At 40.6% G+C, this 72,089-nt stretch overlaps 2 protein-coding genes across 2 annotated transcripts in view; both read left to right on the top strand.

The window, feature by feature from the left end:
• The first annotated feature begins 5,358 nt into the window (after nucleotides 1-5,358).
• EXD2 (exonuclease 3'-5' domain containing 2) lies at nucleotides 5,359-27,760 on the top strand. The gene is made up of 9 exons (XM_026671125.2): nucleotides 5,359-5,419; nucleotides 10,657-11,039; nucleotides 12,647-12,906; nucleotides 14,038-14,164; nucleotides 15,432-15,742; nucleotides 17,116-17,222; nucleotides 19,304-19,439; nucleotides 21,400-21,756; nucleotides 23,501-27,760. Exons 2-9 carry the CDS (start codon nucleotides 10,710-10,712, stop codon nucleotides 23,715-23,717), a joined length of 1,845 nt encoding a protein of 614 aa, XP_026526910.2. The 5' UTR covers nucleotides 5,359-5,419; nucleotides 10,657-10,709; the 3' UTR covers nucleotides 23,718-27,760.
• A 32,760-nt stretch (nucleotides 27,761-60,520) lies between these two features.
• GALNT16 (polypeptide N-acetylgalactosaminyltransferase 16) overlaps nucleotides 60,521-72,089 on the top strand; it is a 191,031-nt gene continuing 179,462 nt past the window's right edge. Inside the window, exon 1 of the mRNA XM_087951516.1 lies at nucleotides 60,521-60,982. Within this exon, the coding sequence (XP_087807642.1) occupies nucleotides 60,761-60,982 (222 nt within the window). The 5' untranslated portion in view covers nucleotides 60,521-60,760. The remainder of the gene's footprint in view (nucleotides 60,983-72,089) is intronic.

Consider the following 72,089-nt stretch of genomic DNA (forward strand, 5'->3'; position numbering starts at 1 on the left):
TTCATCGAAATTCTTCCTAGGGCAATAAAACTTCTTGACCGAAAGATGAGATTTCCGGATTGGTTTTTTAATCTTTCTCTTGGTGACTATTGCTGGCATTTTAAATATTCCTCATGGTATCATGGAAACTTAAATCATTTTGGTCATTTTTCTGTGTGTGTGTGTGAACATTCTGAAATATTAACATTTCTTCAAAAAAAAAAATTTAGAAAATAATTCCATACCAATCAAATATTTTAAAAAGGGATTCTGGGGAAGAGATACAGTGTACACGACAAATGAAGAAAACAATACTTGCTGAAGACAATTAGTGGAACTTACATAGAAAGTACATAACTGCCTCATCAAAGTGTACATTACTTCATAAAATATGTCTTTAGTTTGTTTTTAAAGGAAATTTATACCAAATAGCTGTAGAATCTGCTTTGACATGAATCTGCTTTGCTATGATTTTTAAATATACTACATATGGTACATGGTACACACATGTTTGACATTGATATAAAGCTCCCCAATAGGTGAGTTTATAATAGTGAAATGTATGGGTTTTCATGTTGGTTCACTGTGGGATGTATTAATAGCAGAGATGATAAGGTGATCTTAGGAGGATGCTGAAATAGGAGTGGGTAAACCTACAGATGGCACCTGTTGCCTTACCACAACCAGACTTGGAAATACCTTATGTGGATGAACCCGTCTGTCCTACTACTAGCCACTGGCAAACAGCAGTTCATATAGGACTACTGCAATATTCCTAGAACCCACCAATGAATGGCATCAGATATATTCACAGCAGCCCTTTGAAATATATTCCTCAGCAGAAATGTATAAGCTTAACACACCTGACACCTAAACCTCAATTTTATCCAAGATAAAAAAACCAGAATGTGATCTAGTACGGAGATATACTGTAATAGACCATTTGCAGTATTTAATCTTTCATACATGTCATATGGGTTACTTTTACTTCAACAGATTTTTTGGCATGGATTTGTGCATAATATCAGTCTAATATTATGACTCACTGTATTATGTGAATTCAGAATATGATTTAATTCAGCAACCAAGTGAAGTGTATTATATGAATCCAGCCTTTGTATGGCAATAATGAACACCATATGAACATTAATTAAAATATTTCTAATATTTTCACTATATTGACCCATGATGCTTTGTTGGGCTGCACAAGTGAAGTCTCCTCACAAAGGCAGCAATAAAAAGAGTCTTTATCCTCTTCCTCAAATATCAGTGGGATATGCCATTTATTAACTCAGAAAACAAGGAATGTGATGGATGTTGAAAAGGCACAATCAACACTTTGAACTGAATCAAGAAGACATTGAAGTAAGCTGTTTCAATATGGAAGTTATAAGCCTGGTTTCCAGCTCCAATCAAACAATCTGAAATGTCAAAATATGTTTCTTTTAAAATGTTTTTAGCCTGTTATTTAAATACAAAAAACATAACAAATATATAGAAATATAAGTTATGAAATAATAAAGAAAAAATAAACAAAAACCAAAGGAAAAATGTAAAAAATATAGTTAGGGACTACTTACTTGGAAGTTATACTGTTACCTTCACATTGGACCTTGGCTGATGATAGTAATCAATCTGTTTGCCAACATTACTGTATGACTCTTAAAAAACATTCTTTAGTAATCTAGTTTGCCTGTTGTGTAACATATGATAAATGAGAAGGCCATTCTTGCTTGAATGTTTTTTTTATTCGCAAGACTAGTCTACAGCCCTGCTTAGTTGTTCTTATATTGTATTTTGAGATTAGCTAGATTCTTGCATACAAAATAAAACTTTGTAGAAGACAATACATTAATGCCTGAGGAATCAAACAAACACCCCTCAGCATGTCTTTCTGGAACTCCTTTTCCAGGAAGTATATTTTGAGTGCTTTTGAATAGAAAAAGTAAAATACTAATATGTTAATGGAATTAATATACTAATATTGATAAACTCCACTCTGCCCAGAATATCCAGATTAACAGTTATAGTTTCAATATCCCAAAGGTGCTTTTTTGAAGAGGCAACTGATTGTTTTTCCTTGAAAATGTTTTGCTTCTCATCCAAAAAAGCTTCTGAAGATCTGAAGAAGCTTCTTGGATGAGAAGTGAAACATCTTCAATGAAAAACAAAGAAAGTCATTTGTCAGAAATATGGTGTACTGTAGGGTCTCCCGCTTGGGTGGGGGGTTGGACTAGATGACCTACAAAGTCCCTTCCAACTCTGATTATCTGTTATCTGTTGTAAGTCCAATTGCCTCTTTTAAAAAGCACCTTTGCGACAACCATGACTTGGATCACTGAAAATCTCCATAGACATAGTGTCTGTTGTCACAAAATCTTTTTAAATGAATCTTACGATTAACCCAGGTTGCACTGTCAAAAATTCAATGACAAACCACCAACATTTAGTCACTTATTTGAGGGTTTTTTAAAAAAAGAAAATAAGAAAACAAACGTGTTAACTCTCCAATAGAGCATGTTACTTAAAAAGTGTTTCCTGGAGCCAAAAACCCAGTACCAACCTCTCTGCTGATATTACAATATCATTCCACATTCTTAGTGATCCTCAAAGACTATTTTTATAAAATGTGTCTGCCAACTAAAGAAATATTGCCTAATTTTTGGAAAACCAGAAAGAGGATTGAAAGAGTTACAGAGCCATGCTACTTTTGGCTGTACCAGACACCTGATTCCATAATTTGCCTAAACTACAGTTTATTGAATTAATCCAATTATGTATCTTCAGACAACTCACAATTATGTTCAGTTGGCCAAAAACAAACCATACCAAAATATTGAAATATGTTCATATTAATACATCATATAATTAATTTGCCCACTGTATTATAGCCTAGTTTATTATACAAACGTAACTTATGATAGTTCATCCAATATCTTAGGTTAGGAAACCAGGTTCTGAACTACATAAAAAGCACTTTTGAGTTTTAGATCGAAGGTATTACCAATGTACAAGTTGTAGAATTGAAATCAAAACTATTATAGTTTGGGATTTTATTAATTTATATAGGTTTATAAATATTAATCAAATATTGAAAGATATTCAACAAACTTATTTACCTAAGTGAAGGGATTATTATGTAAAGTAAAAAATGTCCCCATCTAATATTTGGTTATTTTTTTCCTATGTGGTAATGAGATTTGGTTAAAATGAACTTTATTAAAACGAACTCATGCCAACTGTTACCCAGGTGGCATGGTAAGTTGCTAAAAGAAATGACCATTTGCTGAATTTGCTTGCAATAGTTATATCATGAAGAAAAAAAGTTTTTTCTATTTAACAGTGTTTGCCTTCTGCTGTGATCACAGCAACTTTCATGTTTGTTTATCACCCCTGGCAAAATCAGGTTTGCTCTTCATATTGTAAGGAGACTCTCTCTCTCTCTCTCTCTCTCTCTCTTGCCATAGTCAATTTGGTTATTGTTAATTTTCTCCTTCCTCTACTTCCAAGTGGCAACTGAATCTGGGCAAATGCTTTGTGAATTTCATAATGGATTCTATAATTGCCTTTGATATCAATATGTTATTCCTTAATTGTACAAATTTAGCTCTAATGAATTCTTTGCCCAATTGTCCCATACAGGTAGTTGATTTACAATCACAATTGAGCCCAAAATTTATGTTACTCAGTAAGACATTTGTTAAGCAAGTTTTGTCCCATTTTACGATCTTTCTTGCCCCAGTGAATCGCTGTAGTTGATGTTAGTAACCTGGTTGTTAAGTGAATCTGGCTTCCCCATTGACTTAGCTTGTCAGAAGGTCGCAAAAGGGGATCACATGATCCTGGGACTCTGCAACTGTCATAAATATGAAGTTGCCAAGATCTGAATTTTGATCACATGATCATGGGGATATTGCAATGGTCATAAGTGTGAAAAACATTCATAAGTCACTTTTTTCAGTGCTGTTGTAACTTTGAACGGTCACTAAATAAACTGTTGAGGATTCCCTATACTGCACTTAACCAGAAGGCACTCTCCCCTTTTCAGAGCACCAAGTGAAGGGACATGGGAATAATCTTTATAATGATTTTCTGGGAGAACAGCAGATAAAGCTAATTGTAGTACCAGAAGAGTACTACATTCCTCCGTTTGCAACAGAATACCCTACACCACCAGACTTGAGATTCTAGGCTTAGACAACCTTGAACTACGCCAGCTAAGATTGGACTTAAGCATAGTACATAAAATCATATGTTACAACATCTTACCAGTCAGTGAATACTTCAGCTTCAACCACAACAATACAAGAGCACACAACAGATACAAGCAATGTAAACCACTCCAAACTTGATTGCAGGAAGTATGATTTCAGCAGCAGAGTGGTCAATGTCTGGAACTTACTAGCTGATTCTGTTGTCACCTGCTCAAACCCCCACTCCTTTACCCTCAAACTAACCTCGATTGACCTCACCCCATTCCTTAAGAGGTCTGTAAGGAGCGTGCATTAGTGCACAATGGTGCCTACCATCCCTGTCCTATTGTCCCCAATTATTAATTCTTATTTCTTATATTTAAACTTATGTTTATTCTTATTTCTATTGTATTGTAAGCTTTTGATAAAATAAATAAACACTTAACTCTTACCAAATACAGTAATACATTCTGAAAGTGTTCAGTAGACATTTTAGAAATTATTGAATCCGATAACCTACAGAGGAAGATGCTCTTGCTGTGCTAGTTGGGAATTATGGAAATTGTAGTTAAACTGTTCAGAAGACACCAGATGGTGACGGGGTGAATTATGTAATGAAGTCCTCAGCAATAATGCAGCCTAATAATTAGTCCGGGAATCAGATCCGCGTTCAAGAAAATGTGGGGGGGAAAGTAATAACTTGTTCCGTAATTTTCTGGTCAAGCTAAAGCAATACTTGCTCTCAGGGGTAGCCGAGTCTTCAGCTCCAAGCATAAACAGCACTGCAATATTTGCTTTGAACTCGGTGTTATTTGTTTCCGAGTAAATATGTATAGAATCAAGCGGCACTAGGAAGAGCTTCCCTTTTTGCAGCAAATTCCCAAGTCACCGGTAAATTAAGGGATGCTACCGTGCAGATTAATTAATTGCTTAAATTAACAGTTCAAGACCTATGTCAAACAATTTGGGTACCTCGCAAGAAAACGAAAAGGTACATGCCACACAGTACCGGGTATTTTTTTTTTAAAGCTTTAGTGTAGCTGGAGTGATTTTAATTAACGTTCGAGGCCACCGTTTCAGAAAACAGAAGCCCAAACAAATCGAACTGAGCCACAATTGCCGTACAACATGGCAGCGCCCTGAAGCGCTTGTATGACAATACACTTGTACGTTCCGCTCTGAAGGGAAGCCCGGAAGTCTTGCTGTGCCAACGACTAGGGTTTTTTTCCCTTTCGCTGCTGAAACAGGTAAGCGCTTTTTATTGATAAAGGCGCCGTCAGAGGAGGTTGGGAATTATTATTAGCTTGAGGACTGTAGGCAAGATATGCTGGATGTATGATTTCTTTTTCTTTAGGTATGGGTAGTAGTTTCCCCTCTTCCGGGATTGTGATTATAAGGCAGTACAGTTTAGCAATTATTGGATCTTCTTGCTTTCTGCTTGAAGCCTTTTTCTAAAGGTGTTAATATAAAGCTTCCAGATATATAATGGACTTTATTCTAGTGAAGTTTACAAGATGGAGAAACTGCTTTTTGTGGAATCTCTCGCGGTATTTCCCCTGTTGATGAAAATAGGAACATGTTGTCATCCAAAGATGTTATTACTTTGCTTTGGTTCTCTAATGTGGCTCACTTCACAACAATGCTGAGGATAATGGAAATTATTCAGTATTTTGGAGGCAGTAGTCGCTCCCAGTGAAAAATCTTCATTACTACTGCCAATCTGCTATGTAGATGTATTTCTAAGGGAGAGTGTTGCAAGAACTGAACACATAAAAGTAAAATTCTGCCTTTTGTATAAATTTTAAAGTTCCAAATAAGTTATATATCAAGGCTGAAAAGTGGTTGCAAAGACTACTGTGGTTTGTTTTACTTGTACATTTTTAATGTTTGACATTGAAATGGGTCATCTCATGCCTCAATAATACTGTTGACGATCAAGAAATCTTAATGATGAAGCATATTGATCAAATGTGGAGCAAATTTCTAAGAATAAATAAATATTTAGAAATATAAAAAGTAATTGTTAAGACATACTTTTTATATTTCTAAATATTTATTCTGCTGCATTCAGTGATGGGAAGGGGAGGGAGACCGTATTCATTTTTTGCTCATTGAATCTGCACACAAATGGGAGCGGAAAAAAAGTTTGCAAAGTGTGTTTATTACACTTGCCTTTCCTGTGAGACCATAAAAATGTACATGTAAAAGTGTTGTTAATCACTCATTCAGGCATTGACATAGCTCACACATTGTATACAAAATTATGTTGCACATTTCAGTCCAAGATATGAATTTAAAACAAGATTTACTGACACCTTTCACTATGTGTCACAACTGCATCAAATCCTATGTCAGTCTATATTTGTGTTGGGTTTGTAATTTCCATAATTCTTACCAGCATGGATTGAAAGATGGTGCTGTAAATAATGTCAGAAGCTGGGGTTGTTTGCAGTATGGCAGTTTTCTTCTTTATTTTTTATTTATAGAGTTTTAAGAAAGCAGCTAGGTGTGCAGAAAGCTTGATGAATGTTTCCTCTGTAATAAATCATATGCCTTTTCCCTGGTATGAAGAAAGAAATATTTTAGGGAACAGTCTGTATATTTTACTATAGTTGTACCACTATAAATTTTAAGTAATTCTGTTTATGTTAATGCAGTTGAGGAATAAATCCACTGAAACAGAAAATGTGACCAGCAACAAAATACTACTGCCTGTCCTATCACTTAACAAGACTGGTCTTTTTGAGAGTTTTGTAATATTTGTAATATGATCTGTAATATTTCACAGCTTATATTGAATAGCATGCTCAGTAATTTGGAGAGATCCTTCCATGAGAGCTGATGAGACGAAACAGTCCTCTCTTTCTAGAGAGGACTATTACATAGAAAATGCTTTCAAAGGTTTGGAAAGACCAAGCAAATATCCTTTCACTTAGAAAGGGGGGAAGAAAAAGTATCAAACTTAAATCTCTGTATATTGGTTTAGACTGCTGTATTCTGAAGGAAGTAGAACCTTGTATATATAGTTTCTTTTTTGTCTGTAATAAAACAACTATTCTAACTGTATTGTGTCTGTGGGCTTCGGGTGTATGCTAATACATAGGTCTGTCCCTTCCGATTGGTCAAGGCTCCCAGGGAGATTATATATAAATTCTTGAGGGACAAGGTGGTTTTGCTACCTCTGAAAAAAAAAAGCAGTCTGTCCCCTCTTAAGAAGCCATTACCAGATACAACAGGTCAAGTTGTCTCCAATTTCCAACCTCTCTGTTGTTGAAACAGATTTTGGGACAGAATGGCAATTAGGATCAGAAAAACAAATCTGGTCACGTTGCCAATTTCAAAAGCCGATACAAAAATTTATGCCACCAGATAAAGACTGAATGCACCAATTATCACATTAAACAAGAGGAAAACCTTCTATGCACCAATTCCACCCGCACTTTTTACAATTGTTTAAACAACAAACTAAAAGACTCAAGGTCCATCCCACCCCTGATAGGACCTAATGGTAAAGACTGCAACGACGACACCATTAAAGCCAACCTCTTTAACACATTCTTCGGCTCAGTATTTGTAAACAGCAATGGATCATGCCCAGTATTTCCTAGCCGAACCACAGACAACTACAATGATCTAATACATATCGATTTTACAGAAGACAATGTTGAAAAGCACTTTGCAATCTAAAACCATCTCTATCTATTGGACCAGATGGAATATGTGCCTACTTCTTAAAAAAGCTATCCACTGCCATAGCCGAACCTCTAAGCATAATCTTTGAAAAATCTTTCAGGACCAGCTCCTTGCCTAACCTATGGTCACAAACCACAGTCATCCCCATCTTCAAAAAGGGAGACCCTAGCCAAGTTGAAAATTACAGACCAATCTCCTGATGCTGCGTCACCTGTAAAGTCATGGAATCAATTATTAACCAATCCATTATCCTCCACTTAGAGACAAACAACCTACTCTCCAATAAACAATTTGGTTTCAGGAAAAAACTATCCTGTAATCTGCAACGCTTACACTGCAAAAATATATGGACTACACAACTCGATCAGGGCAAAGCAATAGACACAATCTACATAGACTTCTGTAAAGCCTTTGATTCAGTGGTACACGACAAACTACTCCTAAAACTAAAATCTTACGGTATCTCTGGACACCTGCATAACTGGATAGAAGCATTCCTGTCAAACAGACAAGAAATGGTCAAAATTGGGAGTGTCATATCAAATTCTGTACCTGTCAATAGTGGTGTCCCCCAAGGCAGTGTTCTAGGACCAACTCTCTTCATACTATACACAAATGATCTCTGTGATCATATTAAGAGCAACTGCGTTCTTTTCGCTGATGATGTAAAGCTGTTCAATACCACAGACAATACTGCTACCCTTCAAAAAGATCTTTACTATGTATCAGAATGGTCAAACAAATGGCAACTTCAAATCTCAACAAATAAATGCTCTGTCTTACATATTGGCAAAAAAAACCAACATCAGAAAATAAAATACAAGCTGAATAGTCAAGATCTTGTTGATGATCCAAGCTCTGTAAAGGACCTTGGAATACTCATCTCTAATGATCTAAGTGCTAGAGCCCACTGTCACTACATAGCCAAAAAGGCATTAAGAGTTGCTAACCTAATCCTACGTAGCTTTTTCTCTGGTAATATCACACTACTAACTAGAGCATACAAAACATTTGCTAGACCAATACTCGAATACAGCTCATCAGTCTGGAACCCACATTACTTATCTGATATTAGCACAGTTGAGAAAGTCCAGAAATATTTCACAAGAAGAGTTCTCCACTCCTCTACTTGTTGTAGAATACCTTATACCAGACTTGAAATTCTAGACCTAGAAAACCTTGAATTACGCCGTCTCCGATCTGATCTAAGTATATAAAATCATACATTGCAATGTCCTACCTGTCAATGAATACTTCAGCTTCAACCATAACAACACAAGAGCACACAATAGATACAAACTCAAGGTTAACTGCACCAAACTTGATTGCAGGAAATACGACTTCAGCAACAGAGTGGTCAATGTCTGGAATACTCCACCTGACTCTGTGGTTTCTTCCCCAAACCCCAAAAACTTTAATCTTAGACTGTCTACTATTGACCTCACCCCTTTCCTAAGAGGTCTGTAGGGGGCGTGCATAAGCGCACCAACGTGCCTACCGTCCCTGTCCTATTGTTTCTTTTATTTTTCTTATATGTACCCATTTCATGTATTCATAACTATGTATATACTTATACCTATTATCTTGTAAGCGATTGACAAATCAAATAAAAAAAAATAGAATCTTGTCCCAGCAGTTCCTGTTCTGCCATTAAGTGAGAATTTCAGGTCATTAACTGAGGGTCTCATGTGGCCATGACTTGCAACTTCCTGCTGGCTTACAACAAAGTCAATGAGGAAGTGTAAAAAAAAACAACACCTTGGGAGTCAGGGAGAAGAGATGCTGCTTAGGGAATGGTCTTATAAAAGAGGGTGTATTCTGCAGATGGTTAATGGGGCAAGAGGCTCAGAAGTGACCTTTTCAAGTTTCTCGAGCTATAACGGAGACAGTGGGAGGCTTGTACTTTCAGACTTGCAAGATTCTTTTAATATAGTCTTACAATAAAGTAGAATTAACACATCTGGTTGTGTTTTCTGTCTGGTATACCTGGTAAGGCTGACAGGAAGATGGCAGAAAATTGCAAGTCCTGGATCTGACAATCCTTTCTTTAAGTGGCTGTACTGAATGCTTGGATTCCTTTTTCTTCCTCATTTGGTCAAGGTATTTGTTTTCTGAGGGAAATCTTTGTAAGCTTTTTGACACTGTATAGTAACTATCACTGGGAATTAACGGGCAATATACAGCGTACAGTTTCATTCTGGAGTGAAGTGACATCTGTTTCAAATTCCTTCTAAACCATTTTTTGGAAGAAAAAAAAGAACTTCCTGTGAATTAAATGGGGATTCTGTTAGACTACCTTGGCAATTTTACATCTTCATATTCACTACACTGAATACTCTTACTACTGCTATTTCCAGTCAATTTGACAACACTCATATTTCATATTAGATCTTGAGTAGCATTGATAACTGGGGCCTAAGGGGCTTCACCTTGTTCACTTCCTTCACCAATATTTCTAAGACACATCTATTGATTTACCTCTTTGATACTATCTGAACATGCATTTCTTCCAATTCTGTGTGGAATTTGAAGCCTATTTGAAGGAGATCAATTTATAAATTGATTTTTCATGTATGTATTCAGAAATGTCCCAATGTTTGAACCCACACCTGATAATTTGTTAATGTTGCTTGTTTAGTTTGGCTTAATTTATTGAATAAAACATAGTTTAGCATAACTTAGACAAAAACATAGGCGGACTTATTTCAGGTGAGTGGGTTCTTCAGACTTATTAATTTTTCTCCACAATTTTTCTTTATTTTTTTTAATTAATGTTATTCTATGTTACTAGATCACTGCATATTACCATTTTTGCAAATATGGAGTAGAAAGGATGATGAAAACATGCCCAGACCAACAGCAGTCGCTGTTACTGTGGCTGCCCTGTTTGGCATTGCAGCAGGAAGTTTAGCTGTCTGGAGGGTCATCCAACGTCGAAAACATAAAACTTGCATTACACCAAACCAAGAAGGAGATGTTAACGAGCAGGAAAAGAAAGATATCTCAGAAGACATTTTTCGTTCATTTTTACCTTCTCCCACAATTTGTTGGCTGGAGGAGATCCTTGAGGCAAAAGTAATAATCGTTTCTGAGGTAGAGAAGTGGAATGAAGTGGAACCTATATTAACGAAAGAGTTGGAATGCTATCCAGTCCTTGGAATTGACTGTGAGTGGGTAAGTCTCAGAATCTATGGAAAAATCTCTTTCACAAGCTAAAGAGAGAGATTATTAATACATTTCTTTACACAAGCGTTATAAGCTAAGACTGAGGGCTGGCTTGGATATCATGTACTCCTATGATAAGTTAGGTAAGTCTGTGATAACATGGTTTGCTTGGTCTTAAAGAGTTCCCCTATCGGCACTAAATATTGCTGCTAGACCCTATCTTTCAAGGCTGGTTTGGAGACTCTTTCCATGTCATAGTGGCCATTATCTTCTCACAGGTAGTGGTAATAAATAAGTGTTTTTTAAAATCCTCACACCAGTTCTGAATTGGCATCTGTTCATACGGCAGTTTAGGTATTTTATAAGGATTCTACATGGAACAGAATTGCCCAAATGTGAATTTCTATCACCCTGTTTACTAGTGATGAACTCCTTCCCTGAAGAGTGGATCCTTTTGTAGAGAAAACTGGATTGTCCTCATTCAAACGTATGATATGGGGGGGGATTGCTCAGACTGGGTTTTCCAGATCTAGCTGAATGTTTACAGAAAAATACTGATACATTTAGAATGTATGGAATGCAAAAAGGCATAACCCATTTGAGCAGCTTTGACATATTGCTTTTAGTCCTGTCTTAATTATTTATTTTTAATACACTACCATACTAGTTTCTTTATCTTCTTCCCATAGAGCTCAAGAGGCTTACATATGCTACTTACATCTGTTCAGAACCAGATTTAGTTTCAGTAATAAGACTGCACCCTTACAATACTTGAGCTTCTGTATAATATACTAATTATTCCTCTGATACGTAGGCCATTCTCACAATCAATCCGTCCTTCCTTCCTTCCTTCCTTCCTCCCTCCTCCCTTCCTGGAGATAGAGTAAGGAAAATGGGTAATTGCAGTGGGTAAGAAAAGAAAAAAAGGGGTACCAGCTGGATGGAAATGAGGCAAGGGAAGAAAATAATTGGAGATGGAAAGAAAGGCAGAAGAGAAAGAAGCTCTGAATAGGCTCCACAAAAGATTAAAAGGCACCAAGTTCTTCTCCAGTTATTAGCCATAGCTAAACTTTACCGACATGCACACTGTCCTTCCGCCTATTTGCTGCTTTTCTATTTTCTATTGCTGATGTAAGATGACTTCTCTCTTACTTGCAATTTTGGTGGAAAAAACTCACCTTCTAAACCTGGTTTAACTTAAAAACCAACTGAAAAACTTATTCTGTACCCAAATTACAGGATTTGCAGTCCTCCTTCCACAACAGAATTACTATCATCAGCCAGGATTTTAAACACAATTGGAAACTGCTAGATCTTTATCTGAAATATTTAGACCTGATATTCTTGGCTTATTTATAGTATGGTATCACAACCTGGAGATGAGAGTTCTTCTGAGACTCTATAAGATGAACAACTAATTATGAACATTCTACAATCAACAGAAGGTTTTCTGGATTATGTAGCGAATATTTAACAGATAATATTTAGGCATAGGGATCAGATCTAGTAATACTTGGTATTACTAAAAATACGTAGAATTGTCTGTGGATTTGACATAATCTAGGCTGCCCAGTTGCTTTTCTTGCCATCACTCTTTTCTTCTGAATTCCTTCTAGGTCTCGGTGGAAGGAAAAAAGGCCAAGCCTGTTTCTCTCTTACAATTGGCTGCTTGTAATGGGCTTTGCCTCCTTCTTCGTTTGCCCCAGCTGACTAGTGGGGGACAAGTTCTTCCAAAGACTTTGCTTGAAGTTCTGGCAGATGGCAAAATCCTAAAAGTTGGGGTAGGATGTTGGGAAGATGCCAGTAAGCTATTTCATGACTATAGTGTAACAGTCAAAGGGACTGTGGACCTCCGCTATCTGGCCTTAAGACATAGGTATGTATCTTTGAGAGGGCAGGTATTGCGTAACCTTGATTTAACAGGTCATTTGTGGTGGAAGTGTGGGCTGTTGTTCCTGAATGACAATAACATTGCAAACTATATCCTTGGGGCATAGTGACATTATTATGCAAATGTAACAAATTATATCATTTGACAATATAATTTCATGAGAATGACTCAATCTATATAGCGGTATTATCATACAAATTATGTTAATAACAGTGAATGAGGGAAATACAATAGAATTTTTTGGTTTGGTATTTTAAAAGTCCCTCATTCACAGACACAATGGATATGTCTCTTGTTATTGTAGGGTGTCTAGATGAAAATTTTGTCCATCACACCCAAAAATCTATTGAATTGAGGTTTCAGCATAATTGTGTTTCTGATTGTTCCTAACATTTTGTTATCCGAGAAGGTTATAATTTAACATAATTTTAGGGCTTTTCATTCTCTAGAATATTAAATGCAGTAAGTATGGAGTGTTGGGAATGTTTCATTGTAAATTGTACCTTATTTATTTTAAATTTTGAGGTACATGTAGGCCCTGTTTACACAATATATTTTACCCAATTAGTTATTCAGCTAGTCAAGTCTGTCTATTGCTAGTTTGTCAGCACACAGTTATACTCATATGTCAAAAATCTTCATTTTGTGGAATACAGTATCCCTATTGATTTCCTCCAGGAGTGCTTGGTATCACAAGGGTCCTTTTTTCCAAAAGGATATTAGCAAGGCTTCATTATGTTACCAGCCCTTTCCACATTGATCAGAAAAGGGAAAGAAAAACAGTTGCGCTGAAAACTAGAAATTCACTTGAACTTACAGCTCTCACTCATTCTAGCTGTCTCTGCTGGCCCTCTTCTTTCCTGGCCCCCTAATTGCCCGCCTTAAAACACCCACTTAATCCCACATGTGCCCTTGTTAAGCATGCTGTACAAACATAAAGCTTTCTCCCATTGTTAGGCAAATGGACAAATTATGAAAAGAACCGAAGAAAAGGTTAGCTGCTGATAATTTAAATATCAAATTCCCAAATTGACAGACAGAATGATGACTTGGTTCCTAAGCATTTGTTTGATGGGATAAAGGGCATTTTTTCTTCTTCTATGTACAACCCTGAAGTAAGACCTTCTCCACAAATGGGCTCAGCCTGAAATCTCTTGCCGAAAAGCTTCTCCAATATTCGCTTGACAAATCTCTACACTTATGCTGCAGCAATTGGGAAGCAGAGCAATTAACTCAAGAACAGGTTTGTTTTCTTTGTAAGCTTTGTAGAAGCAGCTTTCAATGAAGGTAACTCCTGATTGTTATCTGGTCCTTCATTTTGCCAGTCAGACCCCTCTTCCCAATTGAAGGAGTGGTAGGAAGACAGGTTTTCAAAAATGGGGAACCTTTGAACATAGGAAATGACTTGAAATCCTTAGCTAAAATTATTATAGCCCTTTTCTGTTTTAGGGTTGGGTGGACCAAGAGTTAATTCAATGACATAGTGACTTTAATGAAACATATGGAGCTTAATCAGCTGCTTTTGGTTCTATTCTTGTCCTTAATTCCTCCCCCCAAAACAAAACATGGGCTGAAATTGGGCTCTCACTCCCATTCTAGCTCGATTTTGGTGGTGGTGGTGGGACAACAACTACTGCTGTATCCATTTTGCTGCCAGATTCCTGTGAAGAGATCTTGAAGAGCAAATGTGGATTGTTATGCGTGTATTATAATCTCATTCAACATGGGCATTAACATCTTTTGGGGATGCTTCTAAGTAAAATAAAGATGCTATTCTTCATGACGTTCCTTCTGTGAGGTAGCACAAAAGTCTTCTGGTGGATTTTTTTGATGCTTTTATGGCTCAGTACTATTCTGTCATAGTAACAAGTCAAGAAACTCTGACTTTCCTCACATGGTTAGCGTGGGATGACTTAGGAGAAGTGCTTGATGGGTTCCCTGACATCAGTAACTATTGAGAAAAACAACCACCAATCTCTCTCCCTTAGGAAGAAGACTATTGGATGCTCAAGTAAACCAGACAGGAAAAAGGAGAGAGACAGATTTTGATAGATGGCTAGATCATCTGCCAGTATCCTGGCCCTAAACTCACTACTCTGTAGATAGGCATGTGCATACGGTTCTGTCTGGAAAAGCAGGCAACCTATATATTACTCTCTGGTGGGTTTTGTGCCAGGAAAAGAGAATGCTAGTTCCAAACTGCAGCAGCTAAATTCAGATGTACACTGCACCTCCAGTAGTCTGGAAGTGAGATAAAAGTAACATTACCCAGAAGGAGATGGGCAATCTAGAAATGTGATAAATAAACAAACATCAGGAGGGCTTGGCCTAAAAGATGGATAGTGAGGTAATTTTGGTCTATGGTTAGCAGCATAAAAAAGAACTTTTTTTTAAATTTTACAACTAAAATTCATTCTGTTTGTTTTTGGGGATAATTCACCTCGGGTATTCTTCGGTATTTAAGATGCTGATGAATATGTTAAGGCATGCCTCTTGGTTTTCTTCCTCAGATTGATTATGCTGCCCGAGACGCACAGGTGTCAATGGCTTTGTTCCACCACCTGGTGAACCTTCCCTACCCACCTTGTGCATCGGGTGATGGACATGTTCTTCCTGCTTGGGAAAAGGTTCTGAGGAAATGTCAAGGTTTGGTGGATGTACCCTTCAGGGGAAAAAATAATAGCTTTGGTGACGATGAAAACCCTGGAAATGTGGAGCAAAGCCCACAGTATCAGAAACTTTCATCCTCCCCAATCAACCAGCAGGGGAAAGATCCTCGGAAGCACAAAAGGAAGCCTCTGGGTGTAGGATATTCTGCCAGGTAAATGTTCCTTGTATAGTTTTTTATCAAAATGTCCAGAAGATTTTTTTTTTTTTTTGCCTTTCAGCATGGTTTTGATTGCTGGCCAATCTTTTTTTTAAATGCTTTTTAACTTTTCTATATGTAATTTTATTTTGTGGTATTTTATGCCTTTTAATTTCTTGCACCATATCCTCCTTAGGCTTGTCTTTGACCTTAATAAAAGTTAGGTTAGAATAGATTAAATCTCCCCCTCCCCGCCCCCCCCCCCCCCAGTCTTTAAACATTTTATTACATAGATTCCCCATTGAAAATGCACGCCTAAACTCAGAGATTATGCATATAGTGCTTTAGAGTCTGTTTTCCTCTTTTTGGCCAAATGCTAAATGAATTCAGAGTTGGTTTTCTGCTCTCTGGGACATCAGAGAATCATGATAAGGGTTCCTTGAGTGTGGATGTGGTAGTGAACTCTAATGGGAGTTTGTTTGTTTAGATGATTGGGCAGACATTTGCTCTTATTGCTCAGAGTCTTATCAAGTGTAAGATATTCATCTAATCTCTGCATTGGTTCTGTGGGAGTTTATACATACATACATATAAATATATAAATATATATATATATGCTTCTTTTCCCCCAGACTGGGGCTAATAGAGAATGATTGGCAAAGTCACCTGCCTGGCTTTCATGCTTAAGGATTACAAGCTGGGTACCCCAGCTCCTAGTCCTTAACCTTAAATCATTGCACAGCACTGACTCTCACTGAATTATATGCCTTTTTAAAAAAATTCTGTGAATGTTACTCCCTATAAAATGTGCCCAGTTTTAAGACTTTACTTGGGAGTATGTTGAGTTAAAATCAACGGTGAAAGCAAAGGAATAACATTGAGGAGGCAGTTGTTTAACATTTTTAACAGTTGTACAAGTAGTTCTTGACCTATAGCAGTTTGTTTAGTGACTGTTCAAAGTTACAGTGGCACTGAAAAAAAAAAGACTTATGACCATTGTTCACATTTATGACCATTGCAGCATCCCATGGTCATATGATTAGAATTCAGATGCCTGGCAACTGACACCTACTTATGATCGTTGCAGTGTCCCAAGGTCATGTGATCATTTTTTGCAAAGTAAAATCAGTGGGGAAACCAGAATCAGTTAATATTCATGTTACTAATTTAACAACTGCAGTGATTCACTTACAAGCGTGGCAAGAAAGATTGTAAAATGGGGCAAAATTCACTTAATAAATGTTTCATTTAGCAATGGAAATGTTGGGCTCAGTTGTGTTTGTAAGTCAAGGACTACCTGTACTCAGTAAAAGGAAGCATTTATTATGGCCACTAAAAGTCCCAGATTCTTATCGGATAGTGATTGTGGCATTCTTTTGTTTATACAGGAAATCTCCCTTGTATGATAATTGCTTCTTGCATGCTCCAGATGGGCAGCCTTTATGTACATGTGATCGCAAGAAAGCCCAGTGGTACCTTGACAAAGGCATTGGAGGTTTGTGAATCTGTTCTTTTAGAGTCAAAAAGGCCTAAATACAAGCTTGGAAAGAAGTGTGCTCGCTTTTGTTCTCAAGGTGTCCATGCTGTAATCCAAAATCCATAATTGGATAATGCCTTTATTAATACTAACTAAATGACATCGAAAATATGCTGGTTTTCAAGCGCTTCAGTACTCTTCATGAAACAAGATAATAGAAAAATTAGAGCAGGGGTGTCCAACCTTTCACCTTCCCTGGGCCACATTAGAAGATGAAAATTTGGTTTGGGCCGCACATAATTAAATAAAATAATAAATTAAATTAAATTAAATTAATAAATTAAATTAAATTAATTAAATAAATTAAATTAAAATAATAATAAAATAAAATAATTATTAATTATTAATTAAAAAGTATTTATTTTTTATTTTATAATTTTCTGGCCAAATTTTGCGGGGTGGGGGGAGGGGGAAGAAAGCTCGCCCGCCTCACGCCTACCTCTCCTTCTGCAAATGCAGCAGCAGTGGCAGCGGTGGCGGGGCAGAAGCAGCAGCGGCGGGGCAGAAGCAGCAGCGGTGGCGGCAGCAGCAGGAGGTGGCAGGGCGGGACTTTGGGCTGCGGCTGCCCGCCTTTTCTGTTGCTCGCCTCGCCTGCCTCGCGCCTACCTCTCCTGCAAATGCAGCGGCGGTGGCGGCGGCAGAAGCAGCAGCGGCGGGGGGGGCAGAAGCAGCAGCAGCGGCGACAGGGGCAGAAGCAGCAGCGGCGGCGGCAACAGCAGGTGGTGGCGGGCAGGACTTTTGGGCTGCGGCTGCCCGCCTTTTCTGTTGCTCGCCCGCCCGCCTCGCGCCTACCTCTCCTCCTGCAAATGCAGCAGCGGTGGCGGCGGCGGCAACAGCAGGAGGTGGCGGGCGGGACTTTGGGCTGCGTCTGCCCGCCTTTTCTGTTGCTCGCCTCGCCCGCCTCGCGCCTGCCTCTCCTCCTCCTCCTCGCTGGATCTTTCATGAAGGTTGGGGTGGGCGTTGGGCCGCATTACGAGGCAACCTGGGCCGGATGCGGCCCGTGGGCCGTGCCTTGGACAAGCCTGAATTAGAGGATGAGGAAATGAGAAGTCCAGAAATTAGGCTAGGTGGTCGAGCTACATGGTTTTCAGCTTAAAGTAAGTTTTGAGATGTAAAAACAGGCTGTATATGTGAGTTCAAGGTGGCTGTTGCAAATATTAATACATACCTTGCTTTCTGGAACACAGAAATATTAGTTCATCCCCATTCTGCCATGGGAAGGGAAAAGCATGTAGACTTCTGGCCTGATTGATCTTTTTTAAAAAACTATAAAATAAAAGTTTAATTTTAGGTTTTAAACCAAATGTAGCTTTTATTAAGAGGGTAAGAGCCCCATTGGTACAAGGTGCTCAAGACTGACTCAGCCTTCCATCTTCCTGAATTTGGTAAAATGAGGACCCAGATTGCTGCGGGCTATATGCTGATGTAAACCACTCAGAGAGCAAAGCACTATGTAAAGCACTATGGGGCGGTATATAAGTCTTAAGTGCTATTGCTATTTTACATTTAGGTATACTTGTTCGATGGAATCAGGATGTTCATTCCATTTGTTTCATTGAGACTGAGGCTCTTTCTACTGTTAATACCTGCCTTCTAGCCATGGGACCCCTATGCTCTTCTCCCTTTTTCTTTCCATTGCTTAAAATGGGATTTATTATCTCAGTTCTGTTTGAAAAAAGAGAGGAGAAACATGGGCAGCTGAATCATCCATAGATCTAAGGTTAAACAAAAGAGAGAGAGCTACAAATTTGGAGGTTACCATGGAAAATTAGCAAATTTTATACATCACTTTATACCTCAAAGCCTCTAATGTTGAAGTTCAATTATATGTATTGTTATTTATTCATTATTTGGAGCAGGAGTGGGTGGGGTTCCCCTCCCCCATGTTGTTGCTAGGACTCTTACTGCACTAGCCTGCAGACTAATGGGGAGGGACTTTGACATTGCAGATCAGCGACATCTGGAGGGTCACAGTCTTTGAGAGCATCAGAGAACAGGCATTAATATTCTCTGGGTTTTTGTGTGTGTTGTTATTTCAGAATTAGTAAATGTGGAGCCATTTACTGTGAGATTAAAGTTTGAGCCCTCTGGACGCCCCGAATCAACTGTGGATTATTACTTGATAGTCAAAGAAAATCTGTGTGTTGTGTGTGGCAAAAAAGAATCTTATATTCGGTGAGTTGATCAAATTACTGAAAGGTCTTAAGCTTCTTCCTACCCCATTATGTTGTGTTTAAGAAATAAGAATAGCATTAAATCCAATGAACTTGTAGGGATATCTTTGTAAACATACCGAAATAAAACTCTGAGTATTTCAGTGGTTGCAATATCAATTAATTTTTAATGTGCCATAAATGACCAAGATCAAACAACATCAACGTTAGTACATCTGAACTTCATAAGTGTCATAGGATGATGAGCGTATGAATAGAATAGAATTATTTTATTGCATATTGTATTGCATATTGACAAAGTTTACAAGTTCCACTCATGTTTACAAACTGCTGCGTTCTCTTCACATATTTTGGGTTGCAAGTAGTGCCGTAATTATTTGTAATTGTTTGCTATTATCATTAACTGTCTAGAACACTTTTTTAGTGGAAAGAAGTATAAATTAAACTGATAGATGAACAATGGAGTTCTTGGTGCACCCTGAGCTTGGTTGTTTACTTGCAGAAATTTCATTATCCAACTAAGTAACATCATCAGTGTAAATGAATGGGGTTTTACTGCCTTTTTATATACAATTTACTTGCTAGTTTTGGTGGGGGTATAGTTTTCTCTTTGATGGTTTCTTGATCAGAGTATTATTTTCTGCCTAATTATTTAATCTGGTGCTGATCACTGCTTATCTAAATATGGGCTGCTGGAGGGGATGTGTCTTTTTGTTTCCTTCCTAGGAATTTAATTGTTTCTTTCGAATGATGTCTAAATGTGGTTTATTAATTTATTAGTATGGTTTATATGTCTATTGGATGGCTGATTTAATGAATTCTAAGCTTACATAAATTCCATAGCATTTTGGGATTTGGCTTGATCTAAGAATAATGGACACTATAGAAAACAATACCTGAAGATAATGAACACTGTGAGACAGTTTGTTTAACTGCTTTCATTAAAAGCCAAGCTGATAATGATATTCTCCAAACAAGCATGTTCCATAGCTATAAAGTAGTCATCAAGATTCTCTCTCCTGACTCAATTTTTTAAACATATTCTTCCCTGCACTAATGTTGTGTCATCTAGGTTATAACAAATTATTTGTAAGCTGTAGGTGTTGCACAGCATCCTACACTGTTTCACATTACCCCAGAACATTTACTGTGATCTGGACCTCTAACATCCTATCTTCAGCTACATCAGTCTAATTGCAATTATGAAGCTGAGATGGGGATAATAAGATTGCTTTGTGTCAATTCATATATTTGTGGCTGTGAGGGGAGTTATGAACTGTAGACCTCAGCACAAAGCAGGAATGAAAATTTGTTCCTGTAAAAGAGCAAAAGGGGACTATCAAAATTTAAATAGGAAGTGAAAGAACCTATCAAGGAAGTTTGCTAGTTTAACCCACCTTTTTTTTAAACCATGATTTGCTTTGTAATAGCTCACAAGTAATCATGTTTACATTTCTGCCCTCCAAAGCTTTATTTAGTAATTAATGCAAACCACTTTGCTATTGAGAAACACAGAAACAAAATAGACCATTGTAAGGTCATTTGGCAACACCAGAGAATAACATGCTTCCGCCATTACATTAAAAGAAAAGCAATGTATCTTGTTCTAGCTAAAATAACTAAGGGAGCTAGAAACCCTAAAAGCTGACAATAAAATATGCATGGTAACCAAACACAGGAAGATGAATAGAGCAGTGTTTCTCAACCTTGGCCATTTTGGGAAGTGTGGATCAAATGGACAAGATTGAGAAACACTGGTTGACTCTACTGGAGTAGAGTCTTCATTAACAAAACAGTGAAATCTTTTGAGAACTGTGAAGTGAGCCCTGTTGTATTCAGTGGCGGCTTCTTCAGCTGACCCAGCTGAGTTGAGGCCTGATCAACCTCATGGTAGAAGAGCGGCTGCAGGCTCACTGGCACTATGGGTGATCTGCTCTCAAATGCTGCTGTTTCCTCAACAGAAAGAACATTGTACCTCATGAGTACCGGAAACACTTCCCCATCCAGATGAAAGACCACAATTCCCACGACGTGCTCCTTCTCTGCACTGCGTGTCATGCGCTGTCTAATTACTATGATAATCATCTCAAGCAACAACTGGCCGAAGAATTTGGTGCCCCTATTGGTTGCGAGGAGGGCGTTCGCTTGCTCGAAGATCCCACCCGCAGATTAGTCCGCTCGGCAGCTAGAGCACTTGTGAATGCAGACAGCCTGCCTGCTGCCAGGAAGGAAGAGCTGTTGCAGCTGATCAGGGATTACTTTGCATCCGACACGGTTTCCCCAGAGATGGTGCAGGAAGCAGCTGGACTGGAAACCAGGTACAGTGTCTTAGTTTAAGGGTAGATTAGATTAAGATTTAGATTAAGATACTTGATTATTGCCTGCTTGTTTGCAGTGTTTTCCAGGTTTCTGCTTCCTGGGCCCACTTATCCAACTTTGGAGAGTGCTAGTGGTTTGGCTTGGGGAAATGTGTTCTAGGGGTTTGACTTGTAGTAATGAGTGGAATTCCCAGGGAAAAGTGAGAAACTTAATCTGAAGTAATGAATAGGTTCAGACTATTAAGAAGATTAAAAAAGTTATCATGCTTTCCCTAGGTGGCATCAAACAGGGACTTACTTTCTCTCTTAGATCTTCAAACAGTAAAGTAATATTCCCCAATGCTTCCATTTGAATAACTATTGACGAGAACAGTTTCAGCATGGCTGGCTCTAGCCAGTGAGCCAATTCGCTAAATCCTTTTCCGAAGGCATTCAGTTCCATTCTTCTTGCCATCTGATATTCTGGCACCTGCAATTCACTCAGTTCTCATTGAGCTGTTTGAGGATTTCCCTTCAAGAAAATCCTTAATTGGAAGTTTTTGTTTATTTATTGCACTCCTGTAAATATTTCCATCTTATTGACAATTCCCTCTTGTGTAGGAATCCTGCTGTTTAGCTATATAAAGAATCATATTGGGACAAACATGTATGTATTGCACTTCCAAGATTCCTGGTTGCTGTGGTATCTGAAAGGTTCTAGATCAGAGGATGCTGTCTAACATAAGATTGATTTTCATGGCCTTCCTAGCGGGATGATGGCCTTTGGAAAATGCTCAGTGTTTTTATTAACGATGCTTCTCTCTTTCATTCTACTTCCTCACTGCTTAGTAAATAGGATCGATGTCTCTAATGTTCTCGAGACTATAAAGCCCATTTTGAAGTGATATAACTATCAATAAATCTATCTATATAAAAGCGAAATACCACTCAAGCATCATCACAAAATCTCTAGAACCGTAAAGCCTACAAACTTGAAATTTGGCACGTATGTTCCTCTTGGCTTCTAGGTGCTCACTAAGAAAGGATTTTTCAAAATGACCATCAGAGCATTAGTATTTTGTATATTAATATTAACACGCTCTGATGTTAAGGAATTTTATTCCCCCTCCCCACCCGAAAAGAAATCTGTTCCAAATGCAAAACACAGAGGAGAGGAGTTTCAGTTTCAGTTTTAGTTTTAGTTTCACAGCACCAAGCAGCTTTAGTACAGAACAGTTGAGCTAAGCTACGCCTAGGCTCCTTGCTGTCTCCTTGCTCACACAGCAAATACTGTTTCTGTTTCCAAACAGCCCTCAACTCTCTCACACACTGATAGGACGCTAGCCAGATAAATACCAACGGATGCTGACAGGCAGAGGCACAATGCCCCTCCCCTTATTTTCCTCCCCAAAAACTTGCCCGATGAGAATAGTTTTTGTAGTGAAGCATGGGTCCCAGGGGTGGGATGCTACTGGTTTGGCCCGGTTCTATAGAACCGGTAGCTCTGAAGAGCAGCTGACACTGAACTGGTTTGGTGCAACGACCTTTTGGTCGTCTGTTTGGCCCACCCACCCCGCCCGGACTCTTGGCTGTCCTTTTATTTCCTGCTTTTTCAACCTTAGCTGCTTTGCACAGCAAAACGCACTCTGACTGAGTGGATCCCACCCCTGATGGGTACCCTGCTAGTAATGAAATAAATGGAAATGTTTGGCATCCTTCAAGCTTTCCCAAACACCTCCTTTGTTCATCTTTTTTTTTTCTCCAGGATTTTTAACGAGAACTATGTGCCACATGGCTTGAAAGTGGTTCAGTCTTTTGCGCAAGGGGGCTTATATTCTCTCATGGGGCTGGAGAAACGTTGGCGCCAGCACTTCTTGGATGTCATGCAGCCCAAGCGTCTCCCGGCACAATGGTCTGTTGATCATAATCACGACAAGTTAATCAAGAAATACGGGGAGGCTCTCCAGATTGAGCTTTCATGAAGATGAAATGATGAAACTGGAAAATATAAAACTCAGACCTACTATTTTCCTTCCCGCCCTCACGTTGGGATTAACAAGATTCCACCCAGACGGTTACATTGCGAAGGAAATCTCACCAGCATTGCCAGTGAAAACTATTTTAAGCTAAAAGGCGGTTTTTAAAGTCTTTTTATTTGTTTTGAATTACAATTTGAATATTGGTTCTATAAAGCTCACCATAGCCATATCTTCTTAGTAAAGGCTTCTGTACATATGTCGACCGCTTCTAGCCTTTCAGATGCTGCTTCTGAATTGCAGTGCTACACTCTCCGTTGGTCTTCATTGACACAGAAGACTGCATGAAACATCTGGAGACTTTCAGGTTCCTATCTCTGTTTTATCTTGAAGGTGCCATTAAGAGGGAAGAAGAGCATGAGGTGGTGTTTTTTTTTTTTAAAAAGTGGATTTATTTGTCTAACAGCCATTATATATCACCCAAAGCCCATATTTAGCTATTAAAACTCGTGTTAGACCTGTCCCAGCTTGGTCCCTCAGGAAGGAAACACTCCCAACTCCGTTTGTAGCAAAAAGGTTACTTTTACTAAAAGCCAAGTGATTACAGTTATACAAAGCCAGAACTAAGAGTTTGTGTGCAAAGATTCCCTAGTTAACTTTCCCTTCTTGTGTCCCATCCCCCTGGTATCACCCCCAATGTCCATTCACATTCGAAGAAAATGTTTTGGTAATTATCCTTATTACGGTTGAATGAATGTGACATTCCATTCCCAGGACCACAGCCTCAGGATGTCTCGGGACTGCATGAAGATCACTTTTGGTCTCCCCTTTCCTTGTCTTTCCACAGCCCCCTTCCCCAAAAGCTCATGGCAGTCTGGCAACTAGCAAAGCACAATTGTGAGTGAAGGATGGCAACTCTGACAACTCATTAGATAATTTTGAAGCTGTCCTTATCTCTCACCTCATCTACATGTGTGGCCCAGTGGTGGGATTCAATGTTTTTTTTTTTTACTACGGGTTCTATGGGCGTGGTGTGGCTTGGTGGGCGTGGCAGGGAAAGGGTACTGTAAAATCTCCATTCCCTCCCCCCTCCTGGGGGAAGGTTACTGCAAAATCCTCATTCCACCCCACTAACCTGCTTTCCAGCTCCGTTCTCCTGTGCAGGGCAACAAAAGAAGACTCAGCCAATCAGCTGGGACTTGGGAGGCAGAGAATAGATGGGGGCGGGACCAGTCAGAGGTGGTATTTGCCGGTTCTCTGAGCTACTCAAAATTTCCACTACCGGTTCTCCAGAACTGGTCAGAACCTGCTGAATACTACCTCTGGTGGCCCAAGGATGAAGAACAAGGGAGCCAAAGGCTTCTTTCAATCTTTTATTGTTTCCTGTGTGGTGGAAGTTTGCATTGTTTTAGTTCTATTCTGCTGGAGTATAAAATACACACACAAAAAATTCAGTGGAAAAATTTATTATATTCTGAACTCAAAAAGTGCCCTTTTCCAATTTAGCCTTTTCCCTACATTGTGTATCTCTGATCCTCTACAAAAGAACATTGAAATTGAAATTTGTGTTGGTGCCTGCTTCTGATAGGATCTTTACAACTTGGATGAAATAGTTTTTACTGAAGTGCTGAATCTAGCTGGGCATTTACCACCCTACATTTTAAGTAGATGCCAATGTGGTAGAATACAATAACTGGGAGTATGTCTTTTGATATTATCTGGTACTCATTGAGCTGGTGGAGACTGACCAAGTGGCTAAAAGATTCCCTGAGACATCACTGCTGTGACTTCTAACTTGGATTCATGCCCTGTTGACTGATTTGGTCCGTGAAGAAGATGAAGGTATTTGGATGCGAGAGGTGAGGATGGCTTCCTTGAGAGAGCTTCGGATGGTACTAGCCTTGAAAAAGGCAGTCCGGCCTTATTTGACACTAGTGCGCTCTCTTCCAACTTCTCCTAGCTTCAGAGGATCCTAGATGAAGCACATTATCGAGATCCCATTTACTGTGGATCCAGACCTGTCAGAGGAGAGACATAACATTGTGTCAAGCTTTCAACAGGAGAATATCAACCCTGCAAAAAAAAGGATTCATGAATCTCATTAGTTAAGTTTACTCTGAAGAAAGTGAAGAGCTAATATAGAGAATCTTAGGAACCAAATAAACCCCAAATTTAGCCTTTATTTATTAGTGAATGTATTTATTATTAGTGAATTCACTAGGGCAGAGTCTCTACATTTCTAAGAGCCATGTGAATCTCTTGTTTCCGGAATGCCAGGCTGAAGATCCTTTGAGCTTCCTTCCCTTTCTTTCCCAGACCTGGAGAATTTACATCTAGTCACTTTGGTGGATGTTTTATTTAAAGGATAGGAATACAAGAAGTATTCTTCTGGTATAGTACAGGTGATACATTCAGCAACTATCTTCGTAATCTTTTGCAGTTGCAACAGTGATGAAAAAAATAACTTTATGACTAACCTTAGCATTTAGGACAAGGGTCTTCAAACTTGGCAAGTTTAAGACTTGTGGACCAACTCCCAGAATTCCTGAGCTAACATGACTGGTTGAGGGATTCTGGGAGTTGAAGTCCACAAGTCTTAAAAGCTGTCAAGTTTGAAGATCCCTGATTTAGGACTTTCGCAGGTGTGCAGAGCAAAGGAAAGGTGAAGTAAAGTCATAAACAACTGAGGTTTCACTTAGTGACCACTTTTCTTAATGACCAGGCTACCGGTCCCAATTGTGATTGCTAAACAAAGAACTACCTGTTCATCCTTTCTGGTCTGGTTAGACTTTTCATGGTATCTCACTGGGCCACCTTACTGGGGGTGGGAGTTGCAGGCACCATTTTCCAGTCATTCTATTCCTTCTTTTAAGTGGATGGTTGGTTCTAGTCAGTAATGGTAGGGAGAAGAAAATCAGGTTGGTGGGTTAGGGAAGGGGTCCCCACCCCAACCCTCAGACCACGGCCCGGTACCAGTCCGTGACTCATTGGGAACTAGGCCACTACCAGTCCACAGAGCTGGAAAGATTGGGGACTGCTGGGTTAAGGGATGATGGTGCTAGAACTCAGAAATGGGCCTTAATACTAAATACTTGCTCCCTGTTAGCACTTTTACAAGGCAGCCAAGACTATTTTTGGAACAGGAATTTGGGTGCTAAGTCTCTTAGTGTTCAACAGATTGGGTGGCTCCCTCTATTCAAAAAGTACTGTTTTTTGTTTTGTTGGTTTTGATATTTCGTCTAAATTGTCATAAGTTAGGGATAAAAGAGCTTGTAATAAACAAATAATGAATAAATAATTAATTACCAATGTTTGCATCTTTCATGTTGCAAATAAATTAATATGTCAAGGAAAAACTTATAATAGGAACCCTTTGTTGGATGGATATCTAATTTTCTATATGCTACTGGATTTTAAAAAAATATAATTGCTTTTGGTCATATAAGCCCCAATTTGTTATCTGATGTTAATGCCTATTCACAGTTTAAACACCCATACCTCTTTTGAAGTGTTGATGCTGACAAAAAAGAAAGGAAAAAGTTCAGTTGAAAATTATAATTGAATACATGGAAAATACAGAGATGGCTCTGTTCTTCCCAAGCAGATATTCAGCTGCTGTCAAAAGCCCTGAGAGAAATGCCATGTGCGAGCAGTTGGGACAGATAATCTTGGAGGGTCATGACAATACTATAATGCCTTTGTGAGCGATCTAGCCTTTTCAAATTTAGTGCTTCTGGGCCTTGAAGTTTACCAGAATTGTACTGACATCTGAACTGATGAAATGCTGCGTGTAATATTTGATTATTTTTTTCTAAAGGAAGAGAAAAAAAAACCCACAAGGAGATTATTGGAGAAAGTTACTTTGTAGTGTGGGTGCAGAAGATGGTGATAGAAAGTGGTATAAATCTATTATTCTCCATACTCATAACTCATTGTAAGGTCTAATGTAAATATCCTGCTTTTTAAAATGTGCTACTATAGATTTCATTCATCATCAATATTTTTAAGTGTCTTAATGTTCTTTTTAAATTAAAGCTTTAAAAACTATACACATACTGGTTTATTTTTTCCTTTTCGCTGGATCCATCACTACCCAATTTGGATGAAAAGAAGCTTTTCATGAGAACAGAAAGGACACTGCTGCATCCATAGCTGCTCTAGGTTTTTAGGATGGAATAAAACTGTTTTACACAGAACTATATGCATGTACTACTTCATATATTTTCAAAGCCAAGAACAACACAGGGTTTTTCCCCTCACCAAGACAATATTAGAAGCACAAGATTTATTCCAGTTCCTCTGCTTATCTGAATGTTGATTTTGGTTTACCTTCAAAATTTGGTTTCATCTTGTTGCCAAGTGTCCTATCAATGAACCACTAGATGGCAGAATTCTACAATGAATGCAAGGAAAAATCCAGACATGAAAGGAAAAGGACATTCTTCTCTGGTCTTGGATACCAGAATAACAGAATTGGAAGGAACCTTGGAGGTCTTCTAGTTCAGGGGTCTCCAATCTTGACAACTTTAAGACTTATGGACTTCAACTCCCAGAATTCCTTAGCCAGCTTTGCTGAAGTCCACAAGTCTTAAAGTTGCCAAGGTTGGAGACCCCTGTTCTAGTTCACTCCTCTGCTCAAGCAGAGTCCCCATACCATTTCAGACAAATGGCTGTCCAATCTCTTCTTAAAAACCTCCAGTGTTGGAGTACCCACAACTTCTGAAGGCAAGCCATTCCCCTGGTTAACTATTCTCACTGTCAGGAAATTTGTCCTTAGTTCTAGGTTGCTTCTCTCCTTGATTAGTTTCCACCCATTATTTCTGACCTTGCCTTCTGGTGCTTTGGAAAATAGATTGACATCCCTTCTTTGTAGAATCCCCTCAGGTATTAGAACACTGCTATCCTGTCTCCTGTAGTCCTTCTTTTCACTAGACATACCTAAGTTATTTTTTTTTCTTCGTTTTTCATCTGCCAGGCCACACTCAGTTAAGCGTATGAGATCTGGCTGCTAAGTTGGTTGTTTGAGAGAAGATTCTCCAAATATGTGTGGAGGGGAGGGCTTTTGACGAGTTGATAATTTCCCCCCTTAAATTCCATCCTCTGAAATCAAATAGTCCTCTCAGATTTATAGACCGACATTCCTATTGCCAATTTAACTGTGGAAGTATTTAGCTTTGGTCTCAAGGAGTAGGAAGGAGAGAGGAAATGATCCCTCAGCCCAGGGACAGTAGAAAGTGTGAGAAAGAATCCCAAAACAGTGCTACCTTAATTGTGTCATATTTTAAAAAATGGGTACAAGTGAACCTTTATTTACCATCATGATCAGGACAAGAACTTCCTCCTCTAAGCGATGCTAAGTTACTAAGCGAGTCGCATTCAATTTTACAATATTTTTTTTGCTGTGGTTAAGTGAATGACATGGTCATTAAGGGAATCTGACTTCCCTCATTGGCGTTGCTTATCAGAAGTCCCTGGGATGATCATAAATGGCAATCGTGATCTTGGGACTCGGCAACTATTGTAAATACATGCCAATTGCCAAGCACCCAAATTTTGGCACATGACCTTGGGGGGGGGAAGGTGGCAACCGAGTACTGGTTGTAAATCCCTTTTTTAAATTGAAGCTTACCTCAACTAAGAAAGATTTTTTTCAGATTTCAGAGAGGTTTTCCAAATTGTGTTACTGTGATTGATTGGTTGATAGATAGATTGATCATATGTCATCACATCAATGTCAACTCTTAGCAACCACACAGATACACTTTCTCCAGGATGCTGTGTTCCCGGTCTTGTCCTTCAAGTCCAATGGTAGCGTCATGCCCCTGGTGGAGACTGACTCTGAAGGAGAGAAGGAACAGCCGACAGGGAGTGGAAGTGTGGCTCTGGAGGTTGTGGAGGAGGCTGGGAGAGGTTGTGGAGGAGGCTGGGGAAGGGCAGAGGCCGGCTGAACAGTCAGAGAAGGACTCAGGCCCATCCCCTATCCATCCTAGGGCACTCAGGGAGGAGAGGATGAGGAAGAGACGTGATCTACTTGGGAGGAGAGGGCCTTGATCCTCTTCATGGGCTGCAGCTGTGACAACTGAATAAGGGTACGGACCTGCATACGGGCGAATGCTGGAAACAAAGCGTGGAAATATCTCTAGTTGATGATTCCTCTCTGAGTTTGGCGTCCTTCCCAGTGTGTGTTATCTGTGGACGTTGTCCAGCCCTTATCTTGCCTGGTTTGGGTTGCTTTTTCCCTTCTTCTTTGTAACTGTTTGTGTGGGAATTTTTTTTGGCTTCCGTCAAGAATATTTGGAGCTTGGAAGCAAAGTGAAGGAATAAAAGGGGCTTCACCTGTTTTCTGTGACTGTGTTTGTTTTGTATCCCACCCTGGGTCATCACAGGTAGAACCATTGTCACTGTAACTGAGTCTATCCATTTTACTTCTGGTTATCCTGTCCTTCTCTTTCCTTTCACTTTCCTAGCAATATAGATTTCTCCAGAGAACTAGACCTTTGTATAATGTATCAAAACAAAATATGATTAATTGGTCATTTTTGCCTCAAGTAAGGACTCTGGGCACATTTGTTTTGATGTCCCATTTATTTGTTTTCTTCACTGTTAATTTACTCCACAGTAATAAGTAGCATTTCTGGAATCCCTGCAGTGCCTTGACCTGAGCTACCTCTCAGGGCTAACATTAATGCTAATCACCTCCTCTCCAAGTATGCAGTGTTTGGCTGTCATCTTTTTGCATAGTTGTGAGGTTCTGCTTCTTATGGATGTACTCTTTCTGCAAAAGAGGAATGACTCACACAAGAAGGCCAGCATGTCAAAGAAGCATGCAGTTAGCTTTAGGTTTGTCCATTCCAGGACTTTTTGCTGGTTCAAATTAAGCTCTCAATATCCTCATCAAATTGCTTATCTGCTATTCATTTCTCCAAACAGTCTTGCTGTGTCCATCCTTTGCCAGCACTTTCCTAATATGCAGCTGGGCAACGTCAGCAGATTGTGTGTTTGTGTGTGTGTGTGTGTTACTGTTTCTATGATTCATAGCTATATATCTAGCTCTTCCTTGTATCTCTTAGCTCTGCTAACTTGATCTGGCAATCCTGCCTATAGCTAACAGACCGAGAGTTTATTTTGTGCAAAGTGTATCTGATAGAGATTATTATCTTCCTAACAGTTGCCAAGATTTGATGAGATTTTGATGTGCAAAAGGATCCCTAGCGTCAGAGCTGGGTAGTTGTCTTTTTCTGCAAATCCCTCTGATTGGCAAGTGTCCCTTTTCCACATTTCAAGCAAGGCTGAGCTTCATTTTGCAGTTCTCACTGCTTCACTAGGAACATATGGCTTGAGTTTGAGAACAGGGGGCGGGGGAGGTCAGAAATTAATGGATTTCTTTATATAAATGCTTGAGAACTTTCCAAAAATCTCTCCTTCAGGAAATAAAGCCAAAACTTACTGAAACACTCCTTTACCATAGAAGGCTTTATTTTTTAAACATTTTTGTAGGTCCATATCATGAACTAAGATTTATTAAATTAGAGCGACTGTTAAAACTAAACACTGTTACTTTTTTTAAAAGACCACTGTACAGTACCTAACATTAAAGTGAAGGGGGAAATCAATGGAGGCTCCTACAATCTGATTTCTTTAGTTTTTGTTTTTAAAACCTTTAAAAAGATGTTATTATTACTGTTGTGCTTCTTTTAAAATGCTAACATCTATTTATTTGCAAAGGTCCCCAAATTAATGCTGATGCATAGTCACGCTAAGCATTTGTGCTATATGTCAATTTCGGCCATTTTAAAGGTCTGAGAAAGATACCATCAGATTTATTGTACTGTCACAGTGGACGCTGGGATGGGGATGGAATTAAGATGGACATTGGGTGTTAGGATAGCCTGCTACATTCCCCTGCTGTTGCTTTGGATGATCAGAGGCCTTCTGCATTTGAAAGCAGTGTGTCTCTATGCCTTTAAATCAGTGATAATTCCTGGGAATTGCCTGAACAAGTCCCTGTAGTTTTCTTGGCAAGATTTCCGAAGAGTTTTGCAAATGTCTGCTGAGAGAGACTGAGTGGTCCAAATGAATGAGTGAGTAGCCCACTTGCTTTGTGCCTAAGTAGAACTAGAATTCACACTCTCCTGGTTTCTAGCAAACCACCACACCAAACTGACTCTCTAAAGCCAATGCAGTACTGAAGCTGAATTCACTTTAATTTTCCACAATAAAGACTTTTATGTTTGGATTTTTCACACAAATAAGAATGGATTAAATTACTGTTTCCTTTTTCTATTTTGCCCATATGCTGCCAAAAATATGGAGCATCTCTTTCAAATGGCTGATGATGATGAGTTGGGAAACTGGAATGAAAACCTTTTGAAAGAGATAGCTTTGAAATTATTTCTAACTGGGATCGAAGCAGCTATTTAAAAAGCATCCTGGAGGAAAAAATATTTCTTTTGACAACTAAAATGTAATCACTCCATAGTCGGAAGTCTTCCTTCCCAACATGCCTTGTACAATTTATCTTTATTACCTCAATTCCACTAACCATGTATCACAGCCAGTGGCGGCTGCTTTTCCTCATCATGACTCAAGCCTCACAAAGGTAGTAGCATCTACTTAAGTATTGGGTGCCAATCAGTGCTGTTAATTGTAACTGGGCTGTTGTAATTTGTTCCAAATTTAGCCAGTGTCCAATAACAATTGATGCCATTGTTGACTTCTCCCAAACAGTTGTGATCTCTATTTGCAAATCTCACTATTATATAATTGTTACCAATTCTTTGTCTTCAATTTATTTATTTAGCGTATGGCAAATACATGGACTTAGACTAGTTCAAATGTTAAAGCTTTTGATGGACATTCAGACACAATGTGATGGACATTTTGTCAAGGAGCACCACAGTCACACTGAAGGGTAGAGACAAGACCCCACTTAAACAATGAGTCCTGGCAGATACCATGTTGGATATGGATCCTGTTCAGAGTTGACCAATGCTGGCGAGGAAGGTCAAAACCTGGCACCTGTTGTGTAGGATCATCTACATAACTGCCTGTATCTAGGCGTTCAGCAGCCCAGTTGGCTTTTTACTGTGTGTTGATGTCAAAGTTGTTAGACAGCTGCTGAGCAAGTTGCAATTTAGTACTCCTTCACTAAGGCTTCCTGCCTTCATAGAACTGGTGGTGCAATGTGGGTCAGGATGGGCAGCCATTTTGCTTATCTGTTGCCATGTATTTAGAGAACCAGGAGTTCTACAAAGATGTCTGACTTGCCAACTGTCACAACTGCCAATTCTTCAATGTTGTCTGGCTGCCAATTGTTGCTAGTCATTTGGTTCACACTTCCATGCTATCCAGGGTATACCACAAGGAGGCAAACTAGCATCATACCCCTGTCTTCAATATTATTGCCTCTTGGAAAGGCTATTCAATCAATTAAACACAGTTTTTTTCAATGACAATAATGTCTAGTGTGTTGGCTATCAATCAGTCAATTTTAAAATCCTATAACCTTTTTTGATTCTAGTAATTCTTACTTAGTCTGAATCTCTACTTTTTTACATAAACGTCAGTGACAACATTTTTCAAACTCTAATTACTAGCACCTTGAATTGAACATGGACGCAAACTGGCAACTAATGCATCTAAAATGGTGCCCATGCACGAATGAGGAGGCCCCCACCAAAATGAACAGTGATCCTTCCAGTCTTCAGGTTTAGCCCCCTTGCATGAAGCCTGACAAGGGAATAGAGCTCTCTACTTTCTGTTCTTACAAGGCAGTGATTTCATTTGATGGTGCAATGTACCTGATATTTCCAAGATTCTCTCAAATATTTATAAGCTTGCTTAGGATCTAGGCCTTTGATGATAGTTTCATTTATGTGTTGAAGAATTTCTTGTGAACTGGAGATTTCCCTTTTCTTACTTCAACGACTGCATATTTATCAAATCCAAGTTGTACTGCAATACCACGACTTAATACATGAGCAGTATTTAGAAATAATTCCAGTTTGGTTTTTGATTTGGGATATATTTAATATCTATGTTAAAAAAGATGGGAGGATTTTTTTTAACCTTGCTCTGAACATTGCTTGTCATGTTTTGCTTTATTTGGAGTCAGTGGAATCATCACCAACTTGAATAGCAAAGAAGATATTGAAACACTTTGAAAGATCTCCCTTTTTATTTTAATTTCATCTAATTCAGGGCTATCAAACTCCCAGCCTGTAGGCCGGATGCATCATGCGCTGGCCACACCCACGCCCGGTTTAGTGAAGGGGGGGAAAGTCCCGATATGTCATGTGATGCCGTCGTGACAATGTGAGTTTGACACCCCTGTTCTAATTCATCAAGCATTAAACATTAAATGCAATGTCCCTGTTTCCATGGTTGTTTCTATAAAGCCCTGGATATTTTGACTAAATACCAACGATTTCCATGCTTTCCAGATCTAGCTATGTGGGAATCAGATGCTTTTTTGTATTCAAAGCCATACATATTCACTTCGCTACATTTTGAATGTATAGGATTGCTTCAGTTGTGAACACCATTTAGTGGAAGGGAAATATCTAATTGAGATCATTATCATCATTATCTCAATTATGTATTCCCTCGCCACAAACTGGCACCCAGTACTGGAGGGAGAAACATGTCTGGCTGGCTGCAGATTTCTGGACCAGTTGAGTGTTCTGAATTTCAAAAGCAGCATTACGCTGCCCCTGGATATTGCTATACCTGTGACGCAGGGACCAGCATTTCTGAGAAATGTAGTCTCTGTGGTGCTCTTGACAGTACTAAATGTCACAGTGCTCCTAATGTCAAGTTTGCAGCCTCAGGTGTGGGAATAAGAAGAGAGGGAGGAGGGAGTGCAAGATCCTTTCCTTCATCCTATCCATCACTGCCAGAACAGAAACTCAAAGCTTTTCTTCATCCATTATTTATTACATCACCAAAACAACTTGGCTGGGCCAGTATTACCCCTTTTGCTGGAACAGTATCTTTATATTGCTCTACCTTGCGCTACAAACTATGGCAGAAGAAATCTGTTAGGACAAAATGTTCATTACCTTGGCAGCTCTTTCTATTATCGCAGCCAGAGATGGTTCCTACTAAGAATCACTGGTAAGGAAGCAAATGCTCAAAAGTAAATGGGGTGAGAATTGGAGTAGATGGTCCAATCTGGGAAAGGAAAAGCTTTTTTGCCTTTACTGAGAATACTCAGTAAATGTTTGCCTTGGCAACAAGAGTTCTGTTCTTCTGCAGTGTCCAGATCTATTTAAAGCAAAGTTATTATCATTAAATTATGGATGTTTCCATTCTTCTAAAGCTCTGCCTTCCTTGAATAGCCAAAGAACACCTGGCTGATTCAAAGTTTTTATGGGTTGGAACAACTACATGAAAACCCTCTGAGATTGCCGCAGATGGTGAGCGTTGCAGACAAGAAACCTTTCCACAGCCACATAGATCAGATGAATTTCTCCCAACACTTCATATATGGTGGCAGGGATACACAACTCTTCGTCGTGGCACAGAGAAAATTGCCTGCACCCCACTGTGAGCTTCTGTGCCCAGATGATCACAAATAACCAATTAAGCTCCTCTCAATGTGCTGGTTACCATGTACTTCCCAAAAATTATGAGAAGAGATGTGCAGTGGCACACAAAAGCAGAGCTGCCTGCCTGCCTGGGGCATTGATGAGATCTGAAAGCGAGAGTGGTGGAGATAAAGGCGGCTGGAGGTAGTTTGTGACTGAAAGTGCGGAGGAACAGTGAGCACAAATGATAAAAGGATTGGACAGATGGCCTTCTCCATAGTGGATGCAAATAGCCTGTGCCATTTTCCTGAGGGAGCAGCTTCCGGAGTTGTTGTGGCAGCAACATTTAATGACTTTGCTGCTGAAGAGAGCGGGACTGAAGAAGTTTCTTTCCCTTCGTAAACCTAATATAGTGCCACAGATTCCCTTTAATATCAAATAATGGGCATTTTAAAAACAATTGCAGCCGAGGACCACTTTTTTGCTATAGCAGCATGTTCTCAGTTTTCCTGACATGAGTGTCTTGTGAAGTGTCAGCAAAATGGAACAAATTAAACCTTGCTCTAGTCACATCCTTTACATTCATGATGATCCCATCATGGGACAAGGCTTATGTAGCGAGGCAAAAATGCCACAAAAGTACATCATGTTCCTTATTTGCCAGCAAAAACCAGGTTGGCAGCCCTCACAACCCCCCAGTTTGTTTTCTCCCAGTTGTCAGTTGCTAACCTGGGTTTTAGCTGGCAAGAAATAATTAAAATGCTGGTGGTGGCACACACACACACACATCTACATAGGTCTCTCTCTCTCTCTCCCTCCCTCCTTCCCTCCCTCCGTGTGTGTGTGTGTGTGTGTGTGTGTGTGTGTGTGTGTGTGTTTAGGTGGTTATACTATGGATGTTCATGTTCCCTAATCACCACCTATTGGTTTTGGAAATACCAACAAGGAATCTAAAAATGCAATCCACAACTTTAGAGGAGAAACACCTACTCATCTTACAATTGGTACACGCCATTTTTTCTGTCTGTTCTTGCTTGTTAGTATTATATACTTACCATAAGTAAGTAGGGAAGGAAGGAAGGAAGGAAGGAATCTTGATGGGTAGGTATGAAAGTCATGTTAATGAAAAGGCCAAAGAATTTCTGTTTATTTTTCATGACTTGATTCTTTTGAAAGGCCTTGTAGCAATCATTCAACTATGAAAGAAAGCACCATTAATAATATAAATATCAAAGAACTGCAAATGAGAACAATGGTATTTGTACTTCACTTAGTCTTCTGTTTTGGTACATTAAAGCTTCCTTCTTTAGATAAATTGCTTCCATGACTGGACTTCTAGAAAAGGGAGCTTTCAACAGAACAGAGTTTCAGTGAGTCTAATATTTACCAGCAGTTTCTCAATTTGACCATAGTTATTCATCAAGAATGCTTTGCATACACTGTTTTTTTAGGAATTTAATTCCTTGTTTCAATCACAAGCCATATTATTTCTGCAACAGCTTGTGAAAAATCCAGCTAGATGCAATTTTATATCCAACTTGGTTGCTGTGACTATTTAAAATTAATAGTGCATCCATCCATTTGCATTCAGATGTAATGTTGTGTTCAGAACCTTGCCTGAATTATTAAATCCTTCCTTGGCTGTGATTGGTGGATTTTCTGAATCATTCCGAATAATGAATATTTTGAACAAATACAACTGCTTATACCCATCTCATGGTTTTAGGTCAGCACTATATGGGAGAGTTCAAATCCAAATGTTAATCTTTGGATCAAAGTAGGATCAGAGATGCTCATTACAGATACAAGAATAAGACTGATCCTATGGACCTTAACATCCATCACGTGCAAGTTTTTTTTTTTTAATCTTCCTTGTGACAGATGTTCTGTGAGCAGTTAATATTTTTAGGTTCATAAAACAGCCAGTGAACAATAAACAGAATAAAACCAATTACTATGTTATTATATTAAAACCGAGAATAAACCATCAGTAATTTCCTTTTTATTGCAATTCTAAAAAGACTTAAATTATAAATGTCAGACAATATAGAGAACTTGACAGTTGAAAATTTAGCCTTCCCCTATCTGACGTTTCCCAATGCATTTGGATGCCAAATGACAAAATTCCAGCATGGGAAATCTGGGAAATTCAAAATCCCAATACATCTTAAAGATGCCTGGTTGGGACAAAGTCATCATGGCCTCTCAGTGGAGGCTATTTTGCAATTCATGCTGTAATTAAAAACCAGCAAGAGAATTGCTCTCTTCTGTGGCCCAGCTTTGCATTTATTTTGATAACAGCACCATATCATAAGGAGGTTGTCCATTCTTTCCAAGTAGTGCCCTTCAGATATACACATAAAGATATGGATTATCAGAAATTACCATTACAGCCAAAAAATTTACCAGTATGAAAGATCTTTATTTTTATTCAGAGATACTATATTTTTCAACAGCCAGGATTGGCTCAAAGATCTTCAGTCTATAGTGAGATTATCCTGCTGGAAAATCCCAATCATAGGAAATAACAGTTTAAGAGGAAGCTACTCTATTTGAAGACTTGAAATGAGACCCATTGAATACAGTGAGCCCATAACTAATTTTTAAACTAGATGACAATTCATTGGCTTAAATATGTGTGTGTGTGTGTGTGTGTGTGTGTGTGTGTGTGTGTATAAAAACAAAATACCACTCACGCATCATCACAAAATCTCCAGAACCGTAAAGCCTACAAACTTGAAATTTGGCATGTATGTTCCTCTTGGCTTCTAGGTGCTCACTAAGAAATGATTTTTCAAAATGACCAACAAAGCATTAGTATTTTGTATATTATTATTAACATGCTCTGAGACTATGGAGTTCTACTCCCACTCCCCACCTGAAAAGAAACCTGTTTCAAATGCAAAACACAAGCAGAGGAGAGGAGTTTCTCTTTCAGTTTTAGTTTCACAGCTTTAGTACAGAACAGTTGAGCAAAGCCATGCCTAGGCTCCTTGCTCTCTTCTTCTTGCTCACACAGCAAATACTGTTTCACTTTCCAAACACCCTCAACTCTCTTACACACTGACAAGGATGCTAGCCAGATGAGTACCGATGGATGCTGGTAGGCAGAGGCAGATTTCCCCCCCCTTATTTTTCTCCCAAAAATCTAAGCCCGACCACATAGTTTCGTAGTGAAGCACAGGTATCAAGCTAGTTCTAAGTACTTCCAAGAAAGTATAGCAGCTGTAGCTCCTGAGTAAAAATGGTGGCAACTCAAAGGACATCCCTTCCATGCCCACCTTGGGTTAGTTCCAGCCTGGTGTCCAAGTGTTGAAAGGCTTGGAAAATGCCTTTCTTCTGAGGATTCGATTTTCCTGCTGGGAGAGCTCCGTGCAAGGATACAGACAACTGCTTGAAAGCTGGATCTTTTTATTTTTCAGGAAGGCGAGAGATAGCAAGAAGTCTGCATTCCTGGGGCTAGCTAGCTTTGTATGATAAGCCCCTGATTTTTATACTTTTTTCTCCTTTTGTGTGTGAGTGCTTGTGTTTGTATTTCTTAATGTTTTAAATCCTGTCAGGGGTTGTCTTCGCTTTCCACCGGAGGGTAAACTCCGGGTGGTTTGATTGGATTATCAGTTTTGTCCTAATGTTTTCTTATATTTGTTTTGTGGCAATCTCCTGTCTGTCTCCTTTGTAATATATTTTGTGTCTTTTGTCTGTTTTGTTTTGCTGATTTGGCATGTTTTCTTTTCTTGTTTCCCTAGTTTTCTTAATTATTTGGGCTTTTGTCTAAGGGGTTTCTTTAATACCTTTTATTTGATTCCTTTTCCTATGCAAGTGTGTTTTATGGCTGGCTTGATGTTCCCTTTGGGCTTTTCCTGCTTGGGTGACACCACTATCCTCGTGAAGTTTCCTTTCCACACAAGTACAGAAGAAATACAAATGGTGTAGAATACAGACATACCTTGTTGTATTGTGCTTTGTTTTATTGGACTTCATAGATAAGGGTTTTTTTGTGTGGCAAACCTGCATTGAGCAATTATATTTTTCCAATAGCATTTGTTCGCTACTAATGAAGTATTTTTAAAATTAGGATATATACATTGCTTTTTAAAGATGTTACTGCACACTTCATATAGACAACAGTATAGTGTAAACCTAGCTTTTATATATCCTGGAAAAAAAAAAATGTTTTATTATTGTGGTGGTCTGGAATTGAACTTGCAAGATTTCTGAGGTATATGTTCCCTGTATGCTGTTGCGAAGGTGAAAGGGCCCCAAAGCCAAGTTCCATCTTTACTCTAATTTGGTAATTTTAAAAAAGGCTGGGGCCTGGCGCAGGAAGCAGATGTTCATTCCAAAGTTGTGGAATAAAGTTATGAACCTCTGGTTTCTCCTTTGCCTTATATGTATCTTTCATAGTTTGCTCTTCTTATGGCTTCCTAGGCCATTGGTCAATGCTTTATGGAAGACGTGGGGGAACTAAGCCCCCCTTTATGACTTGTGGACTTCAACTCCCAGAATTCCTGAGCTAACATGGCTGGCTCAGGAATTCTGGGAGTGGAAGTCTTCAAGTCATAAAAGGCCCTGCTTTATGGTCTCTGGTTAAAGGTCAGTTCAGTTCAGGCTTTCAGTAGCAGAGATCAATCTAAAGAGAAAAAGTGATACAGAAATGGCAAAGGTGGGAAGTAGCCCTCTCTCCTTTTTTAAAGGAAAAAAAAAACTATCTTGAAACATGCTTTTTCTGTTCTCCCTCAGAAAGCCAGAAAATGAGAATTTTCAGGGAAAATCACACATTCGAGGCAGACATTCAACTGTGAAGGGCAGTAATGGGATGCCAGGAAAAGATATGGTTGTTTTAAAGATCTGCAGACAGGTAATGGGTTGCACTCCAAACAGCAGTATTTGCAGGATATACTGTACATCTTTTAAAAAAATATATATTTTGTGACTCTGACAGTCATGCATCTTGGGCAGTAGAAACTACATAAAATTGTAGGAGCTCCACTGACTTGGACAAGTAGTATCTGATCCACCAGCAGACCTATTACGTCTGTTGAGATCTGTCTAGAAAGACTGAAAGAAGCGATGGAAGGCAGTAATCGTGGCCCATTACTGCCTTCCACACAGGAAGCCTCATTCAGCTGCTTCTTCTTGATATGAATGATTAATGTAGCTATCATAACTAACAGTCCTTCATAGCCTTATCCACTATTAATTAGTCTACTCCTCCTTTAAATCCATCTCAGCCCACTTACATCTTTTGAATTGAATGCTATCTATTAATTATACATTGTGCCAAGCAGACTTACTCCTGAATCTACTGCCAGTCAACATAATTAGTCCTAGTATTAAGAGAGGAGTGGGCAATTCATAGTTTCTTCTTTGTCTCTCTTTTTTTTTGCATGTTACAGTGTGACTGTTTCATGCAATTAAAATGGAGCGTGGTTTATAGAGCCAGTTAAGCTGTGCTAGAACTGTGCAAGAGAAGCTGGGATCAAAATAGTTCCCTCGGTTCTTTTTCCCTTTATGGGTTTTGAAGTGGTGAAAAGGTAAAATTAATGATTTAAATATTGCAAGGCTTTAGGGCAACTCTTTGATTTTAAATCTGTGAAACTCCTCCTGCCCCAACAAGGTCCTGGCTAAATGGGTATTTGGAGTGCAGCCCAATCTATGGCTACCAATAGTGGGCTGCAAAAATCTAGACAACCTCTGGATGTCTGGTTTGTATCTTTGCTGCCCTCCAGATCTATAGATTCAGGCCCAACACAAACCTGACATAGCCCCTTCAGGCTACAGAGATTGTGCTTCTTGTCCTAGAGCATTACATCCTTAGGATGGACAATGGAGTAGGTCTAAGCTGGCATTAGATCATTCCTAATCTGTAGTCCTTATTACTTTATGTGTAAACATATTCTTCTCTAGCATTTGGAAAGAAGACTTTACTGAGCCCTTTTTATGTACAGTAGTGGAAAATCCTATAGGCTTTACTGCAGTAGTAATTTAGCATCTTAGAATAAGAGGCATTGCTATTCTTGCTTGTTTGTTTGAACTCACAAATCTTATATCCTAATAATATTTTTGCATTTTTTTATGCTATTACTTTTATTGCTAGTTCAATAGACATATAGATAATTCTGTTTTAATTAACTACACTGGATACAACTCTGAATACACTTCCATGCAGAAATCTTATTAATATTTGTAATAAATTGATACTTAAACAACAAAATCAATGGCCTAATAAAAATCCACATCATCAATTCAATCAGCAGTCCAATAAAAATAGTCTGATTTTTATCCAAAGAAATAGAAGGTTGCTGTATTGTAACCTAGCAAGGCATTTATTTCCTTTCACAGTTAATTTTTTTGGATTGGTCACATTTGCCACTTAGATTTACCTACCTGAATAGGTGAATAGGACTGTCAGTGAAAATGGTTCCAGAGAAGTATTAGTGTTTATGACAACTCGCCATAGCCAACTCACCGCAGCCAGCTTGCTGTGGTCAACTTGGCACTGCCAACTCACCACAAGACAAGACTTACATTAATATTAAAAAAGTGGCATAGAATCTTTAAAGAAAGGATGCCAGAGGAGGGATAAAATAAAACAAAAATATTTTTAAAAATTATTTAAAATAATTAAATTGAACTGTTGAATTGTCCTGCAGTGAGTTGTCCCATGGTGAATTGGTTGTGTCTAGTTGGCTGTTGCAAGTTGTCCCATTCCAGCCTAAACGCTCATGTGACGTCTCTCAATGATTGAGTGAAGTTGTCCAGCGTTACACAGGTTTCTACATAAGCTAGAAAAAAGAGATGTTCTTTAAAGATACCACTATCCAAGTTAACTCAAATCTTAAAGTCAATAAAATTAATGCAACTGCATGAGGGGCCTGGAAAAGTTGGGCAGCTTTAACAAATTGCAGGGGTACTATGCTCTTGTGAAGTCCAAAGTACTTTTCTCAAATCATTTTTGAAATGTTTGTAGGCCTAATTGCTTGCTCATTGTACAGAACCAACAAAAGTTCCACACATGTGAAACAAACAAAATGTTAAAAAGTTATTATATTTATATAGTTACTTACCAAGCACATCTAAATTATATTAAAGTAACCAAAATATCTTTACAATCCCCAAGGCATGTCATAATTTGTGAGTACCCCTAATGTTTGGAAATTGAAAGTTGTAAATTTTGACACGCCCTGGGTATCTTATCTGAGGCAGATTTAAAACCATCCTTCAAGACTTTTTGAGCATGTACATTTATTTTAAGTCAACAGTTGTGTAGAGACAATATTTACCAATCCAAAATATATCCTTTGGAGATAAATAAAGTATTCTATAAATCAGGAATCAAGTCTATGAAGAAATTAGGAGGTTGGAGATAGGGGAGAAGTTCTTTCTAGCTGGATTTAGAGTTGAATCACACTATGTACCGTGTTTCTCACATAATAAGGCCGGGCCTTATTTTTTTTTGACCCCCGAAAAAACAGCTAGGCCGTCTTTTCAGGGGTGACTTAATTTCCTCCCCCACCTAGAGCGGCCCATTTCCACCCTCGCCGCGAGGATCAAAGTGGCTGACTGCACTATGGGCTGATCGAAAAGCTCCCTTGAAGACAGGGCAGCCACGTCCCCAGCTGCTGGGGCGTGGCGTGGCTGCCTCCCTGTCTCGGGCTTCACCGTGCCTTTAGGGCTGGTGACTGCACGGGCGATGGAAGCTCCCCTAAAGTGCAGTCACCAGCCACTTCGATCAAGGGCCGGTAGAAGCGGCCTGGGGCAAGCGTGCACACACACTCCCCTCACCGCGAGGCCGCTTCTACAGGCTGATCAAAGTGGCTGGTGACTGCACTTGTGGAGCTTCCATCGCCCGAAAGAGACTGCCCTAAAGGCGAGGGGACAGGGGCAGCCACGCCACGCCCTGAAGCGGCTGGGGACTCTTTCTTCAAGGGAGCTTTCGATCGGCCGATAGAAGCGGCCTTGCGGCGAGGGGAGTGTGTGTATGCGCTTGCCCCAGGCCGCTTCTACCGGCCTATCAAAGTGGCTGGTGACTCTGCCTTCAAGGGAGCTTCTATCGGCTATCAGGGTATTCTAGCCTAGGCTACCTGCAGGGCACTCCTAAAGGCAAGTTTTCTCCCCCCCACCCCCGCCCTTCCCCCCCATTTCTCTTCACCTCGTGTAGTTCTAACGAACGATGTGAGAAATGGCGGGGAAACGCATGGTTTTAATAGGCCTAAATTTAGGGGGTGGGGCTTAATTTCACCTCATGCCTAGAAATCATGCTGGGCCTTCCTATTGGTGGAGGCTGTATTGTTGGAGAAACACAGTACTATGACATTGCAAATCAAAATATGGTTCTGAGCTATGCTGTCTCCTCTACCCAAGAATGTTATAGTCAGAATTCTGTTATGTCCGTGCAGTTAATTGGATATTTTGCTTTGAAATTATCATGCAAATTGCCTCTTTTAAATATATCCACTCAAGTTGGTAAGACCACTTTGATCACTTGGTTACTATTGCTCACTATTTGCAAGCTTTCTTGGGTTGCCAGTTTTGCTCATTTACATTTTTAAACGTTTAGCTTTGTTGTCATCATTCTTTGTTTGTCAAAACTATGCAGTATTAGAAAAGTAGAAATATATCTAAGCATAAGAATTCTACAGACCCATAACTATTTCATAGCTGAACCAAGCCTTAACATTTTCTGTCTGTTGTATGCAATGCCTTTTAAGGTATGCTTGTATTTGTCAGTTAAAAGAGTGATGGGTATCTTGAAAAAAGGGTGTGTGGAGACAATGTACTATAACAAAGGACATTACAGATATGTTCCAAAATGCCATGAGATTCCAAACTTATGAGTATGTTCTATGGATATTTAAAGTCTGGCTTGTCCAAAATTGACAACATTGTACCAGTAACGAAGCTGTGTCAGAGATAGGACTTTCTTCATCCTGAGATTTGATACTCTTAGGAAGTAGAGGGAGAGGTGACCCTGAATGGATCCGTAACATGGACAGAATATAACTTATTGCTGTCTCACTTGTTTAGAAATGAAGATCACAAGCCAGGACTGCAACCTGGTCTATTAAGAAAAATCTGCCTATATGATTTTTCTGGCAAGACAAATAGTGGATTGGAAAAAAGGCTATTAATTGAAAAATCCCGAAGGAAAGGGGCTAGTCCTTCTGTCACACTTATGATCTGGATCCCTAACTGCTCTGAACACATAATGTACATGCTGTTTTTCTTTTAAATTAAAGGACCAGATGCATTCATACATCTCTGTTAGCATAATGAGTATGGTTCTAAAGCTTGTTGATTAAAATAAAAAGGTCCTGTGTCCTGTGTATTTCTATGTTAAGTGATCTGTATTTTTTTATTGTTGGATCCTTCCTCCCTCCCTCTCTCCCATCCATCATCCATCCATCCATCCATCCATCCATCCATCCATCCATCCATCCATCCATCCAGGGAAACAATTAGACTTTCGATCCCTCTCTACCATCCATTTTCTACCAGGCAATTAACAGCATATTGTTTTACCAGTGATGTAATTTGGTACTAAGAATAGGTTAGACAACATTTGATGTGAGTGGTTTATGTGATTCAGTCCAAAGATAATAGAAATCTAATTGAAAGATGTTTTTGAGATTCATTTGCAATAGTGCTTGCAGAAGGATTAATCACATAAGAATTTGTAATCCTTTGATAATTCTGGAGAGGATTTTTGTTGCTGGCAGTGGGCTAAATTTATATTATATAAATATATAATTATATCATACATAAAAAAATTAATTTGATAGTAAATATTGAAAAGTAGCCACATGCTCACAGATATTTACAATAATACTGATTATTCTGGGAAAAATTCCTAAAATCAAACCTTTATTAGGCCACTGGATGGTTTACAAATAATTACGAGAATTGAATCTCATTAGCCAGGAGAGTTAATCCAGAAAACATGAAATGGGGAGAAAAAGATGTGACTCAATGTTTGAGCCATGTCACTACCAAGCTAAATTCTTAAATGGAATTTGGAACAGTTAGTGTCATCTGGACGCCATATTTATGAATTTCAGTACGAACATTTTCTCTTTTTTCTTTAGAGTTTCTTCTTCAAGATTAATAGTAATAGTAGTGCAGACTTTGTAAATGTCCCAACTATTTACAAAGGCTGCACTACTATTACAATTAAACTTCTCATCACTACTTATCACCCATCCCCTCCCACTTGTGACTGTATGACTGTAACTTTGTCGCTTGTATCTTATGATTTATATTGACTGTTTCCTAGTATGATTTGATTGCTTATTGTGTCCTATGGCTATTATTAAGTGTTGTACCTTATGATTCTTGTCTCTGATGAATGTATATTTTCTTTTATGTACGCTGAGAGCATTTGCACCAAGACAAATTCCTTGTGTGTCCAATCACACTTGGCCAATAAAGAATTCTATTCTATTCTATTCTATTCTATTCTATTCTATTCTATTCTATTCTATTCTAAGTATCAAGGAAGGAAAAATATGAAGACTTTGCTTCATGTAATTTTAGGGTTTTCAAAATATTTTAAAATATTTGAGTGAAGGCAATTTTAGTGTGTAAATGTTACTTGAAAGTGGAGACTCTTATGTGTTTGAATTCATTATGAAATTATAATCCTCCTCAGTCTACAATGTAATGTAAGCAATAAAATCCTGAAGAGCTAACAATCTAATTTATTCTAGTTAGTTCAGAAGCTTTTTGTGTTAAGATCTTTCAGGAGCTTCTTATTTAAGAAACCTTACTTTTAAGAGTTTTATACAAGATAAGATGACGAACTATACAGAGCATATATGGTGTAAGCAACTCAAAAATATCCTACAGGTTTTCTTTCAAGAATATTAATCACCTCTCAGGAAAGATGAGATATATTTTGTAATATCTCCTGGCACAAATAGTGTTCTCAATAAATGTCACATTTTTCTCTTAGATAAATAGTTGTATCTTTGGATGGCATTTCCATTAGAAATATTATCTGCTGGGTATGAAATGTTGTGAAAACATTTTCCTCATTTGGAGAATGAATGCTTTGCATGTAAGACCTTTCTGGTCCAAACCACGCTTAAAACAGCTTACGCCAACCAGATGGCCTGCAGCTGTGTCAGGACCACAATTTTCAAATTTCCATTCTGTTTGGTTAACGTTGTAATCCCAATATATCTGGAGGTTGGAGAAAATGGAATTAAGAAATTGGCACAGAATATCTGCGATGTCGGTCAGAAAATAGTTGGACTTGACTCCGGGATGTACGGACCCCCCACACACTCTTGTTCAAAAGCCTGACATTACAATGAGAAGACATAATAGGAGACCGCTATTTGTTATTTTGCCTGCGTTAAGTTTCAATATGATAGCCAGCTTGGTTTATTGGTTTAAGGTATCAGGCTAGAAACTGGGAGCCTGTGAGTTCTTGTCCCACCTGGACACAAAGCCAGTTGGGTGAACCTCGGCTTTCTTTTAGTCCTAGGAAGGGGGCAATGGAAAACCACTTCTGAAAAACCTTGCCAAGAAAACTGAGGGACTTGTTCAGATAGTTCCTGATAATTGGATACAATTGAACGGGGGAAAAAGTTTCATTGTATTCAGGGAGGTATAATTAATATGAATGGGTTTAAAGAAAGTATGTCCTATATGAATGTGGGAGATAAGATTCCTACTTTTCCTTAGACTTCAGTGAAAAATAAAAGCTTTGGCTACAGCCTTGAAGGCAATTATGGAAATATCACATTCTATTGCTAAAACTGATTTTCTTTCTTTCACCTCACCTTTATATCAAGCTACATTTAATTCATCTTGGCAAACCAAAGGCATTTTTGGTTTCTCAGTCAAAGAGTGGGAATCTGATTACAAAATCAAATTTCATACTAGGTACACCATAGAAAATTTCTTGGATCAATAATGATCTGAAATTAGGCATGCTGATGTTCACAATGTTATGGTTTGGTGATGGGCTTAATTAAAGCCCCTTTTCCCCCATCAACTAAAATATAAGTATTACCTTTCTTGTGCTAATGTACAAGATTCTTGATTTCGCCCTTCCTGTTAGGGAGAGTGGATTGCAATCTCAGACAGCAAATCTATATAGCCTGCCATGTAGGCTGTGCCTAAGAAAGTGCAGTGTCATTATCCAGTATGCTGTGTAGCTTATCAATAATGTGTTTGAGTGGTTTGAGCTGTGGGTGACAATCAGTAGTATTCCACTGTTCTATTTTTGAGGATTTTCCTTTAATATATGTTCTCTGAGAACTGAACTGGCTCTATTGATTTGTTTATTAAACTTGTTGAGTGGGTAGTTCAGTCTCTTGGTTTAATTCCATCAGTTGATAATCTCTGTCAAATAGATCAGCACAAATGCAGCCGTACTCAACGAGTAGTCCTTAATGGGTCTAAGTCTACATGGAGGGAAGTGAGCAGTGGGGTGCCAAAAGGTTCCGTCTTAGGCCCAGTACTCTTCAATATCTTCATTAACAACTTAGATGAGGGGATAGAAGGGGAACTTACCAAATTTGCAGATGATACTAAGCTGGCAGGAATAGCTAACACCCAAGAAGATAGTCTCAAGATCCAGATGGATCTTGACAGAACATATCTAACAAAATGAAATTCAATGTAGAGAAAAGTAAAGTCCTATACTTAGGCAAGAAAAACCAAAAGTACACATATAGACTGGGTGAAACCAGGCTCAATAGCAGTAACTGTGAGAGGGATCTTGGAGTCTTAGTGGACAACCAGCTAAATATGAGCCAGCAGTGTGCAGCAGCAGCCAAAAAAGCTAATGCAATCCTAAGTTGCATTAACAGAGGGATACAATCAAGATGAAGGGAAGTACTAATACCACTCTATAAAGCCTTAGTAAGACCACACCTAGAGTACTCCATCCAGTTTTGTTCACCACATTATAAAAAAGATGTTGAGACTCTAGAAAAAGTACAGAGAAGAGCAACCAGGATGATAAGGGGACTGGAGGCTAAAACATACAACGAACGGTTGCAGGAACTGGGCTTGGCTAGTCTAGTAAAGAAAAGGACCAGGGGAGACATGATAGCAGTCTTCCAATATTTGAGGGGCTGCCACAGGAGGAAGGGGTCAAGCTATTTTCTAAAGCTCCTGTAGGCCAGACAAGGAATAATGGATGGAAACTGAACAAGGAGAGATTTAACCTGGAAATAAGGAGAAACTTTCTGACAGTGAGAACAATCAACCAATGGAACAGCTTGCCCTTGGAAGTTGTGGGAGCACCATCACTTGAGACTTTCAAGAAGAGACTGGACTGCCATTTGTCAGAAATGGTGTAGGGTCTCCCGCTTGGGTGGGGGGGGGTAGACTAGATGACCTACAAGGTCCCTTCCAACTCTGATTATCTGTTCTTTTTTATCTGTACCACAGAGCCTAGTTACAGATGATAAATTTGGTGGTTTAATCCAGCCAGGAGCTGGAAGCATAACAATCTGTAGGTTTTCATTATATTGTGCTATTTCTGTGTCCACTGGGTAGTTGTATTGTGACAACAAGGAAGTGGGATTGTTCTTGAGGCTGAGAATGATGGCAGAATTTATGAAGTCCTGATGAATTTGATGAGATTTGTTTAGTTTCCATGGGTCCAGAGGATAAAAATGTAATTAATGAATCTCAAGTAAAAGGGGAGCTTTAAGGGATTAAAGTATTACTCTAGGCCAGCCATGAAGATAAGGGGTTTATTATGGAGTTATGGCCGTGCTTCTGATTGTTATGTACAAAGTTGATCAATGTGGTAGCAAGGTGTGTGTGATGCTGTTCTTAGTGGCTTGAAGATCATGGTTTTTTTGGGGGGGATATTGGTGTATTAACACCCACAATAGCTAAAATGATTTTGTTAGTGGTTGTCCATGGTGTTCTGCCTTCTTAGGAACTGTGTGGTATATTTTATGCAGCTGGGAATGCAAGTGACATGTGATCTGAGTATAGAATCTATGAGACCTGATAATCCAGTTGTGATTATGTGGTATATGCATTGCAGTGCAATGCAGTAAGATGTGCAGATCTGAGCACTGGGGAAACAGAATAACCACTTCACAAACGCATGGCATAACACAGGAGAATCTGTATCTGAAAGACAAAGGTCTTTGTCTTTTGAAGACAGCAAAGCCCATGTTCTGGACAGAGTATACCACTGGTTTGAAAGAGGGGTCAAATAATCCATCTGTGTTAGCTCTCTCTCAACAAAGGGGAAGGGATGTGATACCACCCATCTCCTGTTTACAACACAGTCTTTTCAGCCCTCCCAAGAAGATTCCACACCCGTTTGCATTCTAACTCAGGTGACTGTGAAGATACAGATAAAACCCCAAGTGGCTTCAACAGCTCTCAGGAGCTAATTACTGATCCTCAGAGTGCTAACAACCAGATGACTGCAAGGAATTTAAATCCTTCCATTCTCCACCAGTCAGTTAGAATGGAATAAGCTTCTTGCATGAGAAGTGAAACATTTTCAAAGAAAAAGAAAGTCAAGTCAATAAAGTCAAGTTGCCTTTTGGGGGAAAATAAATACCTTTGGGACAATCATGACCTGGATGATTGAGAATCGCCATAGACAAAAACGGTCTGTGTTGATTCTAACCATATAAAGAAATGTTATTTTAATGCTATCAGTAAAACAGGATCCTTTACTGGGAAAACAATGGAACAGGACTGTCATGGCTATCCCTCAGAATCAGGTGCCTAATGTCATTCCCAAATTCTAGCTACTGGTTGGGATAGTCCTGATCATTCCTATTCTCCAGCATTCCCCAGTTTCTGCCAGTCACTTCTCCTTTAAATTAGGATTGCCTGGGTTCCCAGACATGAAACTAGACAGAAGTTGCATAGATTTCCTATTCCCCAGCCTGACAGTTTATCTGCATCCTATATTTAGTTTTCTGATGGCAATAAAGTATTTCTCATGTTAGTACTATTCCAGAGGAGAGATGGCTTCAGAAAGTTATATTTAACATAAATCTATTTTTAGTTGCCATCCCTTTTAGCAACATTCTTCGTTTTTGGTTTCTTTTAAAATGCCTTTAACTCAAACCTCATTATCTTAAAAATATCCATTTTTTTCAAAACAAAAATTAGATGATTTCTATTTTTTCTCAATATAGAGATAATTTATTAAGTTTTATTTCACATTTAGGCTATTTCATATTTAGGCTATTTTATATTCAGTTTAACTAAATAATGCATTCCAGTCATCATATAGCTAATAGGCCTCTTGCAAAGCAAATTCTGTAATTAGTTTCCCCTTCTTAAGCTATGCCAGCAGAATTTACTCCATCTGTGAATTAGAAAATAAAACAGACTCCTGGTGGCTGTTGGAACGATGAATATTTCAGCTTAAACTACCTTCCCAACTTGATGGGGCTTGTTGTCGAACACATCTTGGCCCAGGGAAGACTGATTTAACAGCATGTAAATACTTATGTATTGGTAAACATCTGTATCTTTTGCAATCCCAAAAGCACTTTGTATTTTAAGGCCTGGGTCTTAAGATCAAATAATTGCCCTCTCTGTTTAATTGCAGCTAATTGTCAAATAATATAAAGATGCCCCCCACCTTCTCAAAAAGATAAGGAACATTTATTTTAGCTTGTTCTTTTGCAAGGAAATTGTAAATATTTTCTGTTTCATTTAATATTCCTGCATTATGAAGGGTTTTGTTGATGGTATAATTGTTTTCAATATGGTTTCATATATCGTTGGTCTGGTTATATACTGGCTTGAATTAGGGTTTTTTAAACTGATACTTAATAGCCAGTTATGGGATACCATGGTACTGTAGGTCAAATAATATTGAAAGAGTTCTTGATCAGGATGTTCAGAAACAACAAAAAAATTGCTCTTCTGAAAACGGTTTCATTTTTTTCTGTGACCAGAAAGTTTTTATGCAATTTATCTCCGATCAAAGGAGGAAAGGGACTGAGCCAGTGACATCTGAAAGTTGTAGGTTTGGGTTAAACCAATGAAATTACAAAATCATTACTTTAGTATAAAAACATAATCAGAAGCCATATGGTGGCAGCATCCTCAGAAGAAAGTAGACAGTTTCTACCCAATTTTTGTATTGCTTTCTATAGGACAACCTTGCTTTAGTTGATGCCATCCTGTTGACTTCAGATTGAAATTCTCTGCATAACTAGATGACTTCCGGTTGAGCAAGGTTGCGTGGAACTTGATGGAAGAACATGTCCAGTTTCATAGAGAGTGCCAAAAATATAGACGTTCTCGTGAAGGACTGAATTGCCAGTAGAAAATATGGCAAGTTTAATAAATTAAGCAATTAAATTAGTGTAAACCCAAGATCAGGACATTTGTTATCACTAAATTTTATTTCTGGAGATTAAGTCAAAAAATATTTCAACCAAATTTCAACCATAGTTTATTGTGGTCAAAAGAATGATGAAGCTTATGACAACTTAATGATAAGCAAGTATATTATGGAATTATCCAATCTTTTTCCAGCTGTTCTCATTTTTTCTCCCCCCTTGTTTTTTCATCATTATATTATCAAAAACTTTCATATGATGTTGTAAATAGTGTTGGCCTAATAAACATATTGCTCAAACCTTGTGGAGAGATAGGATGTATGAAGTTACATAGATAAAATCTGTTTTTAATAATGAACTTTGCATGAAATTGTAAATTGTTTCTAGTTTTTAGAAAATGTGTGAATGACACATTGCCTGTTGCAGCCCTGATTTCTCAGATCAGAGGAATTTTCTGAGGAAAAGACTATTCCAGATGTTTAATCAACAAAACTTTAGATGGCTTATACCATGATATGTCAAACTTCTTTTGCTGTTGTTCTCTGCTCAAAAGATGGAAAGAACAGTGATTCATTATAGGATATTAAAAAAAATAAATCCCTGGAAATCAGATTTTAGAGCCATTACTTAACTAAGTCAGTTCTTCAAACCTAGAATAATCACTTTTTTCCTCAGCTGCTTGCAAAATCTGCAAGGTATATCAGTATTACCGTATTTGCCGGCGTATAAGACGACTTTTTTGCCCTGAAAAACATGCCTCCAAGTGGGGGTCGTCTTATACGCCGGCAACACGTTGTCACCGGTGCAAGAGCGACGGGGGCGGGGCTCCGCAACTTGCGAAGCCCTTCAAGCCCAGCTGGAGTCTCTCTTCTCCTCCTCCCCCCACCTCCGCCCGGCTCGGGCGCTTGCGGAGGCCAATCTGGAGGTGGGGTGGGGGTGGAGCGGGAAGGTCTCTGGCGGGCCGCCGCCCAGCCAGCCCCGAGCCGCGTAATGGCCCGGGAGTGGGAGGGAGAAGGTGGTGGGGGTGGACTGTGGCGCCCCTCCTTCTGGGCAGCGGGGCGGGGCGGCAATTTGCTCCTCCGCTTCTCCCTCTCTCTTTGAAAGACCGGGAGGGCTGTGCTTGGGGCAGGGGGTGTCCTCAGGAAGTTCCTGATGGGACCCCGCTGGGCAGGGCCACCCGGCTCCCGAGCTGCTTTCCAGGGTCCCCTTGAGAAGAAAAGGGTCCGGTGGGCGGTGGAAGAAGGCGAGGGACCTCCTCCCGCCCCTGTCCCGTCCCGTCCCTCCTCTTGTCCCCTCCTCGCTAAAGAGAAAGATCCGCCTCCTCTGCACCGAGCTGCCACCCAGCGCCCGCGTCTCTGCCAGCGCGCGCTGCGACTTGGGAACCGGCCAAGCGACTTTAAAACCGAACGGAGGCCAGAGATAGCCGGAATTACCCTCACACCACACACACACACACACACACAGAGAGAGAGAGAGAGAGAGAGAGAGAGAGAGAGTTGGCAGCTGTCCATCCCCCACCCTTGGAGTCCCGATGGCATGCACGCGGGGCTGTCACAAAGAAAGGGAGAGGAATTGAGTGCCAGCCTGAGAAAGGCGAAGCTGCCTCTCTAAAGCATTTTGGTGGCTTTGTAAGTTTGGGGAAAGGGGCGGGGTGTCAATCAAGAATTATATCCAGAATACCCCAAGTGTTACAACTTACCGTATTTGCTGGCATATGAGATGACTTTTTGCCCTGAAAACATGCCTCCAAGTGGGGGGTCGTCTTATACGGCGAGTATATAACAAAAACTATATTTTGAGTGGAAATGTTGGGGGCTCGTCTTATACGCCCAGTCGTCTTATACGCCGGCAAATACGGTAGTTATCCCTGACTGTAATTCAAAAATCTCTCCATATATTTCACTTCTGAAGCAATATATCTTGATATAAATGCAAACCAGGCATTTGGGGATAAGTTTTTGCAGGAAGGGGAGGTTAATTAATTTAATCAGCATTCTGAGATTGAATACACCAGACCTTGGATTTTGATAACTACTATGTAAATCAGATAGTGCTTTCCCCCCTCTTTTGCTCTAGAGAAAACAGACAACCACAGATTAACTGCCCTGAGAACTACGGTAATGGCTGATGAGATGCACTATTTTTGGACTTTTGCTAAAAATGATCATCCCAACTTAAATATATTTCCCACTGAGAGCATGCCCAGTAGATTTTGACTTAATCTATTTAGAACTAAACCTGTACAAATAATAATTTATATGTTTATCCTGTCCTTCCATTTATATTTTATTTTTACTAGGCATATTATGGTATATTGCTATATAGTTTGTATATTAAATACAAAATAAATGCGAATAAAATAATAGCTGCCTCAGTAATATAAACTAGTAAAAACTTAAAAGTCTAATAAGATTAACCAAGAGACATAAATATTTCCATAGCAGTTATCGTAATCTATCATCATTTTTGTCAATAAAGTTTGGGAGCCTCACCTTCCCCTATCTGTTCTGTTCCTGATATCTTGGATTTCAACTGCCATATATATCTTTGACCAGATTGTGGTGGCTAAGGGATGTAAGAATGCAGATTGCTCTAAGTTCAACCCACATTGCCATTGGAAGGGCATCAGGTTAAAAAGGTTAATAAGATGCTGCACAGAAAAACCCACATTTTCGGCTCCACCTCCTTCCCTTTGGAAGCAAAAAACATCTTCAGAGGGAGTGTTCATATTTGCGTCCTCTTCACACATGAATAAATGGAAGTTTTAATGCTTTGGATCATTGAATGCAATTGCATTTAGTTTGGTTCTTTTTCAGATATTCAGCAAATACCTAGAGTTTGTGGGAGGAACTGAATGCTTATGATGTAAAGAGAAAGGTAAGATACAGGAATCTATTCTGCCTTCATATATCAGCCAATCATCTTGAAGGGAGCTACAGAGAAAGATCTTTCTCTGATCCAAAGCCTTTTACAACTCTAAATATAAATAGATGGTGTCAATATGAATCTGTGTCCTGTATTATACTGGAAGTCACTGGAACTATTTTAACAATGGCCAAGCACATTTCCAGCATTATAGCCAGATCATCACATTCTGTGTAACCTATATACAATTTCTCATGACAGTTTGGATAGGAAACTGTATGGAACCCATTGGTACTTGTATGAACCCATTGCAGAAAAACTGTAGCCAAGCTACATTTTACAAAAACGAGTTGTAGGCGACTGGACAGATAAGCCTGGCGAAAGACTCTTCATTTAATTAATTCTGCTGGAACCTCCAAGGATAAGATTTCTCTATCTCTTACTCTCTCTCTCTCTCTGTCGCCCTCACACTCTCTGTGTAATTTGACTTAGTGTCATGAACTCTTTCATTGTCATTGGAACTATCTAAACTCAGTGTTTTCCACTTGAAAATTGAGCAAACATTTTCTTCATATTGTGATCCTTGACTGCATTCAAAGGATTTCTCCATCAACACACCTACACACACACTCACAAAGGGGGGGCAGGCAAAGGAAACACAAAGCTTATTAGTAAATGATAGCTTGCACTACTGATTATTTGTAGCAAGGCAAAGTTAAAATGCCATCTGTTAAAACCAGCTATTGTTTTCTGGACACATTCCAAATGTGTTTTAGGAAGTAAGATGTCCTACAGTGAACACAATGTTAGAATCTATCAAATAAATGCTGGTTTCTTTGTTCTTTTGTGCCTTTTCAAGTACACATGCCATAAGCATTGGGACATAAATCACTATGAAAATCTTAAGTCATAATTAAATTTTGAGTAGAATTGAAATAGAAAATAAGGCTTTTTAGAAGCTTGCTTCGAAGCACACTCAAGATTCAAGACTACTTTCATTTAATAAGGTGATTAGGATAATACAGGCAAATGTTAAGCTTTGAGGACAGCTATGCTTAAGTGTGGCTTTGAGTAAAACAAGAGAAAAGGACTAAGAGGGACCTTAGACTTAAACATTAAACTGCTTTATCCCTCGAAATTCCCCACTGCCTCCTCTCTGTTTCCAGGGTCCTTATTCTGCCATGGTGCTTTGGGGTCCTATTGTGTTATCAGTATTTGATGTATTTGCATATCTCTTTAGGGAATATCTCATTATTAAGATACAGTAGATTGTATAGAAAAAGTGCAAGCTATCTAGTCAAAAGTCAATCCTGCTGAATGTCTAAAAAAGGTTAAATCATGGCAACTCGACCAGAGAGTTAGCAGTCCACTAATCTGGAGCATACCAGATTAGTGAAGGCTATGATGAAGGGTGGGCTTCAAAATTTTTAGCAACGGGTTCTCTGCCTGGTTGCTAGGTGAGCGTGGCCTAGTCGGCCTCCTGCACCATGGCAGGGGGCTCTCCTCGGTTTTTGCCCTCCTCGGGCTCTGGATGCTTTCTTCAAGCCTCTGGGAGGGCGAAAATGGCCTTCCTGGGCTCCGGAGCCTCTCTGGAAGCCAGAAACAGGCCTGTTTCCGGCCTTCCCGACCTTCCAGGAGGCTCGTTTTTTGTCCCCCCCACCAAGCCTCCGTGCGCGCCCTGCACTTACTTCCATCCAAAACGGGCCATGTGGGGACTCCTGGGAGGGGTGGGGTGGGTGGGGCCAGCCAGGAATGGGATTTGGGGGTTCTCCAAACGGTGCAAAATCTTAGCTAGGGGATCTCCCGAACCCCTGTGAACCCCCAGCAGCCCCACCCCTGTCTATGATAGAAAGTTATTCATTTTCTGGTAAAACAATTTGGCGGCTGTGCTTTGACTCTTACCTGTTTTTCTGCGTATGCTCATAATCTCTGTGCTTGTTAGTCGTGGTCAGGTTGGCAGAATTGTGTTCTGAAGGGGAAGGAGCAAAGGGGATTTTTCAATATATCTATAAAATTGATACACTTGAGTCCTGAGGAACAATAGGGCTAGTGATTACCTTCATGTTAGGAGGAAGAAAAAAGAAGGAATAAATGTGGCCAGGGCAGCTGTGCAGTCATTATTTCACTCTTCACATATCAAGAAAACCATGACTTTGCCACTGAATATATAGAGAAGCACAGCCAACTTTGGCTTCCAAGTGTACCTAATAGCCCGATGAATGTGTCACATACACACTGTACTTATGCTTGAAGCAACTGAAATATTCACCTCTATGAATGTTCCCTTTACATGTTCAAATATGCTTCCCAGCCCCAAATATGAGGTATCCATGATCTAAGGGTTATAAAGTGGGATAGACTTTCTTAATCAGAAAAATGCCGGCAGAGAACAATCCATGGAGGGATCCATCCCTCATTTTGGTGTTTTAGAACTTCAGAATTTAGTTACCCTAATGCTTTTCTTATTGCTGTCCTTTATTTTTTTTAATACATTTTTGTGCCATTCTCTATGTGAATGTCAATAGTTTTTAGTATAGTTTTTAAAGTTCTCACTGACTGCAGACAGTTCAAAAAAAAACTATTATCGTGAGCTTTGTTTTAAAAGAACTAAGAATAAAATCAAGGTCAGCTGGTGTCAATGTATGAGATGGCACTGATCTGAAAGGAATAGGAATAGCAAAATAACAGAATTACAGAGTTGGAAGGTACCTTGAAGGTCTTCTAGTCCAACCCCCTGCTCAAGCAGGAGACAAGTGACTGTCCAGTCTCTTCTTAAACACCTCCAGTGATGTGAAGCGCTTACAACTTCCGAAGGCAAGCTGTTCCACTGGTTAATTGTTCTCACTGTTCAGAGGTTTCTCCTCACTTCTAGATTGCTTCTCTCCTTGATTAGTTTCCATCCATTGCTTCTTGTCTTCTGTTGCTTAAGAGAATAAGTTGAACCTCTCTTCTTTGTGGCGTTCCCTTAAATATTGAAAGACTGTTATCATGTCCCCCCCACTCCAGTCCTTCTATTCTCTAGATTAGATATACCCAATTCCTGCAACTATTCTTCGTATGTTTTAGTCTCCAGCCCTCTAATCATCTTCGTTGCTCCTTTCTGCACTCTTTCCAGGGTTTCAACATCTTTTTTTATAATATGGTGACCAAAACTGGATGCAGTGTTCGAAATGTGATCTTACTAAGTCTTTATCAAATGGTACTAGTAGTTCATGTGATCTTGAGTCGACCCCTCTGTTAATGCAACCTAGGATTGCATTAGCTATTTTGGCTGCTGCTGCCACACCTCTTTATTCTTGCCTTCTCTTTTCACTCAGTTAAGGGCTGCCCATAGGAACTACCACATGAACTCACATTAATTACTCTGTCCTCAGTGGTTCTTGAATCTCCTCTAGGCAACAGGTCTCCTTAAGATCTTTGCGATGGGGAAGCTGAGCAACTGGAATTCAAGCCATGTTTTATTTTTAGCGATTCAGGACAAATTCAGACCAAGACTCCAGATAATGATGTAAAATATGGGTAAGATGGGTAAAACATGGATAAAATGTTTGCCTTCATAGAACTGGATCCCCCTTTTCCCCCCTCAGGAGATATTATAGAATTATCCTTGTGAGATTTAAAAACGTTCCAAAATTTATACTCACTAATTTGATAGACAACTCTGATGTGCAAAGAAAGTTTATTAAAAATGCGTTTGCAAAGGCAGCCTTCACGTCCCTTTCCAAAATGGATTGAGATCATGAAGCGCAAAATCCCATATTCAAGCAATACATTTATACTCCCTACACAATGCACGCCATGCCTAAGAAGCTCTTCCAAACTTTCCCTTATTATCTTAAACCATACTATAAGCTAAACTATAAGCTAAAGGGTCAACATGACATGTTCTTCTATGCAACAGATATCGTATTTTGTTTTACTTATGGACTTCGCCTTGGGCTGATGTCCCTATCTTATTTACTTGTTGCCTGGCCCTGGGTGATGTTCCTGTTTTCCAAGAAAATTGTAACAAGTCACCACATACCTTTAACTGAATACCCTCTGGGGTTTTAGGGTGGGGTTTTTAATATGTAACAAAAGGAATATTCTAGCTTAACAATGCATAAAACACTATTATAAAAGGGTAACTTATTATACTTTTCCTTTATCCTAAACATAAGCCTTCAATCACAGGATTGAAGTCTTGGTTGGTCATAAAGGGACCACAGGACTCCTTCATGTTTCTCCAGCAAAAGGCGAACTCTTTTGAAAGCCGTTGAATTCCCCCTTCCTCTTCCTCATAAAGTTATCTTCCCAAGGAGAACTGTGTTTTCTAGTCACCTCCAGTCTGAATCACTTCTGAATCATCAGTGTTACAAAGGCCCTTCTCTCTGCAATGGACAGCTCCAGCGCTTTCTTTTAGAAGCAGAGTTTAGAAGTAGAGGACTGCATAAAAAACAATTGCTACCAACCTGCCTTCCATTCAGGACCTGTATACTGCACGAGCCAAAAAGGGGGCTGTGAAAATATTTACAGACCCCTCACACCCCTCACACAAACTGTTTCAACTCCTTCCCTCAAAAACAACCCTATAGGGCACTGCACACCAGAACAACTAGACAAAAGGACAGTTTTTTTTTCCTGAAAGCCATCACTCTGCTAAACAAATAATTCCCTCAACACTGTCCAACTACAGTATTTACTAAGTCTGCATTACTATTACTACTGATCTTCTCATCATTCCTTATCACCCATCCCCTCCCACTTGTGACTGTTTGACTGTAACTTTGTTGCTTGTATCTTTATGATTTATATTGACTGTTTCCTAGTATGATTTGATTGCTTATTGTACCCTATGACTATCATTAAGTGTTATACCTTATGATTCTTGATGAATGTATCTTTTCTTTTTATGTACACTGAGAGCACATACACTGACAAATTCCTTGTGTGTCTAATCATACATGGCCAATAAAGAATTCATTCATTCATTCATTTATTCATTCATTCACTCCCTTTTCCTCAAGAAAGCTGAAGGTGCAGCTTTACCACAGACATCAATCTTCCCGAAGTGCTTTGGACTTCAACTCTCTTCATTCTCAGTCAACCCAGACAGAGAATTGCTGGAACTAACCATCTTTAGTGAGGTCCAGATTCCAACAGTTGTCCTATTTCATTTCTAGGGCCATCAGTGGAGCGGGAAAGTTTTGATTTATTTTAATGACATTCAGGATTGAAATTCAACAGCACCTGTCAGTAAAGATCCTGAATTTAAATGAGCCTGCGAACACGGCACTTTCCCCATTCAAAGAGGTTCTTGCTACACCGGTGGGAATAAATGTTTGGATATTTACTGACTGCTGGATTCTGGGGCTGGAGGATTACATCCGAAGTACGATGGCAAGAGATTGTGCATCCTTTGTAACGCGGAAGTCAAATATTTCGCCTCTCCCCCCCGCCTCACAAATCGCTCCTGCTTTCAGTGTTCCGGTTTTTTTTAAAATACTTTGGGTTAGCACGGGAAAGCTTTTCTCTTTCTCTAGGAAACTCCTGGCTTGTCCCATTGCCCACGATGATCGGAACTGCATCTTCTTGGGCCCCCTACGTGGCATCCGACCCATTTGATATCAACTGTGCGCAAATTACAATGCCGGCTTTATGAATGAGCCCAGCAGCGGCGGCGGCGGCACTCGAGCGTGGGAGCTGACTTTCCACGGCCGCCTTTAACACGCCAACAAACGACTCGCTGCTGCTTTAGGAGAATTTAGGGTGGCATCACAAAATAACCCCCTTCCCCTCCCCCACTCCCCGAGATTCTTTTCAAAAGCCTTGAGATGAAATATCCAGCCTTCCCATCCTCTATATTCTCCCCCCCCCTCCCCCACACACACAGGGGAGCAAAACAGGAAGGCGAGAACACCACCGTCCCTGCTCGGGTTTGAGCTATAGGATTGCGAGGAAACGCCAGAGCTGGTTCCCGAGGAGCGATCCCCAGATTGGATCCCGCCAGCGGCTGCTCCTTGTCTTCTCCGGATGGGTGAAGTCCACGGGGGAGCAGAGATCCGTAGGTCTTCATCGAAGGCGTTAGGACCCGGAAGACCTGCCTCCCGCTCTCTTCCTCTCCCTCTCCCTCTCTCTCACTCTCTCACTCTCTCTCTCACTCACTCTCTTTTCGCTCTGCGGGACTGAGCCGGGAGACAAGAGCTCCAACAAACAGCTGCGACCCGCTCGAGCCCAGCCAAACAAAGGAGGGAGGGAGGGAGAGAGAATCGGGTGGCGCCGATTCCCCCCCCATCGCTCTCTCGTTCTCCTCTCCCCCAAGACCTTGAACCTCTTTTCAGCTGACCCGGAGCTTCCCAGGCAGCCCGGAGGTCCCGCGATGAGGCGGATCCGGGCTAATGCCATTGCGATCCTGACCGTAGCCTGGATCCTGGGCACTTTCTATTACTTGTGGCAGGACAGCAAGCCTCCTCATTCGGCCGCGTCCAGCCGATCTCCCAGCAGCGGCGGCGGCGTTGGCGTTGGCGTTGGCTTTAAGAGTGGCCCGAGAAGCTCCGGCAAAGTCGAGCTCCATAAAGAAGAGAGGACCCTCCCCCTTCTGGTAAGTGCGGTTTGTCTCCCCCCCCCTCACCCGAACGCAGGGCTCCCGGAGCCCGGTGCCCGCGATGGCTTGGCGATTCCCGCGGCTGCCTTACTGCAGAACCACAGATGCTGCGCGGGAGTGGGGAGGAGGGGTGTGTGTGTGTGTGTGTGTGTGTGTTGATGGAGGGGCGGAAGGCAGGAAGTGCGCGGAGGTGTGTGTGTATGTGTGTGTGTGTGTAAGCGCCGGGAGAGTTTGCTGGGAGACGGGCCGAGTGGATGCCGCTGGCGAGGAGGACGAGATGGAGTGGCACAGTGGAGGGCGGGGGGCGGGAGGGCAGCGTGGCTTGCGCCCGGGGTTTTGATGTATTTAGTCCAGCATGTTTCCCGGTAACCATGGCAGCATTTACAATTGGGGTGGGGGATGAGAAGTCACCAAGTGATGGGGATGGCGAGGGAGAAGCGGGGGTGGGGGGGGTGGGAAGGGTCCGCGTCGCCGCGCCGCGAAGTCTTGCGACTGTTGTTGCTCCGAGTTCTCGGCACCAGGCTTAGGAACCTGTGTGTGTGTGTGTGTGTGTGTGTGTGTGATGGGATAAAAGCCGCTTCGGAGGAAGAACCGGTTTGGCATTCGCGAGGTAGCTTTGTCAGCGACAATCCAAAGATGCGGTTTGCAGAGCGAGGGGTGGGTGGATGGGAGAGAATAAGAAGATGCTCAGTCCAGAGAGTTATAATCACAGCACAAAAACATTTCTTTCTTCTTTGGAAGAGATTGCGAAGACCAGACTCCTCTCCAGAGCACTAAAAATCTCCACAGACCATTCTCATCCTGGTCATTCATATTTCGAATTGTTACCTTCAGGGAGACGTTATAGGTGTCTTAAAATGAGGACTAATAGACTGAGAAACAGTTTCTTTTCCAAGGCAGTAATTGTCTTGAATCAAACAGTGCATTTGTGATCTAGTCCTAGTGTATATAGTGGCATTTTAAAACTATTTAACTTGCTAAATGTTTTAGATAGGTTTTAGACCAGGTATTATTATTATTATTATTATTATTATTATTATTATTATTATTATTATTATTATTATTATTATTATTATTATCTTAATTATTTTAATTTTTAAATACTCTGTAGTGTGATTGTGATGTGGTGTTTGGGGCACCGTGCTGGAGTAGCTTTCAAATTTCATTGTATTCGTGGAATGCAATGACTATAAAGGTAAAATCCAAAATTCAAATTCAAAGAATAAGAATGAAACGCACGTGCGGGGATCGAGCCGGAATTGAAGATGGTGGGGGGGGAGGGGGGGCTAGAGAGGAAGAAGAGGTCCTGGGGTCCCAAGACGTGATGGGGTGCGGCTAGAAACCTTTTGCGCAAGGGAGGAATCGTCCTGGGTTCTGCACACTTCGGAGACTTGGCACACAGGAAATGGGCAAGATCTGAATGGTCGCTGAAGCTGCGGAGTGTGAAAAGACGAGTTCATTAGGCTGTAGCTTTGCAAATTGCGATTCCAGATGTGAATCTTCTCTCGCGATGCAGGGGCAGAGGGCTTCTCTGCCTCAAAGTTCACCTAGTTGTACCTGGGATCTTCATTTCAAGGCATTCAGCACTCGCATTTGTAGAGGGGAAATAATATACCTCTTCCAAAGATAAGGACGTTATTATTTATTCTTCAAAAGATTAGTGCAAGCAAAAATAGGTTTAGGATTGGTAGAGGGGTGGGGGAAGTAAGTAAGTAAGTAAGTAGGAGAGTTGCATTTCTTTTCCTCCTTTTCTTAAAACACATGAATTGGGACTTAAAGATTTCTCAGGATAGTGGGGAGTTTCACAGTAAGCAAGCTTTACACTGCTTGCCAATGAGTGAATTATTGCCTTCCTCTTTCTCAAATCCTCAGAGCAGGTTCGATTTCTAACATCTCCAGTTTGCAGGGAGCTGCGCGTCTGCGGGGAGAATAACAGGCGAAGGAAAGATCTCTCCTAGCCATTGAATAGCTGGGCCAATAATATGAATTAATGGCAAAACTGGTTCATTGCATAATACGAGGCCGTCAGAATTACTCAAAACACACCATCAATTCATCTACATTTAGCTGATTACACAGCCCTGACTGCTTCCATGGCAAATGTAGATAGATTTTTCATTAATCACATGTTGAATAGAGAGGCTGTGCTCATCTGAGAGTTAAACCAATATTCAGACATTCTTGGTTATGACTAAAGGAGGCGTAAGGACCAAGTAGAAGTCTGTCCCCACATTTAAAGTGGGACAGCTCGCCATTTCTGGGTCCTCTCTGTTTTGGGAGAGCTCTGAATCTACAATATCCTTTGCGAAGACTGCACTCTGCTCCACCTTAATGCCGTTGCAGCAAGGGGGGCACTTCTATTTTGGGCATGGGAAAATTATGAAAATCTTTCATCTCTGTTAAGAGATGCAGGCTTTCTTTTGTCACAGACCTGCTTCTTCAGGCTACGAGGTACCCTAATCAAAGTAATCTGTTCACTAAAATTACCAGAACATCATTGGAACGACCTGGCTGAAAGCACTTTAGAAATTGTATCTCATTTTCAGTGGATCAATTTGCTACCTAGATGCAATGATTAAAATAGCGGCTGACAATGGGCCTTAAAAGCAAAACCAATGGAGCTCAGCAGCTTGGGGTCATAATCTTGTTAGTGATGGAGATGGTACTACTGTCTACAGTTTAGACTCTCTGTGCTTTGTGTAATAAACTATATATATATATATCATATACTTTTCCTAGGTGTTTCAATGAGTTGTGCTGTACTTGCATTATGTAATGGAAAAATGGCAGTATATAATTTTCCTCCCACAGCTATGATACTGGGGGCATCCATGGGATGGGGGATGGGTGGGGCTTTCATCACATCAAAATGATGATCGGGCAATGAAAGCTCATCCCTTTTATACACACATCACATGCATGTAAGAAGAGGTGGAACTTTAATTGCCTGATTACCACCTCCCCCAACATTCCTATTAACAGAACCATCATCTACCCAGAAATTACACAGGTGGTTCTCAATTTGCAGCCATTCATTTAGCCACCATTTGAAGTTACAATGGCATGAAAAAAAAAAGTGAGTTACAACGAATTCTTGCACTTACAACTGTCACATGGTCATGTGATCAAAATTCTGGTACCAGTTGTGGTTGTTAGTCAAGCATTACCTATATACCTGTTAGGGATAACATTGGTTACCTAACTTAGTTTGGATAAAAATAATATATATAAACTATGTTAGTGAGTTTAAGTGTATGTATCACTTTAAACTGTAAACCAAGTTTTTGGGTGCGGTTGTAAAATCACCATAAGAGGGAGCAAGAGAGCTCACTGTTGCCCTGGCTTTTACTGGAATGCTGACAATGATGAATTGATGGTGATAACTGCGTGTTTGCTGAGAGAAGAAAAGGGGTTTGATTTTTTCTTCATATCTCTGACTGCAAAAGAGATATATCACTGGACTGATTGATTGTAAGTTTAATGAACTCTTTTTCGACACTGGACTTTGCAAACTGAATAACCCCCGGACTGACTGAACTTAGTGTATGACATATGGACTATTTGACTATGCTATAACTCTTGCTGGAATAAAAACTATTTAACTTGCACAGTGTATCTGTCTTACTGAGTGTAAGCTACTACAACGTTTTGTCTCACATATCTGCCTGCCTGCTAGACTGCCGTTGCACGTTCTGCTAGGGTGTATATCCCTAACAATACCTTAGCAATCTAAGAATTTGAGTTTAGACAAAAATGTAAGGGATGTGGCATTTTCTTTGACTCAGTTCTTGCCTGTAGTGATTATTTTCTATTTTCAGATAAACATATATATGTACATGTTATGGCTCCCCCTTCAAAGTTCAAACAACACAAAACCAAAAGCAGCCGTTCCAAAACTTAAATCCAACAGAAAGGAGTTCTACAATATTATATTCCACACGCCCTGTTTATCAAAACAGTCCTGGTACAAATTCTCAAAGCTCCGAGCCTCTGCTGAAAAACCTCTGCACGTAATCAGTCACTTTGTTCCTGACAATCTTCCCCCACACAGCTGTGTTCTTTTATACACTTTGAGGCAACGTGCTAATTACTGACTCGCCCTCCCTTCTAACTGAGTTTGCCTCCGTAAACCACCTAGATGGGCGTGTCAATCTCCCTAAATCAACGTCTGGCTTGATTCCTCCTCACAGCTTGACGTTTCAGCCTCCTTCTGGTTCTGGCATCAAGCCACGATCTTTCAGTTTCCTCGCTCGACTCTTCTGACTCATTTTGTGGATCAATTGCAGGCATGAATGAGGTCGAGGGTTCAGGCGAAGAATGTCTGTGTGATAACCTCTCACCCCCCTGGCTCACATCTGTGTCTTCTAACAATTCAGACTCCAAATTCTCAGCAGGCTCCAGCCTTTCATCCTCAGAGTCATCAGAATCAAAACTCACAGCAGGATCGATCCTTTCAGTCACAACACTATCCCTCACCGCAGGGTCCTTCCCCCGAGTCTGATGATCAGGATGTGGTTTTGACGGAAATTGTGCGTGATATGTGTGAATAAGATCTGGGGCATGCACCTTGGATACATCCTGCCAAAAGCGAATTTCAGTTTCATTGTCCAGTTTTCCCACAAAGTACTGGAATCGTCCCTTTAACCATCTGGAATCATAAATTCCGATCACTGTAGAATCTGTAATAGGTTCAGTGCTGAGCCTGGATGGAGAACCGGTATCTTCTGGAGAACGAAGATTACACGATGGAGTGTCAGGTATTAACAGGGAGCGATGAAAAACAGGGTGAATGCGCATGGAGCGCGGTAAAGTAAGTCGATAAGCTACCAGATTAATAACTGCCTCGATAGGGAAGGGACCAATAAAACGATGATCCAATTTCCTAATCGGACGATCGACCCGAAGATGTTTAGTTGACAACCACACCTTGTCTCCCACAGCCAATGGAGGCGTCCCCGACGCGAACGATCGGTGAAACGCTTATAATCAGCTTTCGGCTCATTCTAATTGTCTAGAAATTAATTGATGCACCGCATATAACTCCGACAAAAAATCTCGTGCCTCCGGAACTGGAGAATCCTGCGATGGATAGGGGGAAAACCTGGATGATAACCCACATTGGCATAAAAAGGTGTCATGTGGGTGGAGGTGTGCCAAGAATTATTAAAGGCAAACTCTGCCAATGGAAGATAGGTCACCCAGTCATTTTGTCGTTGATTGACAAAACATCTGAGGTATTGGGCGAGGATGCCAATGATCTTCTAAGTCCCGCCATTGGTTTCCGGATGATGTGCCGATGCTAAACATACTTGTACTCGTAGAGCGTTCATTAGGCTTTTCCAGAATTGAGCGGTGAACTGAACACCGCGATCTGAAACAACTCTATCCGGTAAGCCATGTAAACGGAATACGTGTTGTATGAAAAGCCGGGCAGTAACATGAGCCGAGGGTAATCTTCTACACGGGATGAAATGGGCCATCTTAGTGAGCATGTCAACCACCACTAGCACTGTCGTACAACCCGACGAAAGGGGTAAGTGCGTTAGAAAGTCCATGGAGATCGCTCCCCATGGTCTACTCGGAGTCGGCAGTGCTTGAAGAAGTCCAGGAGGTGCACCCGATGCCGCTCGCTTGTCGACACTGTATACAAGAAGCGACATAAGAAGACACATCGTGTCGTGTCGAACCCGAGGCCACCAAAAAGTCCAGGTGACCAAGTGCAGGGTTTTGTGAAAACCAAAATGACCAGCAGCTGGATTGTCATGACATTGTGTCATGATGAGGGCTCTAAGTGTCCTGTTGGGTACATACAACAAGTCTCGATGTCGTAACAAACCCTCTTCAAAGGACCATGGGGAATCAGGTCCAACTTCTTCCTTTTCTGCTGCGCCCACGGGTCTAATCGTTGCGCCTCTCGTATGCGAGCCCGCAAGTCTACAGGATCTTGCAGTACGGCCAAGGATTCTGTTGGTAACACAGTTCGTAGAGGAAGAGGATCCTCAGGACCGATATACTCGGGCTTCCGAGACAACGCGTCGGCTCTCCGATTCTGTCCACTTGGAACATAAGTAACGGAGAAATTGAACCTGGCAAAAACAACGACCACCGAATCTGGCGTTGGTTCAATTTCTTAGCTGTGGTCAAATGTTCCAAGTTTCGATGATCCGTCCGAACCTCTACCTTGTGCCGAGCCCCCTCTAAATGATGTCTCCAGGTCTCAAAGGCAGCCTTAATGGCCAACAACTCCTTTTCCCAGATGGTGTAGTTGCGCTCTGAAGCTGTGAGCTTCCTAGAATAGTATGCGCATGGGAAAAGGGGCGCGCCATCTTTCGAAGCTTGTAACAGTACCGCTCTGATAGCGACATTAGAGGCATCGGTCTCGATCACAAATGGACGATTCGGATCAGGATGCCTCAATATTGGCTCAGCTACAAACGCTTTCTTTAAAATGTCAAAAGCCTGTTGTTGCGGGGCCCCCACACAAACGGGACCTTCTTACGGAGGAGCTGAGTTATGGGGTCCATTACTTTAGCAAAGTCTGGGATAAAAGTCCGATAGTAGTTGGCGAATCCCAACAGACGTTGTACGCCCTGACTCGATGAGGGCTTCCCAACTACATAATGCTTCAACCTTTTTAGGGTCCATAGCAATGCCCTCGGGAGAAACGATGTGCCCCAAAAACTCTATCGACGACTGAAAAAGAAACACTTCTCCAGTTTTGCATAGAGTTTATGCTCCCGAAGACGCTGAAGCACTTGACGAACCTGCTGAAGGTGGTGATCTCTGGACCGGGAGTAAATTAAAATGTCGTCCAAATACACCACGACAAACCTATCCAGCATGTCCCGAAAAATATCGTTCATTAGGTGCTGGAATACAGCAGGAGCATTAGTCAGACCAAATGGCATGACGGTGTACTCGAAATGACCATAACGAGTGCCAAACGCCGTCTTCCACTCGCCCCTTTGCGCATCCGAACCAGGTTGTAGGCCCCACGCAGATCTAGTTTAGTGAAGATAGTAGCCTCCCGCAACCGCTCCATCAATTCCGGAATGAGCGGCAAGGGATAGCTATTCCTCACGGTGATAGAGTTCAGGCATCGATAATCACAACAGAGACGAAGTTCTCCTGACTTCTTCTTAACAAAAAGAACGGGCGCCAAAGAGGGGACGAGGAGGGTCGAATAAATCCCCGAGCTAAGTTTTTATCTAAAAACTCTCGGAGTGCAACCAACTCGGGCTCCAACATAGAATATAACCTCCCTTGGGCAATGGAGCGCCTGGTATCAGGTCCACAGGACAATCATAGGTACGATGTGGCAGTAATCGGTCTGCCTCCTGTTTGCTGAAAACATCGGAAAAGTCCGACAGCTCCGAAGGAATGGAGACAGCAGGAGCGGCGATATCTTGGCCGGGCGCAGACATGCCTCAGGTGGTCCACACATTGTAGGCTTGGAAACGAAATGGCGTTCTGCGCCCAAGCCACCAACGGATCGTGCAAACATAGCCAGGATACTCTGAGCACCAAAGGGAGATGGAGGTTCGAGGTGACATAAAACTGATCGCCTCCTCATGATCCCCAATGACCATACGCACTGGCTGAGTTGCTAGCGAATGGGTCCCGACTTGAGTTCTCGCCATCTACAGTTTCCACCTTAATGGGGGATTCACAGGAATCAAAGGAATTCCAAAATGTTCAACAAAAGCACAGTCCATAAAGCTGGTTGTAGCCCCTGAATCCACCAGCGCAACGGCGGGAATTCCCTCCTTCTGGGACTGCAGAAATATACGAGTGTCCAAAAGTAAATGCCGAGGAGGGCCAGGATTTACTTTGGGAATTTGGGTTGTGGGTGTAGAACGTGCCCGACCTAGGGTTTCCCAAGGTCGGGCCTACCCTGCTTCCGACGGGCCAGGAGTGGTTTCGGGCACAGGTCTGCGAGTCCCTCTCCGAGTGCAGGAATTTGCAAAATGTCCCGGACCCCCGCAGTAAAGGCACAAGCCTTCCTGGAACCTTCTCGAACGTTCTCGCCGTTAGGCGAGGGCGGAGTGCGCCTATCTCCATCGGCTCTCAGCCTGAACCGTGGGTTGAAAAACTCTCGGTGGCGGTATGCGTGCGCGAAAAACACAGGTGGTTCCACAACGGGCCGTTTGCTCCCACGTTGCTGTAAACGAGCTTCAATACGTAAGCATTGAACTATCAATGCATCCAAAGTTAAAGCCCGCTCTGCATGGACTAGCTCATCCTTGATGGCATCAGACAAGCCTTCCTGGAATGCAGCCATATGAGCCGGTTCGCTCCAATTAGAGTCCATGCACAACAAACGAAATTCTACCACGTATTCCTGTAATAAACGTTTCCCCTGCTTAATATCCATTAGCCGTCTGTCCACAGTTTGTACCTTAATGGGATCCTCAAACATCACCCTCATTTGTTGGAGGAAACCCTGGAAATTGTTCAATAACGGGCTATCTTGAACTAACAAGGAGTAGCCCAATTGGCAGCCTGCCCAGTTAATAAACTAATCATAAAGCCTACTTTAGCCCGGTCGGTTGGAAAGTCTTCAGGTCTCAGAGAGATAAACAATTGGCATTGACCCATAAATGCCGGGAACCTGTCCATTTGCCCAGCAAATTTCTCTGGCATGGATACCGGGCTTTTCCTCACAGGAGGGGCAGGGGAAGCAGCAGCAGTGCTTGGTAAGCTGGAAACATAATTCAGCAATTGTGTTACCTGATTTTGAAGTGTCACGTTACTTTGCAAAAGCTGAGTTATTTGTTGTTGTTGTTGCTCTACCAAACGCTGCAGTTGATTTGAATCCATCTTGCTTCAAAGATGGTTTGTTTGGGTCAGGAACAAAAATGTTATGGCTCCCCCTTCAAAGTTCAAACAACACAAAACCAAAAGCAGCCGTTCCAAAACTTAAATCCAACAGAAAGGAGTTCTACAATATTATATTCCACACGCCCTGTTTATCAAAACAGTCCTGGTACAAATTCTCAAAGCTCCGAGCCTCTGCTGAAAAACCTCTGCACGTAATCAGTCACTTTGTTCCTGACAATCTTCCCCCACACAGCTGTGTTCTTTTATACACTTTGAGGCAACGTGCTAATTACTGACTCGCCCTCCCTTCTAACTGAGTTTGCCTCCGTAAACCACCTAGATGGGCGTGTCAATCTCCCTAAATCAACGTCTGGCTTGATGCCTCCTCACAGCTTGACGTTTCAGCCTCCTTCTGGTTCTGGCATCAAGCCACGATCTTTCAGCTTCCTCGCTCGACTCTTCTGACTCATTTTGTGGATCAATTGCAGGCATGAATGAGGTCGAGGGTTCAGGCGAAGAATGTCTGTGTGATAACCTCTCACCCCCCTGGCTCACATCTGTGTCTTCTAACAATTCAGACTCCAAATTCTCAGCAGGCTCCAGCCTTTCATCCTCAGAGTCATCAGAATCAAAACTCACAGCAGGATCGATCCTTTCAGTCACAACATGTACATAATACTTCTTTTTCATTCTGATGTCCATAATTAACATTTGTAATTTGGGGGATGAAATTTAGGGCAAATTATTATATTTTTATTTATTTTATTTTGTCAAGCGATTATAAGATAACAGGATCCAATTTCCTATCGGACGATCGACCAAGATGTTTAGTTGACAACCACACCTTGTCTCCCACAGCCAATGGAGGCGTCGCCCGACGCGAAGCGATCGGCGAAACGCTTATAATCAGCTTTCGCTCATTCTAATTGTCTAGAAATTAATTGATGCACCGCATATAACTCCGACAAAAAATCTCGTGCCTCCGGAACTGGAGAATCTGCGATGGATAGGGGGAAAACCTCGGATGATAACCCACATTGGCATAAAAGGTGTCATGTGGGTGGAGGTGTGCCAAGAATTATTAAAGGCAAACTCTGCCAATGGAAGATAGGTCACCCAGTCATTTTGTCGTTGATTGACAAAACATCTGAGGTATTGGGCGAGGATGCCAATGACCTTCTAAGTCCCTCCATTGGTTTCCGGATGATGTGCCGATGCTAAACATACTTGTACTCGTAGAGCGTTCATTAGGCTTTTCCAGAATTGAGCGGTGAACTGAACACCGCGATCTGAAACAACTCTATCCGGTAAGCCATGTAAACGGAATACGTGTTGTATGAAAAGCCGGGCAGTAACATGAGCCGAGGGTAATCTTCACACGGGATGAAATGGGCCATCTTAGTGAGCATGTCAACCACCACTAGCACTGTCGTACAACCCGACGAAAGGGGTAAGTGCATTAGAAAGTCCATGGAGATCGCTCCCCATGGTCTACTCGGAGTCGGCAGTGGTTGAAAAAGTCCAGGAGGCGCACCCGATGCTGCTTTCGCTTGTCGACACTGTATACAAGAAGCGACATAAGAAGACACATCGTGTCGTGTCGAACCCGAGGCCACCAAAAAGTCCGGGTGACCAAGTGCAGGGTTTTGTGAAAACCAAAATGACCAGCAGCTGGATTGTCATGACATTGTGTCATGATGAGGGCTCTAAGTGTCCTGTTGGGTACATACAACAAGTCTCGATGTCGTAACAAACCCTCTTCAAAGGACCATGGGAATCAGGTCCAACTTCTTCCTTTCTCTGCTGCGTCCACGGGTCTAATCGTTGCGCCTCTCGTATGCGAGCCCGCAAGTCTACAGGATCTTGCAGTACGGCCAAGGATTCTGTTGGTAACACAGTTCGTAGAGGAAGAGGATCCTCAGGACCGATATACTCGGGCTTCCAAGACAACGCGTCGGCTCTCCGATTCTGTCCACTTGGAACATAAGTAACGGAGAAATTGAACCTGGCAAAAAACAACGACCACCGAATCTGGCGTTGGTTCAATTTCTTAGCTGTGGTCAAATGTTCCAAGTTTCGATGATCCGTCCGAACCTCTACCTTGTGCCGAGCCCCTCTAAATGATGTCTCCAGGTCTCAAAGGCAGCCTTAATGGCCAACAACTCCTTTTCCCAGATGGTGTAGTTGCGCTCTGAAGCTGTGAGCTTCCTAGAATAGTATGCGCATGGGAAAAGGGGCACGCCATCTTTCGAAGCTTGTAACAGTACCGCTCTGATAGCGACAT

The sequence above is a fragment of the Notechis scutatus genome, chromosome 1 (genome assembly GCF_049901735.1).
Source record: "Notechis scutatus isolate UNSWTSFEM ecotype Mainland chromosome 1, rNotScu1.2, whole genome shotgun sequence".
NCBI classification, from domain to species: domain Eukaryota; kingdom Metazoa; phylum Chordata; class Lepidosauria; order Squamata; family Elapidae; genus Notechis; species Notechis scutatus.

Excerpts from the sequence above, each read along its gene's own strand:
- EXD2 (XM_026671125.2), top strand. The coding sequence starts at position 10,710 with ATGCCCAGACCAACAGCAGTCGCTGTTACTGTGGCTGCCCTGTTTGGC. Across the intron at positions 14,165-15,431 it reads AGCAATTAACTCAAGAACAG|ATTGATTATGCTGCCCGAGA; the intron begins GTTTGTTTTCTT and ends TTTCTTCCTCAG. Across the intron at positions 21,757-23,500 it reads GCAGCTGGACTGGAAACCAG|GATTTTTAACGAGAACTATG; the intron begins GTACAGTGTCTT and ends TTTTTTCTCCAG.